The sequence below is a fragment of the Ostrea edulis genome, chromosome 7 (assembly GCF_947568905.1).
Source record: "Ostrea edulis chromosome 7, xbOstEdul1.1, whole genome shotgun sequence".
Taxonomy (NCBI): Eukaryota; Metazoa; Mollusca; class Bivalvia; order Ostreida; family Ostreidae; genus Ostrea; species Ostrea edulis.
Genome location: NC_079170.1, coordinates 53,113,317 through 53,185,405, shown reverse-complemented (window position 1 = coordinate 53,185,405; position 72,089 = coordinate 53,113,317). Strand labels below are relative to the sequence as shown.

General features: G+C 35.4%; 4 protein-coding genes across 6 annotated transcripts in view; 3 read left to right on the top strand and 1 right to left on the bottom strand.

Annotated features, from left to right (window-relative positions):
• The window catches only part of LOC125653658 (uncharacterized), a 14,448-nt gene extending 2,681 nt beyond the window's left edge, over positions 1-11,767 (bottom strand). The window contains exons 1-5 of one of the 2 annotated variants that reach the window (XM_056144724.1): positions 11,408-11,767; positions 10,334-10,403; positions 7,893-10,202; positions 7,576-7,675; positions 2,751-2,905 (exon numbers count right to left, since the gene is read on the bottom strand). In XM_056144724.1, coding sequence (XP_056000699.1) covers positions 2,751-2,905; positions 7,576-7,675; positions 7,893-7,923 — 286 coding nt within the window. In that variant the 5' untranslated portion in view covers positions 7,924-10,202; positions 10,334-10,403; positions 11,408-11,767. The remainder of the gene's footprint in view (positions 1-2,750; positions 2,906-7,575; positions 7,676-7,892; positions 10,203-10,333; positions 10,404-11,407) is intronic. The other variant, XM_056144725.1, reaches the window with a different exon arrangement.
• A 10,031-nt stretch (positions 11,768-21,798) lies between these two features.
• LOC125653655 (testin-like) lies at positions 21,799-34,407 on the top strand. Of its 2 annotated transcripts, XM_048883217.2 has the most exons (7): positions 21,799-21,951; positions 23,269-23,357; positions 23,470-23,767; positions 23,961-24,188; positions 28,427-28,642; positions 28,860-29,018; positions 33,841-34,407. In XM_048883217.2, the coding sequence occupies exons 1-7, from the start codon at positions 21,919-21,921 to the stop codon at positions 34,069-34,071; spliced, it is 1,254 nt and encodes a 417-aa protein (XP_048739174.1). In that variant the 5' UTR covers positions 21,799-21,918; the 3' UTR covers positions 34,072-34,407. The 2 variants fall into 2 exon arrangements, with proteins under 2 accessions (XP_048739174.1, XP_048739175.1); XM_048883218.2 differs by lacking the exon at positions 23,269-23,357 and having other exon boundaries at positions 21,867-21,951.
• A 5,419-nt stretch (positions 34,408-39,826) lies between these two features.
• On the top strand, positions 39,827-42,480 carry LOC125653657 (cerebellin-1-like). The gene is made up of 2 exons (XM_048883220.2): positions 39,827-40,224; positions 42,014-42,480. The coding sequence occupies exons 1-2, from the start codon at positions 39,876-39,878 to the stop codon at positions 42,451-42,453; spliced, it is 789 nt and encodes a 262-aa protein (XP_048739177.2). The 5' UTR covers positions 39,827-39,875; the 3' UTR covers positions 42,454-42,480.
• Positions 42,481-67,031: 24,551 nt separating this feature from the next.
• LOC125656426 (uncharacterized) overlaps positions 67,032-72,089 on the top strand; it is a 13,895-nt gene continuing 8,837 nt past the window's right edge. Inside the window, exon 1 of the mRNA XM_048887031.2 lies at positions 67,032-67,736. Coding sequence (XP_048742988.1) covers positions 67,655-67,736 — 82 coding nt within the window. The 5' untranslated portion in view covers positions 67,032-67,654. The remainder of the gene's footprint in view (positions 67,737-72,089) is intronic.

The window sequence follows — 72,089 nt, the reverse complement described above, 5'->3', positions numbered from 1 at the left end:
AAGTTTAAAACTATGTGGAGCTGATGGCTAGTGTTTATACCGTTGGAAAGGTATTGAATAGAGCTATTGAAGAATATCATCATCCAGGAAATCGTGCAAAGGTTATTGCGATGTGGTACAATACACATTACATATCGAACAGCCTTCGTATGAATGCAATAAGCAGAATAGATTTCATAGACGAAGAAACAGAGTTAATATTTATATACGAGGATCTACAAATAAATGTTTTGTACAAGTCAAATGCGGTATTCATGCAAAAGGGGAATAGCATACAGAATCGTATGATAATCATATTGAGTAACACATCCCAGCCCGTGCAAGATTACATTTCATGTGCCGTCTTTAGTGCAAGTGTCGTAAGCTTTGATTGTTTTAATAGTCGCATTTTTCATATCATTCACATCTCCTCCGCCCCGCTCCATGTATATTAGAATAATATTCTTTGTACATTACGTTGTAAATATGAGAACCTAACAATTATCGCCCCATTTCATAAACTTATGCAACATCTCACAACGACAGGCATCTATGTGGACATACCATTTCTTGGACCCGCAGTAGCAAATTTTCATCTTCAAATCAAGATCTGTTTTCGTCCTTCGAAAAAGGGGTTATATTGTATGTCGTATAGAAATAAAGATGAGATTTTTGAAACTATCAAGTCAAACTTTTCCCCAGAAACACTGTCAGATAAATTCCATAACCACACTGTCGATGTCATCGTTTTTGATATTGGTAAAGCCGTGTAAAAACTTTACGAATATGAAACAAGTAATTATACCTCAATTATGTCCTTGAATTTAAAGTCATATATAACACGGTCCTTCGGATGAGACCGCAAAAACCGCGGTCCCGTGTCACGGCAGGTGTGGCACGATAAAGATCCTCCCTACTCAAAGGCCATAAGAGCCGAGCATAGGCCTAAATTTTGCAGCCCTTTACCGGCAGTGGTGACGTCTCCATATGAGTGAAATATTCTCGAGAGGGACGTTAAACAATATTTAATCAATCAATCATATATAACAATTGTGCCGCTTAATTTGTTTGTGAACATGCGAGATTGAACTTAATCCGGGTCAGAAGAAGTCCTTCCTACGCTTTGCTTGTCCTAAGAGGCGACTAAATAGGACAATCCTTTGGATGAAACCGGAAAAAAAACCTAAGGCCACAGTAGGTGTGACACGATAAAGATCCTTCCCTGCTTAAAAGCCGTAAGCAGCGAACAAAGCCCTAAATTTTGAAGCCCTTAACCGGCAATGGTGACCTCTCTATATGAGTGAAAGATTCTCGAGAGGGACGTTAAACAATATACAACCAATCAACCAATAATCTCATTCTATGGTCCCACAATGGCTAAGTCAATGATTTCGTAACAGCCAAATCCACGTTCTATCCATTCATTATATAATGGACGGCACAAGATGGCATCTTTTTTATCACATAAGCAAAACGCCTGCATTAATTACTATATATATCTCGGTAAATTTGAGCTAATTAACTATTCAATGAAAAGGTGAAGATAACGAACAGTGATCAATCTCACAGCTCCTAAAAGAAATACAAAATAGAGAGTTGGGCAAACATGGCCCCTGGACACACCAGAGGTGGGATCAGGTGAGCACGCATTCCCGTCGACCGTCAACAACCGCCGTTAGTCCTATTCTTGATTAGGTAAACGGAGTAATCCGTAGTCAAATTCAGCTGCCTCGATTTATAAACTGATAATACGCAGAACAAGTTCAAACTGCTTACATAGGGCATTAGTAGAGAGATATAAATATCATATGCAGATGATAATGGAATATTGCTATATAAATATGGGATGAAGATGGATAAGTTGAAATCATCCGTTTGTCATAAAGTTGAGTTGTTAGTTTGCCGTTAACATATATCCTCAATAACATATCTAAGTATGAAGCAGATGTGGAGGACACTCTGGTGTATTTTATTTCGATTTCACAGGGATATATTGAAACAGGGATATATCGAATCGATTGTTTGATTGATTGATTGTTTTATGTCTCGTCGAGAATTTTTCATTTATATTGAGACTTCCCCAGCTGTAGGTGAAGTACCACAAATTTAGATCTATGCTTAGCGCTCAGTGTCGTAGCAGTGAGGGTTCTTTATCGTGGCAACTCCTGCCATGACATGAGACCTCCATTTTTAAGGTCATGTCCGAAAGACCTGTCATTGTCACTAAATGCCGAACGTTTGGCGAAGGAGCAATCACCATCTATTCTAACGCCTTAGGTTTGACACGGTCTTGGCACTAGTGGGGCTCGAACTCACGACCTCCCGGTTACGAAGTGAAAGCTCTACCACTGAGCTACCTCGACCGGTTCATATCGAATCGAGATATGAATGAAAATGATTGTTACATAATATTGATACATATTCATATGTTATCTCTTTGCTATATATCCTTGCTAAACTGAACGACATTTTTTATTGCAATGCATGTGACTTTGATTTCTTCGCTGTCTTTACAATAAGTTAGACCGTCATCAACAAATATATTTTGAAAACAAATACAGGTGTTTGTTGATATAATCTGGACAATCTCTGTAGATCATCACTCTTTACTAACAGCACAGCGCAAACAGTTATCAATATTTCTCATATTTATAGTTGTAGCTGATGTTCATCAATTAAATATAATGTCTCTTTTTATAATTCAACTAATTGTAGGAACATGAAATTGTACACACTGTTTTGAAATAAATATTATGCAATAAAGGAAATACCTGCATAACCAAGGCTTGGCGTAGTTTGATACGCTATGGTCTGGTTGTATGATGCATTTTGTCTATGTTTACACAACAGAAACACAAAAAAAGACACCAGGAGTCCCACTCCAGTCACAACTCCAAAGGCAATTCCAAATCTATCTGTAATGGTTCTAAAAGATTGAAAGGAATACCATTAACACAAAACATCAACCATTGTATACAGGGGAAGTCCGTGAGACTGTAAACATTACAAGGTTATGTCTTTTTACAAAGCTGATTGTTAAGCAAGTATAAGTCATGCAGTGTTATTGCAGTTACAATCGTTTCATAGACCTCATACTATCAAACAATTATCCCATGCTTTATGGTGAATTGAATAAAACATTGACATATTACTTACTTTCACTATTTTAACATTTGCGCATCCATTTCCTCTGTAATGGTCTTAGGGAACGTTAATTCTATATAAATTTGGAAGGGACATATCATTGTTTTATATTCCCTTGTGGGTCTTTCTTGACCATCATTGTACATACATGTACATGCTCCGTCTTTTCACCCCACTGTAGCCAATACTAGTAGCCTGATTCCGTTGCAGATTACATGACGTTAGTTTTTTATCAAGAATTTTAGCCTTGTAATTATAAGAGGATTTTCTCTCTTATACAAGACCCCTATCAAGACCTTCATCCCGGATCAAAGATAATTCAAATTAAATTTTATGTTTTGGAACTATCTGATGTAGGCCTAGGTTTGAGATATGACTGGACATAGACATATAGCCTCGCCTTCCCTACTTATATTGAAAAATTCAATCTTCAGAAACCAAAGAACCACTTTCTTATAATCAAATGTGAATCAGCAGTCGAACTTAATTGAGATAGTAAATAAATATCTGAATAGACAAATACCATTTCTTTCTTTGGCTATCTGAGTCTTCTCATGACTGAAGAAAATCACATTTTGAAAGAAATTCTTCGGTCCAAATTGGGAGTAATGATATTTTTTAACATTTTTGTTTCTATGTACACTGTATTAACTGTTATGAAACAACTTCCTTTGCGGTCATGCGCAGCGAACAGCGGTCGTCTTGAACCAAAGAGAAAAACATCTCTAATTTCTACAACAATCACTGGTGAATTAAAAACTAGCAAGCTGTACATAGCGACGGACAGGGTGTCTTATAGAACTTTGGCCTTAATGATAAGTACTAAATCCTTTATTTCAACAGAATCCTTCCATTGCTGACCTAATTCTGGAGTGTAGTCAACATAAACAAATATGGCGGTCGGAATTCCATTTTCTGCATTTGTTGTATTCATTCAACTTATCCAGGAATTCCAACACCAACAGACAAATCAAACTCTTCAAAATACAACAGAGTCTTTCCAGTCAATTTGACAGAAGGCACATATATTGGCAGCCGATCAAATGAAATTTAAAATACTACCAGGGGAAAAGCACAGTACAAACAAACAGGTTAAGCAGACTTAGGCTTTCAACACACAGAAATGCTTTCTGAAAGACCTAGTTATTTTAGATGGCATGCATAGAGGTTAACCCTGAGCCAAACGAAAACTGAATTTATAATGACACGCAATTTGAATGTTTTAGACGAAACACAAAATTTTATTCATCTAAACGTCCGATCACCATAAGTACATGTACATGCTGTTATATCCGAACCGGTAGTAACAGGAGTTACAGAAACACAACCAGACCAGTCAGTATCAGGAGTTACAGAAACACGGTCAGAACAGTCAGTATCAGATAGTGAAATAACAGGAGTTACAGAAACACGGCCAGTCAGTATCAGATAGTGAAATAACAGGAGTTACAGAAACACGGCCAGTCAGTATCAGATAGTGAAATAACAGGAGTTATAGAAACACGGCCAGTCAGTATCAGATAGTGAAATAACAGGAGTTATAGAAACACGGCCAGTCAGTATCAGATAGTGAAATAACAGGAGTTACAGAAACACGGCCAGTCAGTATCAGATAGTGAAATAACAGGAGTTACAGAAACACGGTCAGAACAGTCAGTATCAGATAGTAAAATAACAGGAGTTACAGAAACACGACCAGAACAGTCAGTATCAGATAGTAAAATAACAGGAGTGACAGAAACACGGCCAGATCAGTCAGTATCAGATAGTGAAATAATAGGAGTTACAGAAACACGGCCAGTCAGTATCAGATAGTGAAATAACAGGAGTTACAGAAACACGGCCAGTCAGTATCAGATAGTGAAATAACAGGAGTTATAGAAACACGGCCAGTCAGTATCAGATAGTGAAATAACAGGAGTTACAGAAACACGGCCAGTCAGTATCAGATAGTGAAATAACAGGAGTTACAGAAACACGGCCAGTCAGTATCAGATAGTGAAATAACAGGAGTTACAGAAACACGGTCAGAACAGTCAGTATCAGATAGTAAAATAACAGGAGTTACAGAAACACGACCAGAACAGTCAGTATCAGATAGTAAAATAACAGGAGTGACAGAAACACGGCCAGATCAGTCAGTATCAGATAGTGAAATAACAGGAGTTATAGAAACACGGCCAGTCAGTATCAGATAGTGAAATAACAGGAGTTATAGAAACACGGCCAGTCAGTATCAGATAGTGAAATAACAGGAGTTACAGAAACACGGTCAGAACAGTCAGTATCAGATAGTAAAATAACAGGAGTTACAGAAACACGACCAGAACAGTCAGTATCAGATAGTAAAATAACAGGAGTGACAGAAACACGGCCAGATCAGTCAGTATCAGATAGTGAAATAACAGGAGTTATAGAAACACGGCCAGTCAGTATCAGATAGTGAAATAACAGGAGTTATAGAAACACGGTCAGTCAGTATCAGATGGTGAAATAACAGGAGCTACAGAAACACGGCCAGACCAATCAGTATCAGATAGTGAAATAATAGGAGTTACAGAAACACGGCCAGTCAGTATCAGATAGTGAAATAACAGGAGTTACAGAAACACGGCCAGTCAGTATCAGATAGTGAAATAACAGGAGTTATAGAAACACGGCCAGTCAGTATCAGATAGTGAAATAACAGGAGCTACAGAAACACGGTCAGAACAGTCAGTATCAGATAGTGAAATAACAGGAGTTACAGAAACACGGTCAGAACAGTCAGTATCAGATGGTGAAATAACAGGAGCTACAGAAACACGGCCAGTCAGTATCAGATAGTGAAATAACAGGAGTTACAGAAACACGGCCAGTCAGTATCAGATAGTGAAATAACAGGAGTTACAGAAACACGGTCAGAACAGTCAGTATCAGATAGTAAAATAACAGGAGTTACAGAAACACGACCAGAACAGTCAGTATCAGATAGTAAAATAACAGGAGTGACAGAAACACGGCCAGATCAGTCAGTATCAGATAGTGAAATAACAGGAGTTATAGAAACACGGCCAGTCAGTATCAGATAGTGAAATAACAGGAGTTACAGAAACACGGCCAGTCAGTATCAGATAGTGAAATAACAGGAGTTATAGAAACACGGTCAGTCAGTATCAGATGGTGAAATAACAGGAGCTACAGAAACACGGCCAGAACAGTCAGTATCAGATAGTGAAATAACAGGAGTTATAGAAACACGGTCAGAACAGTCAGTATCAGATAGTGAAATAACAGGAGTTATAGAAACACGGCCAGTCAGTATCAGATAGTGAAATAACAGGAGTTATAGAAACACGGCCAGTCAGTATCAGATAGTGAAATAACAGGAGTTACAGAAACACGGTCAGACCTGTCAATATCAGATAGTGAAATAACAGGAGTGACAGAAACACGGTCAGACCTGTCAATATCAGATAGTGAAATAACAGGAGTTACAGAAACAAGGCCAGACCAGTCAGTATCAGATGGGGAAATCGATGGATGTGGTATCTACTAAGTCTTACGAAAAGACCGATGTTGGGGAGTATGTCTATCTGTATAGAACAAATATGCTTTTTCCCGCTTACCAGACAACAATGATTAAGAATCCGTTTTTGTTAACATTTTCTTGACTAAAACAAAGCCGATAGAACTTAGAATCTTTTATAAGCCCCCAAACTTATAACATTTTCTAGAAGCATTCGAAAACGTGCTACAAGTACTATGGGCTTGTTGTGAAAATGTCTGCATATTGACATGATCTTCATATAAGGACTCCAGTGGTGTTACATGTCGACCGTGAATTATTCAGGTAGCATGTTAATTTTGTTGGCTATTTTATATTCATATATGATAAAATGTCTTTTAAACATGGTCTTCCCATCCACATAAAAATGTAATTAATGTTGTGATAAACGCAACCATGTATGATGATACTAAATAAACATTCATAACAACACATTGGAAGTAAAATCTTGTTTGTATCAATTATGTGTACATGTGCTAGCTAGTAAATCTCCTTCTTTAACTGCTATGTACAATTGTCACAAAGCATGGAATTTACATCACTAGTAATTTGTACGCTACTCCAAAGAGGTTTGAAAGCATAGAATTATGAATGCGCACATGAATATTTTTTTGCATTTTTAAAAGACATAATTCGAACCTTTTGATATAACTTTATCAGGTACTTCACTGCTACGCTGAATAAATCAACAGCATTTTACAATGAGGTACACCTTGTACAATGTACAGAATGTATATCAAGATGTATAAAATTTGAAGAACAAAACAGAATCACTTTTCGCTTGTTCAAATTGATGATGTACGTGTTTAGCATTCAAATGTCATTCTCATCGATTTTAAAAATCACCTTACTAAGAACTGCATAATCAATACATTGCAAATGTACTTCATACACGGTTCACTTACATTTCGTACTTGCAGTTGTACTCAAAGTACGATCCATCAAAATAGTAGAATGTGTAGCAGTATCTTGCAGACTTGCAGACCAAAGGAAGGGCGCATAAGCCTAAAACATATAGCAATGAAAATATATGAATGCAATGCAAAAATATAGGAGAAAACGGAAATATTTTGTCTTATTGATTGAACTGTTTTGCTTTCACTAAAAACTGTGAATGTGAATTGTTGCAAGCAACATTCGTTGATCCAGCATAGAACGAATAGACTTAATTTTAAATTAGTAACCCCAGCGTATTGTTTCAATTACAAATTGGAGTACTTACCGATAAAAAATGTCAATGATTTTCCTTCCATACTACAACTTGTTCGATACACATCGGTAACTTTAACCCGGTAAACATCCGGGACCTAAATATAAACTATATGGATGCGTAAAGTTAGGAAACGATTAAAATCACTACGATGTTGCCCATATAAAACACCAAGAAGTAGAAATGAGAATTCCGACAAAAACTGGAAGAACTCCTGGACTAGAAAACAGTGTAAGAATGGCATTGCCGCAAATAAAAAAGATGCTGTATGTGGGGAATTTGACAAACAAGAGTGCATGAATTTATCAATATTATTTGATGCTTAGAAAAACAAATAAGAAGTGTTTGTGCTCTGCAGACGCGAAGTACGCTCATACAGGTATTCATATCCTTAAAAGTGCAATCAATGCAAAGATAATCTAGTAAGATTTTTCAAGAGCCTGTCTAGCGAAATATCATGCAACACTGTCCAAATCATAGGTTACCACATCTTGATGAAATTTGGTGCGTAGGTAGACATCTAAAATAGTAATTGAAAAATCCCCCCCCCAAATTGCTATTTTCAACATGGTCGCCATACGCAGCGCCATCTGTATTTTACATATTTTCATCAATATTATATGTAAATATCCAGAAAAAGGGTAAAAATGAAAAGTTATTTATTTCACTAAAAAAAAATTAATTTACAAATGCATTTTTTTTTCAAAATTATTTCAAAGTTACAACAGACACGCCTCTTCCAAAAACGGCATAAGTCGTAGTCAAACATGAAACGCATTAAAGGGCAGACAACTCCTAAAAATTGGCAATATCCAATCTTTCATAAATGAAGAAAAAGTACAAATTGGAAGGGCCAAATCTTCCAAGAGCAGGTTAGGAAATAATTCTTTTTCATACTACTACCACAATAGACTACTAAATATCATCAAATCATATTATTGAGCTTCGCATTTAAAAATCATATGAGATATCAGGCTTTAGATAATGCTTGTTTTAAAAAAAATTGAAAAAGGTTAAGTGTATATTTATATTTTTTAACTTAACAACAGCAGACAATAGCTTTCCAAAATTTATATGAGTCATAATTAAACATATCAAAGGGCAGACAACTCTTAAAAATTGGCATATTTCCAATTTCTCAGAAATGAAGAAAAAGTTCATATTTGAAGGGTCAAACCTTCCAAGAGCAGACCAGGAAATATTTTTTTTTTACACTTATGTCAAAATAGACTACTAAACAGCATCAAAACATTTTATTAAGGTTGGTTTTTGAAAATCATATGAGATATATTAAGATTTAGATAATGTCTGTTTTAAAAAAAGTATTCAAAAATGTTATGTGTACATTTATGTTATTAAACTAAAATCAAAGTTAAACATCATAAAATGAACTTCATAATTACAACAGACTAAAGCCTCCCAAAATGAAATAAATCATAATCAAACATACCACAAATCAAAGGGCAAACAACATTTTAAAAATGGCAATATGTCAATCTTTCATAAATGAAGAAAAAGTACATATTAGAAGGGTTAAATCTTTAAAAAGCAGGCTATGAAATAATTTTATTTTTATTTTTTGCACTTATTTCAAAATACACTACTAAACATCATTAAAGCATATTATTGAGCTTGGCAATTATAAATCAAATGAGATATTAAGGGTTTAAGTAATGCCTTTTTCTTCAAAAACATCAAAAAAGGTTAACATTTAGGTTATTAGACTAAAATTAAATTCATACTTCATTCCATGAACTTCATATTTACAAATGACAATGGTCAACCAAAAGTAACATTAGTCAGTAATAAATATACAAGACTTAAAAATATACAATTTTGTACAATCATTGTACTTCACATTGATAGGGCCAATTTGTTTCGATTGCAAGTTAGGAAATAAAATTTTCAAATAGTACATTTACAATAATACATTTAATATTACTTATACAATTAGTAAGTTTGGCTTTTAAAAATCTAGCGAAACCTTAGATTTTTTTAATTCTTCAAAATATTGTTGAATTCACATAAATTTATTGACTCTAATTATATTTATAATTTTTCAATATATTTCAAAATTATAACTAACAATGATCTTAAATATTGACAAATCAAAATCAAATTACAAAACATAAATGGGTAGTCAACCCTTAAAAAGTGACATCATGCAACAACCAGTTTTAAAACAGGTTAAATAATCAAAAACACAGTCACTCCCATTTTCAAGTTCCCAATCAGAATATGCTCCTTGAGTTAACTCAGTTGAAAGGGTAGATGGGGTGGTACATGTGGTACTTTCCTGAGAGAAATCCTGTGACACATAATCTGCAAAGGAGAGGACAAAGATAATATAACACAATACAATTTATAAATAATTCTAAAGATAAAAAAACCCACAAAGTGAAATCTAAATGGAGAAAAAATGAGATAATAATGCAAATGTGATTTCCAATTACCATGGGGAGGTAAAGTAGAGTTCACAAATTAACAATCTTATGTAGGAACTTTCTGCAACCTAGGAGCTTTCTACAATTGAAGGGGAAATTGTAATGATATATACCAATCACTACATATCATATCGCATTCACAAATGATGTCAAAGATACATTACATTTTTAAGTTATACAACACATTCTATTCAGCAAAAATTCGACTTTCACAATAAAGTTACCAGTCAGAAATTACGTTTGATATCATACAAAATATAGCCTATCCAGATTCTGTTATAATGTGTAAATTGATTACGAATAATATGATGTCACATAATGAATGCAATGATCAAAATTATTTATCCTAACTCACTTAAATGACTGTATGTATGAGGTGCTACATGTAGTACATGGTTTTCGATATACATTACAAGTAATATAAAATGATACAATGTGAATGACTAGTCACTTTGTGTTATATCTCTGTGGTGATCTGTCAGTAAACTGCGTGGATTGTGTTTCTTATTTTTCATTGTACTCAGTTATGATAAATCATAGAGTAGATAATGGAATTCTTCTTCACTGTTTTGAATATGAAATACAATTGAGTAAACTTAGTGGTAAAATACAATGGTATGTGAGAATATAAACCATTGTTATCATGGACTTTATGAAAATATAATTGAATTGAACATAATTTTATTGACATTAAAACAATGTTATTGACTGATGTACTCTGGTAAAATACAATTCTCAAAATGTTGTGAAAAAAGTGATGTATGATAAAAGAAAAACAAATCTATCTTGTATGATGTAAGAATATCAAATAATTATGTAGGCCAAACAAACATTCAAATACGTAAGAGTTGACACGCCAGGTTGTGACAGTATCTTTGTTCAGTGTGAGCCCTGCTGCTAACAATTGTAATACAACCTAACCCTTTCTATTTTCGAAACATATATGGGCTTAAAAACATTGTAAATACCATGGATGTATATTTCATTTGTAAATAAACATGCAGCCTATCAATTCGTACTATATTTAAAATGTAACTCTTATGATATTAGCTTTTTCTGTAAAATTCTGTTTTTATCTCTTACCAGTTCCCACTGTAATGAGTTGTCTTTTATGCAGTCAACATTCTTTGCTTGAGGATTGCTGTGTACAGTCTACCTCTGCTCGCTTTCGCCTTACAGGTTTTGGGATGACCTTCACATTGGCGTGTTATTTTGTTGACTCTTCAGTAAACACCGAACTAATCACGATGCATTGGACAAATACTAGGTTTTATAAACAAGTAGGCCTAGTGTCTAACTGTCTATCGTAAATATTCCACTTTGGTACTGTACACAAGAAATGCTGTGTCGACGAAATTTCCAGACCTGTTTGAGCGTCTTAAATGAGTTGTGGTTTCTTTAGAGCACTCATATATCTTTAACAATCCATTTTCACTTTCGTAGTGCAGCGATGTTCCACAACACCTCCTGGAAGTTGAAAAATAACATGGAATATTGAGATTACCTCCTTGCATCGTTTGCACTACCGCCCTTTTCACCAAACAATATTGAAGAGTTCTAAGAAGGGGAGATAACCAACCCCTCACTAATACATTTTTGTAGATTTTTCAACACAGCGCTTTACAAAATCCAAAAATCAATCATATTTTAATGTGAAAAATGTATAAGTTTTTTTATAATTACTTTTTAAGCAAAATAATAAGCACAGGATATTTTTTACAATCATCCTCAATCGTCAAAACACTATAAATAGTAGCTATATATAGTGTTTCTAATTCAATTTTCACCATGTAGATATGACCCAATATTGCTTTATGGCCCCAACCTAGCCGACAGGGTCATGACAACCTAATTTCTGTGGAAACGAGCGGGTTATTTATATTCGGTCTTTCCTATTCCCCCTTATTTGCCAAGCTCGATATTTTTACACGTGTTGGAACTAGGATTAGTCTAAATAATATTTTTACTTTCATCCATTTTCGTACCTGCTCTTGAGAGAAATTAGCTTCTCAAAAAGAGAAAAAAATCGAAGTTACTGATGTGGGGTCTATAGAGATACCTTAAAAATATAATCCCATCATCAGAATTCATTTTTACAGTATTTATTGTGTAGTTGATAACATATTTTTATAGCAAAAATATATTTTCAAAATACATTTTATTCTAATAAGTTAATATTCCAGAGTCAACCAAATTGTGAATATATTTCTCATAAATTCATCATGAATTGCTACTAATATGCAAATGAGCTGTTACTAAAATTAGATGCGGGGTTGGGCAATTTTAGGATGATATTCTGACTTCAACACATATGAAGAAAATAATAAGCAACAAAAAATTATTGTCTTACGACTACACTTTTGGACGAATTTTGGTATTTTGCATGGTTTTCTGGCGGATTTACTCTTATAAATATAGATATATATAATTTGTTTATTTTGTTACATTGTCGTAATATTAGATTACGAAATGTCTAAATACCCGATTTTTTTTTACAATCATCCTCAATCGTCAAAACACTATAAATAGTAGCTATATATAGTGTTTCTAATTCAATTTTCACCATGTAGATATGTCCCAATATTGCTTTATGGCCCCAACCTCTTATAAATATACATAATATATATAATTTGTTCATTTTGTTACATTGCCGTAATATTAGATTACGAAATGTCTATATACCGGATTCCCGTGAGGAACTGGGTTAGAATAGGTCCTCAGTACCCCTTGCTTGTCGTAAGAGGCGACTAAATGGGGCGGCCCTTCAGATGAGACCGCAAAAACCAAGACCCCGTGTCAAAGCAGGTGTGGTACGATAAAGATCCTTCCCTGCCCAATGGCTGTAAACGCCGATCATAGGCCTAAATTTTTGCAGCCCTTCACCGGCAACGGTGACGTCTCTAGATGAAAATTTCTCGCGGAGGACGTTAAACAGTATAAAACCAAACCAAATGTATTGAGGTAGCTGTTTGATAAGAGCGTTTGTTTCGTGAACGGAAGTTCTCGAGTTCGATTCCTGCTCGTGCACGGTTGCCAATTATTAGACGTAAAAATAGTTAATGACTGTTTCTTTTGAAAACGTTTAGCATTTAGAGAGTCACAGTAGCGGTTTTTTTTCGGATATGGCCTTAGCATTGTCTAGACTGTGGTCTTTCACGTACAGCTATCGACGTCTCAATATGAGTAAACAAATACGAAGGAAAACTCACTCTCATGTTCATTCACTCACTGATTCTCTCCCTCGGCTCACTCTTACATCCTCTGACACTCGAAGTACCCCCTTTCATACTCGCTCCCTCACTCTCACATTCGCACACTCTCATAACACTCTCTTTCACACTTGTTGCACTCCGTCTCTCACTCCTACACTCACTCACTCTTTCCTACACTCACTCACACTCTCCTACACTAATTCTCTCCTACATGCACTCCCTCTCTCCTACACGCACTCTCTCTCCTACACTCACTTCCTCTCTCCTGCACTCATTCCCTCTCCTACACTAACTCCCTTTCTCATACACTCACTCCCAATCTCATACACTCACTCACTCCTACAGTCACTCACTCCTATTTCCTACACCCACTCCCTTTCTCCTACACTCGCTCCCTCTCTCCTACACTAACTCCTTCTCTCACTCCTACAGTTACTCCCTCCTACAGTCGCTCACTCCCTCTCTCCTACACTCGCTCCCTCTCTCCTACACTCACTCACTATCTCCTACACTCCCTCCCTCTCTCACTCACTCCTACCCTCACTCCCATATACACTCACTCCCTCCTACACTCACCACTCTCTGACACGCACTAGCTCCATCCTACATTCACTCCCTCTCACACTCGTTCCCGTTCAAATTCGCACAATTACATAGCATTCCCTCTCACACTTACTTACACTCACTCCCTCTCAAACTTACTTACACTCACTCCATCTCACACTTATTAACACTCACTCACTCTCACACTTACTTACACTTACTCCCTCTCACACTTACTTACACTTACTCCCTCTCACACTTACTTACACTTACTCCCTCTCACACTTACTTACACTCACTCCCTCTCACACTTACTTACACTCACTCCCTCTCATACTTACTTACACTCACTCCCTCTCACACTTACTTACACTCACTCCCTCTCACACTTATTAACACTCACTCCCTCTCACACTTACTTACACTCACTCCCTCTCACACTTATTAACACTCACTCCCTCTCACACTTACTTACACTCACTGCCTCTCACACTCACTCCCTCTCACACTTACTTTACTCACTCACTCTCACACTTACTTACATTCACTCCCTCTCACACTTACTTACACTCACTCCCTCTCACACTTACTTACACTCACTCCCTCTCATACTTATTAACACTCATTTCCTCTCTCCTCTCACTTACTTACACTCACTCCCTCTCACACTTACTTACATTCACTCCATCTCACACTCATTCCATCTCACACTTACTTACACTCACTCACTCTCACACTTACTTACACTCACTCACTCTCACACTTATTAACACTCACACTTACTTACACTCATTCCCTCTCACACTTATTAACACTCACACTTACTTACACTCACTCCTTCTCACGCTTACTTACACTCACTCCCTCTCACACTTACACTCAGTCCCTCTCACACTTACTTACACTCACTCACTCTCACACTTATTAACACTCACTCCCTCTCACACTTACTTACACTCACTGCCTCTCACACTTACTTACACTCACTCTCTCTCACACTTACTTACACTCACTCCCTCTCACTTACACTCACTCCCTCTCACACTTACTTACACTCACTCCCTCTCACACTTACACTCAGTCCCTCTCACATTTACTTACACTCACTCACTCTCACACTTATTAACACTCACTCCCTCTCACACTTACTTACACTCACTGCCTCTCACACTTACTTACACTCACTCTCTCTCACACTTACTTACACTCACTCCCTCTCACACTTACTTACACTCACTCTCTCTCACACTTTCTTACACTCACTCCCTCTCACACTTACTTACACTCACTCCCTCTCACACTTACTTACACTCACTCCCTCTCACACTTACTTACACTCACTCTCTCTCACACTTACTTACACTCACTGCCTCTCAAACTTACTTACACTCACTCTCTCTCACACTTACTTACACTCACTCCCTCTCACACTTACTTACACTCACTCCCTCTCACACTTATCAACACTCACTCACTCTCACACTTATTAACACTCACTCACTCTCACACTTATTAACACTCACACTTACTTTCACTCACTCCTTCTCACGCTTACTTACACTCACTCTCTCTCACACTTACTTACACTCACTCCCTCTCACACTTACTTACACTCACTCCCTCTCACACTTATTAACACTCACTCTCACACTTATTAACACTCACTCACTCTCACACTTATTAACACTCACTCACTCTCACACTTACTTACACTCACTGCCTCTCACACTCACTCCCTCTCACACTTACTTTACTCACTCACTCTCACACTTACTTACATTCACTCCCTCTCACACTTACTTACACTCACTCCCTCTCACACTTACTTACACTCACTCTCTCTCACACTTACTTACACTCACTCCCTCTCATACTTACTTACACTCACTCCCTCTCACACTTACTTACACTCACTCCCTCTCACACTTATTAACACTCACTCCCTCTCACACTTACTTACTGCCTCTCACACTCACTCCCTCTCACACTTACTTTACTCACTCACTCTCACACTTACTTACATTCACTCCCTCTCACACTTACTTACACTCACTCCCTCTCACACTTACTTACACTCACTCCCTCTCACACTTACTTACACTCACTCCCTCTCATACTTATTAACACTCATTTCCTCTCTCCTCTCACTTACTTACACTCACTCCCTCTCACACTCATTCCATCTCACACTTACTTACACTCACTCACTCTCACACTTATTAACACTCACACTTACTTACACTCATTCTCTCTCACACTTATTAACACTCACACTTACTTACACTCACTCCTTCTCACGCTTACTTACACTCACTCTCTCTCACACTTACTTACACTCACTCCCTCTCACTTACACTCACTCCCTCTCACACTTACTTACACTCACTCCCTCTCACACTTACTTACACTCACTCACTCTCACACTTATTAACACTCACTCCTTCTCACACTTACTTACACTCACTGCCTCTCACACTTACTTACACTCACTCTCTCTCACACTTACTTACACTCACTCTCTCTCACACTTACTTACACTCACTCCCTCTCACACTTACTTACACTCACTCCCTCTCACACTTATTAACACTCATTCACTCTCACACTTATTAACACTCACTCACTCTCACACTTATTAACACTCACACTTACTTACACTCACTCCTTCTCACGCTTACTTACACTCACTCTCTCTCACACTTACTTACACTCACTCTCTCTCACACTTACTTACACTCACTCCCTCTCACACTTATTAACACTCACTCACTCTCACACTTATTAACACTCACTCACTCTCACACTTATTAACACTCACTCACTCTCACACTTATTAACACTCACACTTACTTACACTCACTCCCTCTCACACTTACTTACACTCACTCCCTCTTACACTTACCTGCACTCACTCCCTCTCATACTTACATGTACTTACACTCAATCTCACTTCTTCAGTCACTCACCTTCACTCAATCTCCCGCTTATTTGGACGCACTTGCGCGTCCTACTTAACAAATATTTTGGTACATAATTTAATTATAGCAGAATCAATATGCATAGCAGTGATTATCAGTAGTTTATGAACAGGTGAGGATGAAAGAGAAATAATCCAAAATTGTTTCTTTATAAAATCATCAGGCTATGCAACACAGAGTTATCTGCCTTAACAGTTTTATGGCCAATAATTTAAAATAGTTTACATCAGACACTACACATATTTGGATTATCCTATGAGATATTACTTTTTTACACTTTAATATAAATTCTGATTACAGGTAACCACTACTTGTATAATAAGATTATTACGGAAAATACTCCCAGTGTATTACCTCCATCATTGATTATTTTCTGCCAGTATTAACTCTCTCTCTCTCTCTCTCTCTCTCTCTCTCTCTCTCTCTCTCTCTCTCTCTCTCTCTCTCTCTCTCTCTCTCTCTCTCAGATCAAAGGCATTACTCTCCTTCCTCTTTTTCTCATTCCAATACAGCATGTGAATAATAAGTGTGTATTTATCTCTGTTTTGTACTAGAGATAAGTGTACTAACAATAACAGAGGAATTCCTCATGGAAGTTGTCATTTACTGGTCTGCATTACACAAACATATGGAAAACTTTTCCTTATAGGACTATTTAAACAAAAATATACCTGAATATGGCATCCTCCCCTGTTTAGGAATTGTTTGAAATGACCTCAGTATATACAATGTACAAAGGAAATAAATAAGATAATATTCTACCTTCATCTGACCTTTGACTCCGATACCTTTATAAGGCCAAGGTACATCAAGACGCAATCTTCATTCAAATTCTGAACAAGCTAGCGTGCCCACGACAGGTGGGAGAAAGCTAGTAAACTACATATTCACCGGAGAGCCGGTTTATAAAGAAGCCGAAGTCTCGTAAGCAACTTTGTCTGGCTAACTTATTTAGGTCCAAAAGATACGCCGTCGTAAAAGCCGTCTATTTGTAGGCGCAAGTCAGAGCTGTATAGGACACACTTAGTTCATCACAACGACACCTACAATGTATTAGTCCCTTACAATGTACATTGTAATGTAAGAACTTTGATTAAACGTGGTGGGTCGATAGGTTAGTTATAGATATCGGACCAAACTTTAAGAAAGAGTTTAACTCCATGTACATTCAAATAACATTTTTGATCAAATGCGGTAGAAACCACCTCGAAATACATAATTCTATTCACTGATTAATGTATGTTTGGGGATCCATACAATGTTTCTGTTATCCTCCTATTTCATATATTGGAAACCTCTTATCAAAATATTACTTTTTTTGTAAAACTACCTGTGGATCCAATTAAGGAGGTACTCTACATCGTCATAATGGCTGATTTCCTTCTAAAATATGGATGAAAATATAAATATCAGCAATATTTGTTTATTCATTTCAAAATTCATCGCCTAGCTGAGTAGATCAGTAGGTTAGCACATCGATTGCTGAACTGTAGATCGCGTGTTCGAGTCCAGCAGGGGCTTTAAAAAAATTTTCCAGCTTGCTTTCTACTAAAACTGCATTTTTTGACTAAATAAAGTAAATATGAAAATTTGAATTTCAAAATATTGTTGTACATATCCTCCACTTTTCATCCATATCAAATTTCTCTGGTGTAGCATACCTACTTAAGCATTCTTTTTTGGCATTGACATCGACGCTCTCATATATTGAACATTTAGTGGGCATGTCCATATAAAGAATAACAAAAGAGTATTCCAACCTGCTCTGTTTCTTTTCATTTCAGTAAAAAGTTCAATGAAAAGTGTAGCTTAGCATGCATAAATACGCTTAGAGAAATTACGGCAAATCTTTCCACTTCACATGTCATAATAAGAGTAGGGCTCGAACTCACGAGCTCCCGGTTACGAATCGAACTCTCTACAACTGAGCTACCGCGACCTTTGTTTGAAAAAGAATTATACAGATGTACCTTTGATTTACGATTTGTATAAATCAAATGAAATACATTTCATATTGGCTACAGGTGTAATATCATTACCAAGCAGAGAGAGAGAGAGAGAGAGAGAGAGAGAGAGAGAGAGAGAGAGAGAGAGAGAGTACCCAATGAAAAGCATAGAAACATATAACAATGATCTAAATGTAAATACCGATTTTAATTATTCAATGTGAATGTTACACTGTGGGTAATATTTACACGTGTGTTGCGTTTTTGGAGATTCTTAATTGCAAAGATGTCAAAAACTTATTCTCTGCATCTTTAGAATTTATTTTGTACACCACAGTAGAGGCATCTCAGGTGAAAACAGAATTGGTCTGAGGAAAAATTGCAGGTGATGGCTTCGAATATTCGGGAAAATTGCGAATTTATGTTTGTAGTAAGTCCATTGTCGTCATTATTGTATACAGACTAAGTTTATGCCTACCCAAGTGTGGGCGTAGATTAACGACCGTATTGTAGTCCGTCGTGTATTTAGGCGTTTTAATGAAATACATTTAGATCTCGTTTTCGGACTCAGTCTAAAAGTTACGACCAGACTAAGATTACGCCTGGTCATGGGTCTCTTTAAATGAGGTGGTCCTTCGGATGAGACCGCAGAAACCGGGGTCCCGTGTCACAGCAGGTGTGGCACGATAAAGATCCCTTCCTGCTCAAAGGTCGTAAGCGCCGATCATAGGACTAAATTTTGCAGCCCTTCTTCATCTGCAATGGTGACGTCTCCATATGAGCGAAATATTCTCGAGTGGGACGTTAAACAATATGCAATCAATAACTTGTTGCACACGGGTAAGGCTTAGGTGAGTGTGGTTAAGATTCCTGGTGAATGCTAAGCCTAATTTCGAGGTGGTTTAAATCTGACTTGACATCGTCAATCTGCATTTTGGAAGCAACAAAAGATGTTGTAATTCCTCCCCTTAATCAATTATTGATTGCTTTACAATTTTATGCATACGGGTTTTTTTTTCTATGAGTGTCTGAAGATCTTTTTGGAGTTCACAAAAGTACATTTCGCATTGTGAAAAGGGTATGGAATGCACTATCATTTATGTACAAAGATAATTATTGTTTCCGTCAGGAAATAAACTTCTTGAAACTCAAGGCGGGTTTATGAACTATAGCGTAATATTCCGAGGATAAAAGGTGCAATGAATTATTCCCATCCAATCACCTGGAGACGATAGCGCAAAACTGTTCCGGAACAGGAAAGGATTTTTTCAATTACTGTCCAGGCAATTTGGGATTATGTTTTCATGGCTACAGATGTAGTAGTAAGATTGCATGGGATACTCATGGCAGTCGCATCCTTGAAAACTGATGTTTGTGCTTGGTTCAATAGAAATGACATTCTCGGAATTTGATAGGAAGATAATGAATACCTTCTGAAGTCTTATTTAGTATCGCCCATCCACGCCTGCGTAACATCCCAAGAGACCCGCTTTATTTTTGTACTATGCAACAGCCGAGTTGATATTATTCTGCTTATTTTCAATCACATTTTTTCTAATGTGGATGAGATCTGGTAAAACGTCTATATAGTTCAGAAACATTAAAGAATGGGACAAGCTTGAATTGTATTCAGGTAAGAAAAGAGTTGAATCACACGTTAGCAATTCAACTATTTCTTTCCTGAGAACAGCTTAAACCAGGATGAAGACAGAGTTACCCGATCTCCAGATCACCTGTTAATTCAAGCTTACCTAAGCTACAACCGCCGTAAAATGTCTGAAATATTGCCAAAACGGCGTAAAAACCCAATCAATCAACCTAAGCTACAGGTATACAAATGGCCAAATTGTTATCGACTTAAAAGCAGGGAACAAATTGTGAGGTTCCTTCCAACCCAGTAACGTACTATGATGTTGATGATGATTTGAGCTTACAAAATAGGCAGTTTTAACTATTTGCACAACTCCTCGGTGTCTCCTTTGCATCAACGTCACACAATGTTGATTAGAAATTTCATTAGAAAATTATAGTATAAGCAAGAACATTTTCATATTCTATATTTTATTTAGAATTTTCAATCAAAACAAACTACAAATATCAAAGCGGTCTCCATGTACATGTACATTGGTAAATAGTACTAGATAAAGTGAGTGTATTTGGTTGACCACAAAGCTTTAGATATTCTTTAGAACTAATTTATGATTTTTCAGTCTTAAGATACATGTATCTTCTTTTAATGCAGAACCCCGTATTTTGACAGCATGCTCCTCTTCACGTGTTCCTGTTTACCGATGATTTTCTTCGTCATAGCTGAAGATGGCGCGCAACTGGACGTTGTTTTATTTGATTTGCAAACAGCCTATATCAACGTCTCTAATTAACCTCATGTGTGATTTATTTCATAACAAATAACTATCTACAAAACATGAATAGGTACATTATTTATACTTCACAATAATCTAAAACATGTCCATATACTAGTGTAGTTACATCTACAATAAACTCAGAACTAGGAAAAATCAATCTGATTACAGGAAACTGCATATTAGGCCTAGCAACTAACAGCCAATATAACTAAGATACAATTGCGTGGTTATGGTAAAAAAAAAGTAACTATTACTCTGATTGTATAATATCTAAAATATTTCAATACTGAATGCAATATCTCGTACATGCATCAATATTAATGATGTACAGTAGCATTTAGCTTGTATTGTGCACCCTTGCCATAGTACGTATAGATTGGGTTTAGAGCATACGGATGTGTGTGTAAAGATGCACGTGCTTTCTGCGTTTCAAATTAGATGGTTTTCAGCGCATGCTCTTGAGCGCTTGAAAATTGTTATCTTTCGTGCGATTTTGATAGGGGTTGTAGAAGAAGACCGTTCTTGGATTCCGATTTATCATCTTACAATATGGCCTATGGCTCGACTTCCGTAAATAAGAAGGTAAGGATACTATTGAATTTTGTATATGAAAATTGTATACTCTTTATCATTCGAATGTAAGTTCTAAAAGGTTTTTTCTTCTTATACATGTGTATATGACCTTTATAATACGTATTGGAAATAAAAATCATCAATGTTGTTTGTGATTCCCAGGAATTTGTGGTGAGAATTTCTTCATTTCCATCTACAAACACATAAAGAATTAGCATTAACCTTTAGTTTGATTTTTAACTGCAAAAGTACATTCAGTCTAGAAGAATGTAATGTTATGATTTTTTTCTTCACGGCACCAGGACAAAACGTCAATTATCTTTGGCGCTGATCGTACAACAGTGTTCTCTGATTTTCTGCAGACGTCTGATCATAACGAGGTTCACGCACTCGATTCCGAGCAGATTTCATAATGTTTGCAACTCTCAAGAGCAGAGAGATAAAATGATTTGCAATTTCATCCAAGAAATGAGGAATATGAGAGAAAAGGTTTGATAAACAGATAGCAAACATGAGTCAGCACATTTACCAAAAGTGCAACAGACGCTGACGCCCTGTTTATTTGGGTGGTACTCCGCGTTAGGCTGACGAGTACAATAATAAATAAATCACTTCGCCCTACTGATAACTTTTGTTAACGCTCGTGTGTGGGTTGTGATTTGGTCATGGATGTTCCTGCAGAGATCCCAACACAGTGATAACAGAATCACTGGAAAGATCAAAACAATATTTAGGATTATCCAGAATCGTTTTACAACGTTTGAAACTGAGATAACACACTCGATGTTTCCGCGAATCAAATTATCGTAATCAAGTTTACTGGAATGAAGATGCGATTCTGAAGCTCCACACGTGCATGTGCACCCTGCTGATAAACGAAAGCTTCATACACTATGTGTATAACCACGTGGTATTCATCCATCGAATCTTTAGCTACCATGCAAAATAGAAAGACTGATAAAATTATATGAGAAATACATTCGTTATTATGGGGTATAAAACAATGGAAGTAGAGGGGCAGTTTGTAATACCAGCGATGTCGAGGGGCAATTTGTGATACCTGCGATGCCGATGATGCAGAAATGATCCTATGTTTCCATGTTTTAATATCACTACAATAACAAACTATGAGTTTAATTCTTATATTTGTATTTTGGGCTCCACCTTGCATTTCTTTTTTTATCATATACCAACTTGAGATATCTGGAAATATTATGATTGTTTATTATCTAAACAACATCAATACTTGTATATGTAAATATATACATGTATTTAAGTAATCACTTGACCTCTCAAATCAATTAATTATTGTGTATCTGCACACAGGTGGAATTCAAAATTCCATTAATTCCTAAACACCAGCGCTGTTTGAAATGTGGGGACAACTGTCCAGGGCTGGAACTACATTACTGGAGGTAACCACGTGACCAGTCGGCAACATCGCTGTAAACGTAATATGACATAGCGTCCGACTCCATGTTGTATGTATATTGAGAGGTTTCTAATTTTTAGCCAAATTTTATTCAGGAAAATATGTAAGAATTGTCGATGCTCCAGAGAGGACCACGATCTCCATGGAAATGAAAGCGATGATGGGCAACCAATCGGAATGCTTCTCGATAGTATACCACGCCCAACCAGCAACATTCATCCAATGACCAGACCTCCAATATCAGACTTCCAAACTCCCGTGTCTCCAGTATCCACGAACGGTAGATTCTCAGGAAATTCCGGGACAGCATATGTGGACGACCCCCGGACACTAACAGACATTTATGGATCCGAGACAGACGTTGTGCTATCTCGAGTTATCTCAGAAAATATAGTAAGTCTTGAGTTCCTAGAACGTGACATACATGTAAGAATATATTGGAGAAATGATCATACATCCGTAATGTCATTGTACACCTGAGCAAACAAAATGGTTTTCTATTTTGAACAAAATACATGTATGTGACGGTTATTTCACTTATCAGCAGATTCGAGTTTAATGCAGTTATAATCTTGTGATTCCACAGCGATCACAGAAATACATTTCGATGATGCCCCCCGACAAACAGCTTTTTGCTGCCCAGCTGAGGAGGAGGCAACTACAGAAACAACTCCCCCTACACGACCTTCACCCCAAGTTCTGTTGTAGTCTGACAGAAAACGAACTCTTTAAGTTCCAGAAATTCTGTAACAAGCGAAGATTGAAAGCTGCAGGAGTGGGACGGATAATGGAAGTCAAAGAAGCCGCTAACTTTGTGGGTATATTGATAACAAATAACATTTTACAAGTGTTGGTATATACACTGTAACATTGGGGGTTATAATTATGTGCTGTTTAACCGTTTTGAGAATTCATTTTGACGTATATCCAATGTTTTGTGATATATTTTACGAATTTATGTCACTCTAGACTCAGGAAATGTTGCTGATGGACAGTGAATAAATTTAACAACATTATCTTGAAAAGACTAAACTTACATCATACAAATTATAGCTTGTTTACAATGTCGATTATTCATAAGAGGTAGGGCTTCTACTCACACAAACAGCTGGAGAGTTACGTGAATCTCGGGACATGTGCACTGGAATGTGCTAGAAAAGTTTCATTCAATTTAAACGTAGAAGATCTCCCGTGGAAGTAATGAGATAATTAAAGGGATGTGCTTCATTTCTACGGGATCTGACAATCCGTGATCAGAACAGACATTTCATTTTACTGCTCGCATACAGATGTAATGGTATTCACGTACGTAGAAACGGTATCTTGGGGCCTATTTAACTGTCAGTTCTGCTATCTACCAAGGAAAAAAGTATTATGTACATATATGGACTTGCACAACTGAAGGTTAGGATTTAAGGCTGAATCAGAACAGTACTGAATGTGCATGAAACGTGAGCAATGGAGAGAAAAATTTCTTTACGCCATTGTGAAACTCATGACCTCATCCCTGAACATCTAACATGCTTCTCTATAGCCTCTGAACATCTAACATGCTTCTCTATAGCCTGAACATCTAACATGCTTCTCTATAGCCTCTGAACATCTAACATGCTTCTCTATAGCCTCTGAACATCTAACATGCTTCTCTATAGCCTCTGAACATCTAACATGCTTCTCTATAGCCTCTGAACATCTAACATGCTTCTCTATAGCCTGAACATCTAACATGCTTCTCTATAGCCTCTGAACATCTAACATGCTTCTCTATAGCCTCTGAACATCTAACATGCTTCTCTATAGCCTCTGAACATCTAACATGCTTCTCTATAGCCTCTGAACATCTAACATGCTTCTCTATAGCCTCTGAACATCTAACATGCTTCTCTATAGCCTGAACATCTAACATGCTTCTCTATAGCCTCTGCAAAAAAAAGATAGTTGGTATGATATATTAGCACCATCATGTCTGTCTGTTCGTTATTCGCTTGTCCGCTTTTGGGGTTGCTTATTTTTTGTCCCTCCAATGAACCATAATGACTACACATTTGTGCTACAAATTTCAAATACAGCAAATAAATTCGATATCCAAATTAATCATAAAAGTTGCTTATGTCATTTGGCCAAAACCGTCATGTGGTATAAAAGTAAATAGAAATATTTGTCCTTGATCAGATTATTTAACCAAGGTAACTAAATTAAAAAGTTAGAAATATTTGTTTGGTCTATAACTTTGTAATAGCAATGCGTTACATTAGAAGGTCATAATTCGGACAGACAAAATGTATTGCCAGAAATGTGTTGTGAGAACGAAGTTAAGGTCATTTAGTAGTTATTAGGTCATTTAGAGAAGATTGAAACATTTGTCAAGGCAAAATTCTTTAGATGGTTACAATTGACATATAAGCTGCATTAAAGGACACATCTCATGTTTTCAAAGTATACAACATTACATGCATTTCGTCTTCTTTATGCTTATAGTAATTAATTCTAATAGTTTGTTCGCCGAAATTTTGCGATAATTAACCACAATACAGACTTAAATCTAAGCCCCGATTTCAAAAAGTCTAGTTAATTAGGTAGGTAGTCACGTGGTACAATGACGTCACATGCTCCCTTCGGATTGTGAAAGTACTGCGAGATATTATTAAAAACTCTACTTTTAGGGGCCTAATTTATTTACCATGGGCAACATTTAAATCGATGTTGACAAATTTTCCGAGTTTTATATGTTTTCGCCACCATTGCACACATATAACGATGTAAATACCCAAATATAGCGAGTAAAGCGTGTATGAAATCGGCAATATTGTGAGTAAATAATGTTTATATGGGTCGCTGTCTACAAACTGTTTGGTGATGTTATTCCTTTATACATCTGTAATAGGCGCTGTTTTTCTAAAATAAACAGTGCAATCATTATTAATTTTTGGATTAGACAAATTATGATACGTTAAATTGTTGACAACTAGGCTCTATGCCAAGCTACTGTCAGTGTCACGGGTGCATTTCGGAAAGAAAGAAAAAGATAACACACACACACACACAAATCAATAAGAATAATCAAATTTAAAGTGGTAATCACATTATTTTATTTTGATAAGGCAATCTTATTACTATTTTTGAATTGTGATCTGCACGTCTTTAGGAATTACAAAGTGGGAGCACGGCGTTATACTGATGCACTCAAGATGCTACGAATTCAATACGGAAATAATTTTATAATTCAATTTAAAGTTAGGAAATACAATATTCTATTATTTGTATAAGTAAAAGTTCAATTACTTTGTATCTTTAATTTTTTTTGTAAATCTACCAGTTGGTAGAAGTTACATTGTATCGTCGATATATGTTGTTACAAGGTGAAGGTCAGTTTATCCGAGTACTAGTGTGTATTGAATTTGAAGAGCAAAACAGAATGTATGCTTTAGGCCTACCAGTGCTTATAGCTTCGATATATCCATTTTCTCGCAGTTTATCAGGGTCTCTGTCCAAGCGTTTTTGAAAAGGTGTCTGGGTGTGTTTTTTAAGGTAAAGTTCTTGCTCCAACAAAAAATTATCCACGTCTTTTTTCTCGTACCATCCTTCGAAAAATTGAAAAATACTCAGTCTAAATCCTTTCTACCGACAACTAGTACACCCGAGCACGGCACAAAACATCTTAATGCATTATTATTTACAAGCCGTTAACGTGATAATTGGTTTTTTGTCGATTAAATCTAATCTGTTTATGAAATGGCTAATAGATGTTTTCAAACCCGAGGGCGCATATGACGTCACACATAATGGCGCGTAAACTAGCGAAAGAAACTATGCATATCGCAAGATTTGAATTTCATCGCTTTCAAACTCGAAAACTACGCAAAATATTCCATTTAAAACACATTTAAAGTAGTTTTTGGCATAAAAAGATTTAATTTTGCTGAAAAAATAAAAAAGTTTAGAAACATGCGATGTGTCCTTTAAGGAGGCAGTATGTTCTGGTCATAAACTAGGGTCAAGGTTAAGGTCACTAATGAACTGACTAGGTCACAACTTTAAAACAGAGAGACTCATATACCATTGCATATACTTGGCACATTTATAGCTACAATGTATTGATCTGAACGTCGTGGCCCTTGACTATAGGTCAAGGTTACAGTTAAAACAGAAATATTTCTCTGTACACTTCTATCAACATTGTTATGGATAGACATCGCACTTATCTTGCTTACTACTAGACAGTGTGGAATGACCCTTAACCATGGTCAATAGCCAAGGTAAAAATAAAACAAATTGACAATCTTTCAGCTGTCTTTGTCCATGCCGTAATCTTATCGGGGAGAAATATGTGAGGAAAAAAAGAACGCCATTGTTTATCACAAACGCATGCACATAGGACAAGATTTTAGAAAAAACAAACAAAAAACCAGACTTTTGATATGGGTAATTTTAATACATGCAATGCTTTTGGACAAAAAAGCAAGATCTTAAACGAAAGGCTTTGTTCACACAACTGTACGTATACGGGATAGGGGCGTATTATTGGAGCAGGGGGGGGGGTGTCAAAGGGAAAAGATAAAAGGAAGAGGAGGGGAAATTAGGAAGGGTCGGGGAGAAGTGAACCTCTTTGTCCACCATTCCGTATTACATGTGTATATGTTAAGCTATACAGTTCTGTGAAATCTATAAGGATATTATAGAATATATCACATAAGTCAAGAACTTTGGAACCTCCCCGAGAACCGTCTTCTCTTTAGAAAAGTGGATAGGCTCTCTTCGCAAACCTTCATGTTCTTACTGGAATCGGTGACGATTTACTCTTCGATCGACGTTTCGACTCTACTATGTCTGGATTTACATAACAGAAAAGTTATCTCCACAACTTTAACGTTTGATATGTGAACCGATCCATGACAACCGAAAAAGCGAAACATGATACAGTTACGATAGATTGCACCAAATGCTCTTGATATCGTCTGATACAGTTACAGTAGATAATTGCGCCAAATGATTTTGATATCGCCTGCTATATCTTGAATTTAACATATCTTAAATTTAAGCAATTGTTTTCAGAGATGTCATCGCTGTATAAAGAACATTAATGCAGGTGGGTTTTGTGTCGCTGCTGATCATTTTGGATCGGGATCGGGATGGCACCCCGGCTGTTTTACGTGCGCAACCTGTAACGAGCTTCTGGTAGACATGATATACTTCTGCAGAAACGAGGAAATATACTGCGAGCGGCATTATGCAGACACCATATACCCACGGTGTGCTGCATGCGATGAGGTGATTAAGTTTTATCCTCTTGATGTAAGATAGATGCAGACTGGTTTTTTTTATTATTATTGATAATTGCATATAAAAGCAGTTACATTAGTTAAGAGCATTTTATTTTCAAAATCTTCAAAGTTTGAATATCCAGTGGAGATTTGGATAGAAATTAAATTTCTACATGAATACCTTTCTTCTGTGTTTAGTGTTCAGGAAAATCTTTTATTCACAGATAATTCTTGCTCGCGAGTATACACAAGCTGAAAAGCAAACATGGCATGTGGAACATTTTTGCTGTTGGAACTGTGATGCGCCCCTAGCAGGGCAGAGATATATTGCCAAGGATAGCAACCCTTTCTGTATGATATGCTTCGATACCCTGTATAGCAAGGTATAAAAAGGTTTTTTTATTAGATTTTACAACATTGTGTACAATTAGTGTCTCTCCTTGGTAAATGATACGTAATGCATTTACAACGTCTACATGCAGTCCAACATGATTTCCATTAATTTTAAAAACAATATCAGTATTATATCACACTGCCGAATTTGACATCACAATAGCACACTAAACGAAAACATTGACACTGCAAATGCCATTTGAATCGATTGCTTTCAAAAGTGAAATATCAAACTTCACGTGCACAGAATAGCAGAGGCGGCTTTCTTAAACGTATTAGGCTAAATTTCTATTGATTTCCACTGCTAATGATATTGTTCTATAAAATCATTGATATTTGAATTTTTACAAAGAAAACCCCCAAGTATTCTGAAAGTATTGCAAAAGCAATACATGTCTCCTACCGTCGTCCCCATTAACGGACAGCTGTACTTGATATTCGAGGAAATGTACAGTTGATGTTGTTTGACCTTGAACTGTGACCCGTGGTGAGCACGGAAAGTTCTTAGAACTCTGATATTACGCAAATACTTTCTTCCAAACACATGAAAATGTAATAAAGCGTTGGATGTCTTTTTATACGTTCGTCTAAGACGGGACGTATTATGATATGGCGACCGTGTCCGTCCGTCTGTCCGTCCGTCTGTCCCGCTAGCTGGTCTATGACACATGGAATCATCAAACTTTGTTGTTTTATACAACTTGGGTAGAGAGTGGGTCGCACTTTAAAGTTAAGTCACTGTGGCCTTCGAATAAGACGATGTGATCAAATAAGGTAAAACCCTGTCCGACTCGTAACTGAACAATTATTTGGTCTAGAATCATCAAATTTAGTCAATTAATACATCTTTGGTAGAAGGTGTGTCGCGCCCTACATCACTATGCCCTATAATTAAGATCATAGATGATATGGCCATATATGGCATAACTCTTTTGGGGCTCTTGTAGATATGAGTCTAGAATCAACAAATGTTGTCAATTTGTGCATCGGAAGAGAAATGTAAACTGCAGTTTAAAATCAGGTCATTAAACCTTATAAAATGGAAAACAATTTTGAATAATCTGTGTTTTAAACTGTGTTTGAATACTGTAAACGTATTATATTTGGTGAGTACGATATTTGGCGGAAATCGTTTTTTCAACAAGGTAACGTTGATTTGATTTGGCACATTCCTGAATTACTTTAAACATCTAGATTTACGGATGGCATTTAGCGATGTACTTGATTTAGCGGAAGCTGCATTCCGCCAAAGGCGCTGAATAGAATACACAGCCAAATGTAATACATTACAGTAATCTGTGTTTTAAGGGAAGTAACCCCTACATATGTAAGAGAGTAATTGTATTCAATCATTATTACATCAAGAAAAACACATTTCTTTCATAGAATGTAGCAACATAACAATATGAATAATTATTTTGTTTCCATCATTATTGATATAAATATATGCAGTATTGCACTGCAACATTTGCACAGAATTATCAAGCATCAAGATCACACAACAGATAGAGGAAATGTCTCATGGGGATAATGATCTAAGCTATGAGTTCACTTTTGATTACTGTCCAATTAAGATTGCATTTGTCCCTTTGGAGTAATGATTTGAACCATAGTGTTTTAAATAGTTCGGCTGAACCATGCTGAAACCGAGGTCAGTTTGCTAAGAGCTAAAAATTCCATATATCCAATTAAAGATTAATTAATGAGTATAATCTAGATAAATGTGATAAAATGCAAAATGTAATGTTTTGAAATATTTCTGTAGTTATTTGAACAATTCAAGAGATGTATTGAAAAGTCAATTGCAATGTGCAATAGACACATATGCAGTATTGTACTACAAAAATTTGCAAAGATTGGACAAGCACATCACACAACAGATAAAGGAATGGTCTCATGAGAATAATGATCTAAGCCAGGATATTTTAAGGACTTCAGTGAGACATACTAAGATAATTTTCATTAGACTGTCCAATTAAGATTCCATTTGTCCCTTGGGTGTAATGATCTAGGCCATGGTGTGTTTCAAAGAGTTCAGCTGAACATGAAGAAATAATTTTAATAAGTGCTAAATATTTCATCTGTACAATTAATGATTATAATGCAAGAAGGCTATGAAAATTTATCACTCCTGTTGCATTTCTCTGTACAACCCAAAATAAATAATTTATAAATTATACTATGTGACAGAAATAATCTAAATACACGTTTTAAAAAAATTGGAAGTATATTTTGAAATAGTTCGATGGTAATTATTTGAACGATTCATATTGGTATATTGACTAGTCAAATGAATTGTGCAATAGCCACATTACAGGGAATGATTTTGGATTTTACCTCAGATCTGAAAGCAAAGATATTGGTGCAATCTTTGTACCATGTAAGGTTGACATGATTTTGTGTCATGCATTATAATGAATAAACATCTGACAAATGAAAAAGGCCCTAGCATGTGACGTGGCGGTGCACTTAAAAAAATTATTGTGCAAACATAGCTGTATGTGTAGTGCAGTTATTGAATTCATCTAAACATCTGACCAGCTGCTATTATTAGAACAATAACATGTAAATTGTGAAACAAAGTGCTTAAATAGATCCATGTTTCAAAGATGAGATAAAATCAGTATACTGTGGGTTGCTCCGAAATATGAAACCTGCCAAAATAAGTATCCTCTAGTATCGCATTTACTTCTAGATCTACTAACACTGTAAACACTATTTTGAGGACTAATATATTTCTACTGGTTTGTTTTTGTGTTAAGTATCGGAAATTTAGCAGCCTAAAATGACGTCATGACAATACATGCGCTACACAGGAAGAGTATTTGGGAAAAACAGTACAGAATAAAACACAAGACAGCTAAAATCAGGATATGATACTCATACCGTAGCATGCTTTTAAAATTCATACTTTTCCTGTAACAAATTATTTTATCCTCCTGTTGGGTGACATATAATTGATTGGGAACATATTTCTGTCATCACGTGACGTATAATTGATTGGGAACATATTTCTGTCATCACGTGACGTATAATTCATTGGGAACATATTTCTGTCATCACGTGACGTATAATTCATTGGGAACATATTTCTGTCATCACGTGACGTATAATTCATTGGGAACATATTTCTGTCATCACTCGTCAGATAATTTTAAAAGTGTTTATGTCATCTTGTTTGATATCTTTGCCAAGTTATAAGTTGGAGGCGATTTTAGGTTGTAATATCTAAAAACAAAATTCCCAAGTTGAGTCATTCACTTACATATACATGTTTCTAACAGGACGACGCAAGGATCTGACAAACCAACATTTAATCACCAGAATATGATTTCGACTTGTCAGATCACTATGTCGACAAGGCAGATAATTATCATGGTGACTTGTCAGAGCCTTCTGCCGACTTGTCCAATGATTATTTTTGGCTTGAAAAGTATGTTGTCGAGTGAGTGACAATGAGCGGTATAATTACATACTTTCCTTTTTATCAATTGTGTTTATATATGTACATTTCCAATGTTTTGCATTTGATATCTCCTCCTAGGCACCTGATCCCACCTCTGGTGTGTCCAGGGGTCCGTGTTTGTCTGATCCCACCTTTGGTGTGTCCATGGGTCCGTGTTTGCCCAGCTATCTATTATCTATTGCTTATGGGATTTATGAGATTGATCACTGTTCGTTATCTTCACCTTTCATCTATACAAATTATAATGATATGCATTGCCTCTTGAACATACTGCAGTTGAATATAATGTGCGTATGAATACAGAACTACTTGATAAATATAGTACGTCTATTTTAACGAATGGGAATTCCTAGACAAATGAAAATCGAGTGTAAATATAAGAAATTTATTTATTTTGTGAATATATGAGGGTACGTACTGCAACGTTTCACTCCACGTTAGCGCTTCATGAAGTATGCCGGCGTGAAGCGTTACAGTTCGTAGCCTCATGTATTTTCAAAAATGAAACTCGTTTTTTATTACACCGGTTTCGAGATACGTTCGAGTGATTTCCCTTTGAGAACTCTCGTACATAGTAAGGCGCGAAACAATTTGTTTACATGCGGGAGTGGGACGAATATTCATCACTGCTTAAGTGAATGTACTCAGTAAGTCTCTCATACGCTGTTTCATTGCCCGAATTCAGCTGATACATAAACTAAGTAAGTGATAAGTATTCAGGGAGTAGTTAAATACATGGAATTCTTATCATATCACGTAATTTTGTTGGTCGTAGGTATCATATCCAGGATATTACTTTCAAATATGACATTGTTTTTATGTTTCTGCTTTTGTAAAACATTTCTTTCAATAGTATTTTGTATTTCCAACATTTAAATATTTAAAGAGAAGCCGCTTTTAATACATTTTATCGTCTTCCTCACTGACGGTAGGTTCACTCTGTCCCACTTAGGCCCTCAAAGTTCTAATAAATGTACCTCCTACACAGGAGAGCTCTATCTCGAAACTGACGTATTGCCAACTCTGTACATTTCCTCAAGTGAACGTTACCAGGGCCATGCCAGACCTCTCCTCTTATTTTATTTAAATTTTTTTTTTTTTTTTTTTTTACGCCGGTGGACTTAATTTTCTAGTATGTTTTAATGATAGACATGGTGAATGTTTTGTGTCACTATATTCATTATTTTGACTAGAATAAATCATTTTTCAATTTACATGCACTACTGATCCTTTGGGTAAAATGTTGGGTATCAAAGAGGCAGCGATCAATAGATGTACTGGAATCTGTCTTGCTTAAATATGACAGGGCATTACGTGAGATTGATAGGGTATGTTTTGTATTGCAGAGTTGTAACACATGTGGTAAAACTATAACAGCTGACTCGCCGGGATTGTCCCACGGAGATTTCCACTGGCACGCATGCCCACACTGCTTCAGCTGTCACGGATGTAGTCGTAACCTGATAAACCAACAGTTCCTGCTTAAAGAGGGACAACTCTTCTGTTCTATTGACTGTAAACAAAGAAATGCCATCACATGGTCTCAAAATGGAATTCAAAATTTGCATATTCATTGACATGTATTTGCTTAATAGGGAGGACACCATCGTATTTATTTTTAATGTTTTCAGTGTACATATGCAGACGATATTATTCTAAGTATTAAATGTGTTTAAGAAGTCTATAATATCTCTCTCTCTCTCTCTCTCTCTCTCTCTCTCTCTCTCTCTCTCATTGCAAATCGGAGCAACACTGCAATTTACATGTAGATATATAGTACATATAATTTCCAAGAAACCGTTTACCAGATGTGTACTCAGTAATGGTTTCGTTTTTATTTTGGCCTGCGTGCCATATTTATGTTTTAACAATTCTACAGTTTCCAATTGTTATCAATAAATTATCAAAAAATATTTGTTTGAATCTAGAACAGTTAACGGTGCATCATGACCACACGTTGGACGGTTTATACGTATTCGGCGACACGCGATGGACGGTCTATAACTAACGGTGAATCACACGTGACACGGTCTATGATATACAGCGACACACATTGGAGGATCTATAATTATGCGGTGAATCACACGTGAGACGGTCTATAATATACGGCGACACACATTGGAGGGTCTATAATTATTCGGTGAATTACACGTGAGGGTTACCTGCTTCGAGACCGATTCATGGGGTATTATAAACCAACTTTATTGTATAGCTAATAAATAGTCTATTATAAAATCTGCGTAAAATCTAGAGAATGTTAGCGTTCAATATCCTGGGAATTTATTGAACGCTAACTTTGCATTGCGTAAATCGTTTGCGCCCGAAACATTCCGAGTATGAGCGTTCATTGACGTTACCGTAACGACGTAAACAAGCCAAAATGGCAGACGACGGTCCTCCGAATCTGACTGAGCCGGTATTAGATATCATATTCATTTATTTAAACAAAATGTTTTACTGTACATAAATTAGAATGTCCCCATTCACAAAATCAGTTTGCTTCATGCATTAATGACGGGTTTAATATTGAACAGTTAAGAAATGCATGCTGATATTGCACACCTTCACCTTAGATGCCAATACTGATGAATTCTCGTCTATTTTGGAGTATTTTGAGTGAAAAGGGATATCATTTAACAACTAAATACTTTAGCTATATAATAAATGGGTTAATGAACTTATATAGGTGAATATTGGTGAATATCGCAAGCTCGTGCATTTGGCAGCCGACTCGTGCCAATATTCACCAATATAAGTTCAATAACCCTACATTATCGAAGGAAGTTCTGTGAATTTATCGTCAGGCTAATGTAGTTCTACTTATGTCTCTCAACTAAATCCCATGCCATCCTTTTAATTTGTCGTATTCTGCCATTTATTTCATTTATCCCAGCTTTTACGTTCATTGACATACAAGTTGCCGTCACTGCGGTATACATGTACTTCATTGACAACTCCGTAAGTATGATAAATAAATTGTTTGGAAAGTACCAAAAACGTTTTTAAATTCCAGACAAGCTTTCCCATACCTTCGTACGTTTTGTTGTTGTTGATAATTGCTTGTTTGAAAGAAAAAACATCGCAGCTAATATCAAGTCACAATACAACTGTTTATATAGACTGCTTTATATTTCCCGCGTTAAAGAGGCACGGACACGATTTGAGCTGAAAATTTTCCAATTTTATTGTTTACAATACTAAAGTATCTCTAATGGTCAATCAAAATTTGAATATCAGTTGAGTTACAATTAAGATACAGCAATCACAATTCTTTGTTACGTAAACAAGGCTCGTGTCATGCTTTTGTTTGCATTTTTTTTTTTTATACATGTAGATTACTTAATAGAAAATAGCATGTTTAAGGTATTCAATCCATAAAAGCATTTATTTTCACAAGAAGTCAATATCTGTAGCACTAAATCTTTTGTGAAAACAAAAATGCCTGTTTTTAGTGAGATAAAGATAGCAGAGAGAGTAGATAATGCCACATCTATTTATAGTGAATTCGATTTTCTTTGTCAGAGTTATCTCCCCTAGAATGTAGAAAAAAATTAAATATTGTGTATTTTCATAATTTGCATGGTGACCTTTCTTCGCATATTTTGAAAGCCCATGATAATAGGTATCTTTTCATCATGAGCTTTCTTTGGAAATTATATTCTAATTGATTTTATTATTATTATTATTATTATTATTTCATTATTTTATTCATAAAATTGCATATAGTTTCTATGCGCTGTACAATGTTTGTGGTAATAATCAATGATAATATACCAATAAAAGACCTACAAGAGCTATAAAGAAAATGATAAAACAATAGAAAGAATTAAAATAAAACATGGTAGTAAAATGACGAAGTGGTTGACTTTGAATTGACAAGATCAAAATTCAGTTTGCAAGAGCTTGCACATGGAATCCTTGATATTGCACTGAATTTTACATTCACAGGGCATATTCACGCTTGTTTTTAGGTTCTTGCGGAATGCTCCATGTGCTTAAAGCTCTCAAAGTTCATACATGTATGTCAGAAATGTGTTTTTCTCATAGGGATTAATGTTAATCTGTATAACAGATATTTCTTATATGTCTTGTCAATTTTCTTTTGATGAATCGCTGTATTATCTTTCATTTGATACCAAGTTTTGTATTACATAACAATTAATTATTAAAGAATTAGGGTTTTATGGATCAGATACCTTAAAACAAAATGAGATGTGCCAAACAATAAAACTGTTTAATTGTGTTCAGATTCAATTTGTAAATTGAAGAAAATATGCTTTAAACGAAACTTTACCAATATATTTAACCTATGTAAACAAAATCATGGCACGAGCCTTGTTTACATAACAATGAATTGTGAGCTATGTATCTCGACAATTGACATTCAATTTTTTGATGACCATTAGAAATACCTTAGTTGAGCATTCCAATCATTAAAAATGGAAAAATAAAATTTGAAAATTTTCAGCTCACATCGTGTCCATGCCCCTTTAAATAAAGAGGCGGATTAAATGTATTAAGTCGTGTTGCAAGATGTTCAGGGGCTTCGCTCGTCTCAACGGCCACACCGTAAAACAATTTTATCATGTAAAGCACAGAGAAATTTGCTATAGATATGAATACTTACTTCCGACCCTACCAGGGGTTTAACTCGAGACCTCCTTGCAGCATGCAACCAGCACACTAGATCGTTCGACCACCTTGTTTTGTGAAGTTTGACCTTGACCTGGGAGTCGGACCTACTTTTTAAAGAATATGACCTATTCAATATCTCCTGAACTATTTAAGATAGATCTTCGATATTTTGTATATGCATTTTTTATGACAATACCTTTTATTTCATACTATATCATTTGACATTGATATTTGACCTACTTTAATGAAAGTGTAACCTATAAAATATTTTCAGAAGTAATCAAGACAGGGCTTTCATATTTTGCATACATATTCTTTATGACAAGACGACTATGTGATACATGTGACATTGACCTACGTTCTTTTAAAATATGACCTAATCAATATCTCCTGAACTATTTAAGGAAAAGCTTTTATATCTGTATATAGATTTTTATGACAAGACATTGATTTACTTCAGTGTTTGACCTTGTGACCTTGATCTGAAAGTTTGACCTACTTTTAATAAAAATCCGACTTATTCAATATCTCCTCAAGTATCTAAGATGAAGCTTTCCTATTTTGTATAGATTTCTTACGGCAAGGTCTTTCGTATCATAACATGATCTATGACCTCGTGACATTTGTCTTATTCAGAACAGCAAGATTGATTGTATCTTGTTTAACGTCCCTCTCGAGAATTTTTCACTCATATGGAGACATCATCAATATTGGTGAAGGGCTTCAAATTTAGGCTTATGCTCGGTGTTTACGGCCGCTGAGCAATGAGAGTTCGTTAGTGTGCCACACCTACAGTGACACTAGACACCCGTTTTAAGGTCATCTCCGAGGACCCGTGACATTCACACCTGATGCCAAGCGTTTGGCGATGAAACTGTCACTTCCTGTTTTAACGTCATACATGTAGGTCTGTCGCGGCCGGGATTCGAACGCTGGTCTTCCGCATGCGGGGCGATTTGATTGATTATGGTTTTACGCCGTTTTGGCAATATTTCATCCACTTTACGACGGTTAACTAATTGAAATATGTTTGGTTGTGAGTGTTGAGTTTCCTTGACGGCCCCCAGTGAGCCTACTCTTTTTCGAAAATCAGGGAAACGATAGTTTGCGTGCCAAGAGAGTTGCGATCCTTGACACGGGACACCCTTTAACGTCCCATCCGACGGACATGAGAGTTAAAAATACATAAACAGGTAAAAAAAAAAAAAAAAACCCACCCCAGATCATATCGTGTATACAAACAGTTGTATTATTAAAGTGTTCAAATTTTTCTATACAAATCGCATTCTTGTAAAAATTGTATGATATAATGATTGTCAATGTTTTTAAAAAGTTCTTGCATTGATTGCACAATACCAAAAAGAATATTCCGTATGGCCGTAAAATCACTACATTATAAAAGAATATGATATATAGTTAATGGACAGTCACAAGATATACATTCAGGCTGATGCTCTTTGTTTAGTTACTTTAGTAGGTAAGAATGAGTCAATTTTGAATGTCCGATGCGTATTCTTGAAATAATCACTTCGTCCTGGCGTTTCATTACGATGTTACACGGTTTGTTTACTTATTTTTAATAGAATAAAGTTTACTTATGTCACAGAAATCCCGATATATTTGCCAAAGAGAATTTACATATAGTTCCATGAAATATTTTATATCAGTGTAGGGAATTTTAAAGTGTGCAATATGATTTTTAAGGGCATATTTTGCCGCTTTGTCTGCTTTGGTGTTGCCAGGGATACCAAGTCTTGAGCTTTCAGCTCAGGTGAGCTAAAATGTTTGTCGAGATAGAGAGAAAAGAAGGATATTTCATCTGAGGTAGGCATATAGTCATCAATTAAGTAACAAATACTGTAACAAGATAGAAACAGAGGTTTCCATCGTTTCCCCGGAATCAAACGGTAAAATGAAACAAGGTATACATAAAGTGACAAGAAAAACACAAATGAGATACCATATCCTGGTTTAAGCAGTCAAGTAAAAGTGTTTACCAATTGCCAATAAAAATGATTTTATCTGGATAGAAGACTTCAGAACCTCCCATTCCATTCTTTTCTCATATTACTGTAAGCTAATAACTAAGCCAGCGCCTTCAAAATGAAAGAATTTTGACGTGCGATACATTTCCCTACTATAAAGTAACATTCTTGCTCGTCAAATGGATATTGAATTGACGTTTATGAATATCTCTCTCTCTCTCTCTCTCTCTCTCTCTCTCTCTCTCTCTCTCTCTCTGTGGACAATTGGGATTCTACAAGTAATACACTGTAAGAGGACGCGATCCAGTTGACTTTATGTTGCTAGAGTATGTTGGTAACTTTCTAGAAAATGCGTGCTTAAAAAATGAATGCATTTCTAAACACGGGGATTTGTTGAAGATTTGGGTTATCTTTCCTGGACTATCGTTTTTTATGACTTATTTTATGGAAGTATTGTTAATGTACATTTTCGAAAATTCCATTTCCCTCAGTTAAATTGTACTACATCACTGTACATGCATCACTGATGGTTTCTTCACACACTGTATTTAGTGTGCCCTATACTAAATGAAAGAAATAGACTAACAATAGTTCATCAAAGTTTTCCTCGTTAAGGATGATCAATGCAATTCACCATAAGGACGGGAGATAAGACTACAATAGAAATGGTATCAGACTACAAGACTACACTGAACCTAAGATAACGTTAAACATATCCCAATCACATTGTGTTCTATACCTAGTCACTTATACAGATTATAATGGCAGGGCTGAGGCCGCTCTTTTTGGTTCTCCTTTTGGCGGGATTCACAGTGCCTTCATCGGGAGAGATTGCTGAAAATGATGTTATATTTCGCAAAGATTTTGAGCAGATGAAGAACTTGGTGAAAATTTTAAATGAACGGGTTCAAATCCAGGACCAAAGACTGTCAGACCTAGAAAATGAGGTAAAAGCTTTGAAAAGTGAAGTAAAGCAGAAGAACGAATTTATTGAAAAGATGACCGAACCCTATACAGTTAGTCCAAGTGAAAACAATGCTCAGCAGAAATCTTTCATCGTGAAGAAGAGAAGTGGTGTTGAAAACTCTAACGACAAGAAGCAAGGAAAATGTGAGTACAATATATGTATATGTAATAGTGTGATATATTATTGAGGCTATTTTAGTTTACACCTAGGTTAGTTTATTCACTTTATTCTGTCAGTGCATAGAATTGAATAATTACACAAATATGTTTAGAATTTAACACCATTGCAGCTTTTTCAATCGCCCTAGTACTCGTTGGATTGTGTGTTTAATCACAGGGTAGGGAAGACCCAAAGCCAAATCAGGTGCGCATGAGAGCCAATATGAAGGCTCTTATGTGTAAGGTACTGCCGTAATCGCAACAGAGTATTTTTACGGTATGGATAACTGTATTCGTAGATCCCGAGAAAGTAATCAATCAATATGCATCCACATTCCCCTTTTTTAATTTCAAGTTGTCCTTTTTTCATATCTCATCGATCTTAAAAAGCCCCTTGAAGAATTCTGTAAACTACACGTCAGGTTAAACAACTGAGCACTGACAGTGACCTGAAATTCCCTGAATTTAACTAACAATTAAATAAAAATGTACATGCCCAGATAGCATGACTATACTTTGGATCAATGGATATTGTTGGCAGAGTGGTTGGCATCGGTTTTACAATACATTAGACCATATCTAAACATCCAGTTTATTACTGGGTTCCCAAATAGTTTGTGCTTCCAACACTGACTCTACTTTCAGTGATATTCAGTGTGTTTGATAATATGATTTGATAAAGGATAAAAGTAATGATTTACAGACATAGGCTACATCCACTTCTCTTCACAAACCTTCATGTTTTCACTCTAGAAAACGTGTAAATGCCGGAACAGGCGATGGTTTATGCCTGGAGTTACGTAACAGACAAGTTATTTCCAAAACTTTAGCATTAATGCATGCATCTGCCAAAAGGAAATCAACACTTACTCGCTGTTAATCCATTTACACATGTTCTATGTCCTGGGTTTGAATTACTAATTTTCCAAATTATCCGACTTTGAGTTGATTAACACACAATTCAAACCCAGGACAGGGAACATTTGAAAACAATTTAACACCGAGTACATGTACGTGTTGATTTCCTTGTGACTTTAACAACCCCCTTTCTTGAGCGGAAAAGGTACAAACTTGTGTCGCAACCACCATCCCCTTTGAACATTTTCTGGATCCGCCACTGCTAGATGATATTGAGTGTTGATAATCTCGAGTCACCAATCCTGCCGCTCCACTTTTAGTCAGATTGATGTTTGACTGTCACAACTCTAAATAAAATAGAGAAGTTTTAAAAATATTGTTATGAGTAAAATTAGATTCGAAGAATAAAACAAAAACACACAAGTACATGTATATGTCATTTGAAGGGAAGGGTACTAATAAAATCAAGAACTCTTGAATATATTTACACAATAAACAAACGACTTGGCACAAATCAGACAGAGTCTACAATGCCACATTGGTTTATAAAATTGGTAATTCATTGCACTTAATTCAATATACGCGCACGTGACATCGTTTTCCAAAGTGGTAGGGGGAGGCAACCGGAGGAGAGTTAACTTCGCAATTGTCTAACAGTAGAAAAAACTAAAAGACTTTAACATCCTAAAGGGGGTGCTGCGTCCTTCTTTACATGGTTTCAATTCTACTATTAAAAAATACCATACCTTCCATGTGAAATACTTAACTTTAAATGTGACAATAAGGGAAAATGAATGTTGTCAAAAAGGGAGACAGGCCCCCCATTTCTACTTGCCTGATATAATTGTAAAATCCTGTCAGTCTACTGAGAAATTGATTCGTTTACTCAACCATCCTATCATTGCATTCACTACAGATATCAGAATTGTCCCAGTTCCTTCGGCGAGTACCGTGGCATTCTACGCGTACATGTCGTCTTCCGAAAGCAACCCCGGTGTCCACCATACTCTCATCTATGATCATGAAGTTACCAATGTCGGAAACGGATACAATAGGCATTCTGGAACCTTTATCGCTCCCGTAGATGGTATATACGTCTTTACATGGACTACGTTTGTACAGCACATCGGTGAATACATGTCCACTGAAATAACACTGAACAGCCAACCCGTTGGGGCAACATTTCCTGAAGGTGGAGGTGATTTCGCAGGGGTGACGGGTTCAGTTGTCCTCTCAATGCAGAGGAATGACATCGTTTTTACGAGAACTCACACAACCTACGTTCCTCATGGGACCATCAGAAGTGATAATTTGATGCGATCCACCTTCTCTGGATGGTGTGTGTCTTGTAATTAAAATATAAGCAATAAAATGGAAACCTATCTCAATCGTTCGGAAATTTATGAAAGTTATGGGGGGAAATAAAAATAAATATACGTTTTAACATGACATTAAAGTTTGAAATATTTGAAATTCCAAAGATATAAAAACTAGAACTGACGTTTCGGGACTAATACCCCCGCGGGGCACACTATATATAATGGATAAAAACAGACTTCCTCCAGATCAAACCAGAAGTTGTCTAAATCAATTGGTCATCTAGTACACGTATATTATATTTTTTTTATTGAAAATGTTGCTTTCAAAAATCAATTAATCAATCAAATATTAAAATATTTCCGGTGATGCTCAATATAAACACTATACCAATTGATAAGATTTTCAGAGACTTTGATTGTTTATTATCATTTCTCTTAATTTGGTATATTGTTTAAAAATTGCTAGTGTATGATGCTACCCCCCCCCCCCCCCCCTTACGCCAACAGAAAATGGATACATAGAAAAGAGAAATATTCATACATTCATTATAAATCAAATGTAAGGTACATAAATGTTATTTTACTTTGATCAAAAATGTATGTAAAAGGTCTGATTCAAACCTTTTAATTTGCTATTGAAATATTCTCAAACAACATTCTTAAACAAAATAGAAATTATCATAACTTTCGAATACTTTAAATATTCTGATTTAGAATAAGAAATTCATAACTTCAGTCTAAGGTCACAAACTACCAGGAAATGGAGGAAAATTCGCCTTCAGAAGCCCATGTTTTAATATTCAGATTTTATTACCATGGCAACCAATTTTCAAAAATAATGTATATGGTTCTTGAAAGCACACATGTGAAAGATTTTAAAGGTCCATCATGACATCTGATGCTAGCCTGGAAATGGGTCGAGATACACTCAGGCACCTGCCATCCTGGAAGTAAAAAAGCAACAAAAATGAGGAAAATATACCCATTTTCAACCCCTCCTAATTCAAAAAAATAAATTTCCCCAGTATAATGACAGATATCAACTTTCAGCAAAATTCCTAACCTTTCCAACAAGGCCAAATTTGCAATAGGGTCCTTGATTCCTTTTCGAGATATTTTACATCAAAGATGCAGCATGCTCTTTTCAACTTACCGTTTAAAGTGAAAGTAGAATTGCCCGCCTAGAAGTCAAACTCTCATACATCTCACAGTCACAGTTTCGAATCCCATAAAAAGGCACTGGATCAATGTAGAATGGTCACCTCCCTATATTAATACAGATATCAATAACAATGAAACTATTTAAATTCTATAAAATACTCTTTTAACATATTTACATTTTAACCCTGGTCACTTTAGCTTCGTATTGGCAATTCGCCAGGTATATTGAGACTTAAGAACAATGTATTTACAATGTTTATTTCAAATCTCTTCAAGAATTTTTAAGATATACTCGTTTTAGTTTAAAAAATGACTGAGTCCTTAAGTAGAAAACAGCCTGTAAATTGAGAATATTTTTTCTCTATTATTGGAATGCCCGGGAGATTAAGGGTGTGTTAGAATGATTGCGCATGCGCTGAAAATGGACGGTCGAGATTTTACATTTCTTCTATTTGGAAAGTGTTGTGTGTACTTTTGATGACTTGTGAACACGCATGGACATATCAGACGACAATAAGAGACGTTTGTCCTCAGATGGATCTACTCCCAAGCCAAACAATAAGTCAGCAAAGTCGGTGAACAATGGAAATGGTGATACCACCGAACGAAACAAGTTCAACAATGCACCACCGCCAGCCCATTCGAACACGGCACAGCTTGCTTGGGTGGACCAATTGATGATCCGTATAAATGATCTCGACGTAAAAATCTCTAAAATTGACTAAGTAAGTAAAGATTTGAGTTATTTATGTGACAAGATCGAAACTGTTCAGAATAGGGTCAGTCATTTGGAGAAATTCACAGGAAATATGGGGAACACGATAGGGGAAATCAGAAAAGCACAAGATCACCTTAAAGTTGATATGAAAGATACAATGAAAGAGGTTAAAGAATTGAAACTTGTTAACAAACAGTTACAAAGTAAAATTACAGATCTCCAGGCACGTAGCATGAGGGACAACTTGCTCTTTTTTGGACTCGCAGAGTATAGAGGTCATGGAAGAGAAAACTGTCAACACTATTAATGACTTTTGTGAAACAGAGTTAGGTGTTTCTGGGGTATTTAAAAATATCGAAAGAGCTCATTGCTTAGGAAAGTTTGACAGATACAGAACCAGGCCAATCGTCGTTAAATTCTCTAGTTTTCGAGTCAGGGAGAACATTAGAAGCAATGCATTCAAGGCTAAAAATAGTAATTTAAGATGTCTATTTAGCTTGTGTTTATATACCCCCTAGTAGTTCCACTTTTTATCAAACCTATGACTGTGATATATTTAGTGACTTAGAAAACCACATTGTTGAATATATGAGCCTGGGTAAAGTCATGCTAATCGGTGATACTAATGCTAGAACTTCTAACTCAAGTGATTTTATTCTACACGATGTACTACATAATGATGTTTTACGTGATTTGAGAGAATTGTTATTCTATGGTTCAGATATACAACTCCAAGTTAGATCAAACCCAGACAAGGTTGTTAATGACTTGGGTAACAAGTTACTGTCTTTATGTAAAAGTAGTGGGCTAAGAATTCTAAACGGTCGGCACCATTTAGGAATGGACAATGATAATACATTTGTTGGACCAAGGGGTATGAGCGTTGTAGATTATGTTATAACTTCCCCTGATGTATTTCCCTCTATTGATCAGTTTATTGTGTCAAATTTTACTTTGTACTCCGACCACGCACCGCTCCATATCAGAATCAAATCAGGAAAACATATTATCCAAAACATTAATTCTACTGTTGAGGTAAATCAAGAGTCATCATACTTCGTCTGGAACCAGGAACTTCATTCACAGGCAAGGTCGACACTATTAGAAAATTCTCAGGAACTTATGGAATGCTTTGAAAAATACCCGTGTAAGTCCCAAACCAGTATCGATGAATCGGTCAATTCGTTTACTACACGCTTGGCTGATTTAATGCGTTCTAGTTTTGAAGTCCATAGAAAGTCTAATAAAGGGGGCCAGCGCCCTGATAAAGTACATGATAAACCCTGGTTTAACAGAGAGCTTAAAAGTAAATATAACACATATCGTGTAGCCTTAAACCAGTTCAATCATTACAAAAACAAAGAAAATCACTTGAATTTAATTGAAGCAAAAAAGAATTATAAACATTTAGAAGCTAAACTTAGGTGTCAGTATCTACGAAAGGAGGGTGATTTACTCAAACATCTCCGTAAACAAAACCCAAAAGTATTCTACAAACATTTTCGAAAAAAAAAAAGAAGCCAAAAATACTCCAATAGACTTAGAATCGTTCCACACTCATTTTAAAGACTTAGCTACATTTGTTCCCACATAAGATTATTCTAATGTGGAAGACACAGGACCTACAGTTTTTAATGAACTAGATATGGAAATTACCTAGAAAGAAATATCTGAAGCTATTGATCAATTAAAACGGGGGAAATCTCATGGTTTGGACTATATTTTGAATGAGTATTTCATGGAATTTAGAGAATTTTTTGTACCATATTTGCATATTATTTTTAATCGAATCTTATCATCAGGATTTTTTCCAACACAATGGTCTGAAGCTGTTTCTGTGCCTGTTTTCAAAAAAGGTGATCCTTCTGATCCAAATAATTACAGAAGTTTTGTTAGTTGTTTCTGCAAATTGTTTACTTCCATACTAAACAGAAGACTCGTCTCATGGGCAGCCTCGTATGATTTTATTTCGGATGCACAATTTGGTTTTCAACCCAAGCTAGGTACTACGGAGGCAATTTTTGCGCTTCATTGTCTTATAACACAATCAATCCAATCTAAAAACGATTATATTGTTGCTTCGTGGATTATAAGAAGGCATTCGATTCAGTTAACAGGGAAAAATTGTATAGAAAATTAAAACACTACGGTATACAAGGGAAGCTGTTTACTATTGTTCGCTCCATGTATAGTAGGATTAGAACCTGTGTAAAATCCTCTGGTCACATTTCACAATTTTTTGAAAATCACATTGGTCTATTGTAAGGAGAATTGTTGTCGCCCCTATTTTTTGTATTGTATGTGAATGACCTTGAAATTGAATTTATCAAAAAAGGTAATCATCCGACTGATTTACAGTTATTAAGTCTTTATATTTTGATGTATGCTGATGACATGGTGTTGCTTGCAGAATCGGTTATTGAACTACAAAATATGTTATAAATACACTGCAAAGTTATACAGATGAATGGGATTTAGTTGTTAATGTAGCAAAAACTAAAATTGTTATATTTAGAAATGGTGGGAAGATTCACACAGATGAAAAATGGGTGTATAAAGATGAAAGTATAGAAGTATTAGATCAATTTGTTTACTTGGGCGTTTTATTTAATTTTAATGGTAAATTTTTGGTAACGCAGAAACAGTTAACATCACAAGGTCGCAAAGCATTATTTGTCCTTAAATCAACTATAAAACAATTGTATTTAAATCATTGTACCTTATTCTCCCTTTTCGATACCTATGTCTGTAGTATTTTGAATTATGGATGTGAAGTGTGGGGATTACATAAAGCACCTGACATTGGAAAGGTTCATCTGGATTTTTTAAAATTTGCACTTGGTGTTCGTAAAAACACTAATACAACCATGGTATATTTTGAAACAGGGCGTTTACCATTGTATTATGTTCGTATTTTGAGAATGTTCAAGTTTTGGTTTAAAACTATTGCAGTCTGAAAATTGTATACTTAATGCTGCATATGAATGTTTATACAATATCTGTGGAAATACAAAGAATACAAATCGTAACTGGGCTACTTTTATCAAGGAACAACTTGATTGTTTGGGACTTAGTTATATGTGGCATGATCAACATAACTTAAATAGCCATGTTTGTTTGCCAATAATACAACACAGATTGAAGGATCATTTTATTCAAAATTTACATAGCAACATGCAGTATGAATCAAAATACATTATTTACAAACATTTGGTTGATACTTTTTGCTTGCAATATTACCTAGAAAAATCTATTCCTAAATTGTACAAAAAGGGTATCTCCAAAATAAGGCTATCATCACATAATTTATCCATAGAAACTGGCAGACATAAAACTGTACCACGTGAATAAAGGTTTTGTAAAACATATATCACTGAAATTAAGGATGAATACCACTTTTTGTTAGTCTGTCCTGTATATTGCCAGATTAGAGCTAAATTAGTGAAAAAGTATTACTGGAGTAAACCCTCATGTTCTAATTTACACAACTATTAAGTGTGAACAATGTTAAAGAACTCTGTAACTTGGGGAAATTTATTTGTAAAGCTCTTGAACTAAGAACAGTCCATAATATGTAATTTGTATCGTCATTCTCTTTTTTTACTATTATTACATGTATAATTTATTTTATTTTATTTTATTTTACTATATACTATTGTATGCTAGATGTCTTTGTAAGAATTGACCGCTTATTTTCAGCTTTGTAATTATTATCCATGTTCAATTTTGTTATAATGCTATAAGATGTATGTCTTTCGCAATAAAGTCATTATTACTATTATTATTATATTTCTGTTTTCTTAAATCATATATGCTCCCGTGGTGCAAAATTGAAAAGGGTTATACACATGCATCATTTGATAGATTTAATAGATCTTGTATCTTGTTTAACGTCCCTCTCGATAATTTTTCACTCATAATTGATAGTGGTGCCAAACCAACCCAATTCAAGATATTGAGCAGACAATATCTTCCTATGTCCAGAGTGGATTGATCTTTGACCTTAAAATCAAGTGAATGGTTCTCAAGATGTTGAAAGGACATGTGGTCTACCGACCGACTAACAGGTGCAAAGCAATATGCCCTTGTTCTTTGAAGGGGACACTATTATTAAAAACTTATCGCTATTCACCTTTGAATTATAACGCTTAGGCCGATATAGCATTGCGCTGTGTGACGACACAATTGAATCTGTTAGAAATACAATTGCGAAATGCAACAGAAACTCTCATTGGTCCATATCCGCCCAAATTCCCTTATACAGGAGTAGTCTGCATTAGAAATCATGACGGCCAGATGGAAACAAACTTCAAGGAAGAAAGAGAAAAAGTTGTATTCTCGTGTTGCTTTCTCATAAATTTAATATAAAAAAAATATCCTAACATATTCTCCTACTATATTTGTGTCCAAACATACTTTCATATCTTTATTAAAGCCCTATACGACCCCAAAACTCACAGCCTTTGATGATTTTGTTCGTTGACGTAGCCATGTTAGGTAGCCAGTCAATTCGAATCCCGGTTCATTTCCATACTTGAACATTAGCGCCTAGATGTGAACTAATACCCCAAAAATATTTTAGCTAAATATTTTAAATGATATATCATCCCAGTGTTACGACTTACAGCTTTCTGTGCTTAGCGGGTGTAAAGTGTTTTTAATAATTTATTAAATTTTATTCAAACAAATGCACATGAAAATCTTCTTTGGCTCGGCAGTCTGCACCTGAAATAAAAACAAACCATCCATCCTTTTCTTTCCCCAAATGTTAACTTTTAATCCTCCCTTAAACAAACCTATTTAGTAAATATGAACTGACCTAATACCTTCAGGTCTGATTCAAAAGACAAGAAGTGATTTCTTCACTTGTGAGTATAAATATAAAATATCAGAGGTTATAGCATACAACTATTTGTATAGGTTATGCCAAATTCTCAGTATAAATGCGATACAATGCACCATGCAATTGTTAATGATTTTCAAGGGGTAAATAAATAATATTACCCTCAAGTCACTTCTTGTGACTAAGTAAATAGCAATCTATCAACAGTCAGTTCAGACCACTACCTGTGTCTGAGTAAAACTCGTGAAATGTAACAAACGGTATTGCAACCAAATGGAATAAATTCCGTATTAGATTAGGTTAATGATAATTACCCATCTAAATTCCTCCACTCCGTGCTCTGTTAAGCCTAGTGAAGTCATAGCTGAACCGTTCAGTGCTTGAGACTGCAGACGTCTCATGACAGAGCCCGCGGAGCCCGTATTTATACCAGTCGTACCCTCTATGAAGTTCAATGTATGACAATTTGGCGCCATAACTTCAAATAGCCGGAAAACTTCGGGTGCTGTATATTTGTTATACTCATCCGAGGTGTTCCGAATGTACTTTATAACTTCAACCGCTTGGTATGAAAAGTGATGTTAATTGTAATATTTTATACAAATTATCAGTAACTGGTACTATTATTTACCCGTATTACCAGAGGTAAGCATATCCAAATGTATATAAATGTATTTATAGAACCACTAACGGCGCTGTCTACACATTGTGTATTCCTTGTCGCGTGGAGGAAATTCGGAATTAGGCGTACGGTATACATTTTCTTATTAATATCTTGTCTTTTATCAAGAAGAATAATTTGATAAAGAAAATTAAACATCAATGCATATTATTCACACAATCATTCATCCACTTATTACTTTATTGACATCTAATCCATGTAAAATCACTGGTATGTGTTCATCACCATAGTGGGGAATGTCAAATTCGCAACACCAGTTCCATTAAATGATAATTATTCAAATAGCTAAACTCACGGCAATGCGGCTTTCATTAGTCTGGGCCGGTCTCCATCTCTGCCGCACGAGTGTTGAGGACCATAATGGGCTTTACAGTAAGTGTTAACGAGACATATCGGCAAGTACATGACGTGCTTCAGATAGTTCATTGGAAAGTCCCCGAGTGATTTTAAAGAGCGCTTTTGATAGGTCGGTTAAATTATAGGTAGGCGGTCCCAAGTATTTGGCATTATATTATCTCGTGCCTAACAAGTGTAAGTTTCACTATTTGATTTCAGTGTAAGTTGCACCGTACGTAGCGTGAGATTCAATATCGGTTTTGATTTGACAACGGAAATTTGAAATTACGTTAATAAAATGTCTTGTAAAGTTTATCTTATATATACTAGATATCTACATGTATAAAAGTGATGGGATATCTTATAAAGAAAAAAAAATATAAGATGTCTTATAAAAGATACAAGATATCTCGTAAACTTTAGAAGATATAACTTTTATCAGATACCTTATAAATTTGATCTTTTAAACAGGAATAACCGTGTTATACTTATAATCCATCGCAGTATCAATAGGTATGGGGGGGGGGATACAGGGTGAAAAAGGCGAGCTCCGATATGTAAAGAAAAGGCAGGATAGCAATATCCCAGAATTCAAATAGTGCTGAATATTGAAAAGAAAAAAAATGACGGGATCGATAATGCTGCGGGAAAAGGCAGGATCCGCAGTTGCCTCTATATCCCAATAAAAATTGAAAGGTTACTCCCTTAAATTCCTGTAGATACTTGTCAGTTTTAAGTAATCAGAAATTTCAGTACATATTTCTATAGGCGATTTTGTCCATATAAGAACAATGCTTTTGTTTTGTTGTCTCCTTCACATTCGCAGTTTCCATATCGTTATTTTAAAATGAATCTCTCAGAGGATATTTTCGAAATCTTGCAAAGCATTGGAAAAGATCGATGTTGGAAAAATTTCTAAATTCAAATAGTTAGGGGGAAGAGGGGGTAAAAACTCGTTAGTTTCTGTCATCCGACATCGATTACACGTTAGTGGGGAAAAAAGACAACTGACTTTAAAAGCACATAATAATGCATTTTAATAAATGTTTAATAGTTTCAATGTACACTTTCATTTGTTTTACTTGTTAATCGATTAATTTCAACATACTTCATATTTAGTTATGTGTTTGGGGGGGGGGGGGTCTTGGTGAGAACTATGCGAACTCAGTTTTCTCTAACATTGAACATTTGATCTCGCCTCTAAAATAATTTGTCAGATTAAGTAATAAGATCAATAGATATTCTACTTCGAGAAAACATTTATTTTCAACACATGGCATGATTTGATGTCTTTTACTGTTATATATACCCACATTTTCGTAAGAAATTCGGAAGTAACCATCGCTAGATATTGTTAATTGAATGAACAAAGGCAAGTTCTGTGAATTCTAGCAAAAACTAAATTCCCCAAACCATCCCTCTCCTGTTCATGTAACACATTATTAAAGAAATTCAGCATTTCGTTAGCATTAGACGCGCCTTCTATAACGTCATAATAAACCACAGCAAAGGTCGATTGTTAATGTTGCGATACTGGCGTACCTTTGAACCTATATCACTGGTCCACCTCTAACTGTATGTCCATAGGAGTTTGAAATTTTATCAATATATATATATATATATATATATATATATATATATATATATATATATAAAGTCTCTTTTTCGGAAGTAAAATACAGAAAAAACTCTAAACACTTTGTTGAAATATTTCGACCGTGTTACCGGTCTCCTTCACGAAAACACGACTGAAAAAGACCGGTAACACGGTCGAAATATTTCAACAAAGTGTTTAGAGTTTTTTCTCTCTCTCCACATATATATATATATTTAACTGACTCGGCCTAAATTGCAATAAAATCAGTAGCAAAGAAGTTTTCAACACTTCGTTCGTGTTTAGACCACAGGGGCTCGTCACGAATTGGCCCTCTCTATTCTATATTTACATTTATTTGTAAATATAGAATAGACGATGTCAAATTTTAAAAAGACAGATATTTCGATATTTCCCTGTGTTCAGACGAAATATGCTTCTCTTGGATTTTCTTTGCAGTTTCTTGAAAGTAATTTCCCTAAAAATTTCTCGCAGCTCTACAAATTAAAGACACCTATGGTACATTGTCAGGGGTACAAATATTTCTTCTTAATAAATTTTGTCTGATTTCTCTATTAATATACACTTGATTTCTTTTTAATTTCATACTCGATAAACAAAAGTACATCTGGTGTGAGCTTCGTTGGCGACATTTTCGGTGCAAGAGTTCCCATGATTGACAATTTTATAACGTGGCCTTTACGACGCCTAATTTCTTACTGATTTTACCATAAAATAAACCCTCGGCATGTAATTTTAAAATCAACGTCATTGTTTTAGTTGGTATTGGTTTTCCCTTTTTGCAGTCTCTTCCATCGTGCTAAAAGATTATGTAATGACACGCTAGTGTCATCACTGACAGATTTGTTTTGAAACCAACTATCCGAGACCTCGAATGAACTTGAGAAGCTGAGTCGTTCACACTTACTGTAAATTCACAGTATGTAGCATTTTCGTTAATCAAGAGCTTATTTTACCTTTACAAAAACTGTATTTTTTAATTTCTGTTAATTATTCGTGTTGATGATAAATGGAGAGCGAATACATAACTTACAACCAATTTTATGAATAGATACCAATAGCAACATAGTTCGAATTGACCGGCTACCTAACATGGCTACGTCAACAAACGAAATCATTTGCAGCTGTGAGTTTTCGGGTCGTGTGTGGCTTTAATGAATATTTGTAGGTATGTTTGGACACAAGTATAGTAGGAAAATATGTTAAGAATATTTTTATATTGAATTTATGAGACAAGCAACCGTGCTCAGCTTTTTGTGCCCCGTAAATCGAAGGTTTTTATAAGAGGTGGATCTGTAGCTCTTTGTTCCGTCACAATATTTTTTCAGAGAGCTACAGTTATCCAGCTAGTAATTTTCTTGTTCGTTCATCTTATCTGATCCCCTGAATCCGCTCGAGAAAGTGGGCGGGCTGTAATCGGCCAATGAAAACTCTTGTTGTATTACATCAATCGAGTCATTCAAATTGTTCAATCGTCTCATCAATTGTGTCGTCACACAACGCAATATTATTTCGGGTAAAGCGTTCTAATTCAAAGGTGAATTGCGATAAAATACAATAAATCGGTTTTTTATTTGTATTACAGTAGGTTGTATCAATGCATGTATGGAAAATGCTACTTTACTGTAGCGGAAAAGGGGAGAAAATATTTGGATCAATTGGAAATCGAACCTGGAACCCTTGTATTGCTAGTTATATGTGATCTAACCCGGCCGATATACGTAGAATAGTAATATAACTACAGTATGAAAATCAAGTCTATTTCGGAAATCATACAAGACCTCTTCATATCGAATAGATGAAAATATAGTTTTAGAAAGAAAAAAATAGCAGAGAGCGTCGCATCATATGACCTTAAGGAGTTTAGGTCAAGCCTTCAGTGTACTCCAAGTTACAGTAGCGTACGCACATGTACATGTATCTTTAGTATACATGATCTACATTTGTTCAGGTCCGCCAAACCGGTGACGCGCACAATCTCGCTTTGTTTAGGCTGCAAACGTACCATAGCAATAATCTAAACATGCATACATTAAGAAAAAGAGAGAGATGAAACATTTTTTTTTTCAATAAAGACTGTGATTACGCTTCATTCGCCAAGTACTGTAGTTGGGAAACATGAAACGTCTCGTTGTGTTGGGTTTGGTCTGTTGTGTCTCGAACTGCTGTCTCGCGCTTAAATTCCTCAACTGTGAGTACATTGTAATTACTTAATTTCTCGTGAGTTCCAGTATACCGAGAAAGTGTAGTACTTTAAACAGAATATATGCCCGCTTTTTGTTTTAAAAATAACCCCATATTATTGATAGACTTAAATTTTGGATTACATATAGGTTCACAACAGCCTTATTTTAAGTTCATTTGCTGATTAAAAAAAAAGATCTTTTCCCATTCTTATACACGTTTCATTACAGATTTATAGAAAACCATGCGCATTGATAAATATTTTTCATCTTGATTTTTAAAGAATATATAACTAGGTATAAAAAAAACACCCTATTTTACATTTTCTGTCACTAACTTTGTAGATTCATTTGAAGAAAATACATGCAGTGGAGATATACGGATTGATGAAAAAACTGAGGTGCTTGTAACTTACACTGGAGGGAGAATAGACTCATTGTGTTCTATCTTCCGTTTTATCGGCAGAGATGCCAATAATATCAATATATATCAAATCTGTCTGGAAACGTTGAAGTACCATGATCCCGATTGCGATATCCTCGTAGGTTTGATAAGTTCAACACTTCATAATACGGTATGTTTTAAAAATGTATTATTTCTAATTTGAAATGTGACACTATAATTAATTGAAGACGAGAACTTTAAAAATTCTATATCTTTTAAATATTATATTCATATATACACCATGATTATATGAGTGGGATGTTAAACAATCTACATTGTATCTTATCTATCTATCTATCTATCTATATGTATCTATCTATCTATCTACATGTATCTATCTATCTATCTATCTCAGAATAAATTCATTGAATTGAATTTATCATACGAATTGGGCAATTAAAAATAATAAGTAAGAACTTTTAACAGGTGTACAACTGCACCCATATACCTCCTAACGAAATCTGCTATGATCCCAACAAATTCTTGAAAATACACATCGAACCTGTTTTTGAGATTTTGGCCCGGAACTCAACATTTGCTTTCAAAGTAAAAGCTCGCGTAACAGAAAATAGTGAGTATATGAGAAACAATAATTAAGTTGCTTCATTACCACTAACATTTATTCAGTGCTGAAACATCACACATACTGCATTAAACCATTCTTATTATAGGGATGGATTTGATAAGAACAATATTAGCGGGTGCTGGTGGTGGAGTGGCTCTGATTGCTGTCGTTATTATTGGAGTTAGATGCATTAAACGACAACGAAATATCTCCAACAAGGCAGAGTCGACGGAAACAGGTAGGTATAGGTTGTATTTTTAGGCGAATAATAACATACAATAGATGCTACACAGAAGTGCACTTCCGCGGTAGCTCATTTGGTAGAGCGCTAGCTTCTCTATGAGGGCTCCCACCGAAATCTGATTTCACCACATTAAACTGTGTATTAAATCCTCTTTATTTCCGTACCCTGGAGCTAGAGCGGCGTTAGTCGTTCGTTTTACGTCCCGTCGAGAATTGTTCATTTGTACTGTGTATTGATATATCACCAGTTGTAGGAGAAGTTTCACGAATTTATTATATATAGTGCTTACGGCCGTGACAGTGAGGATTCTTTAACGTGCCAACGACGGACCTCCGTTTTAAGCTCATTACACCAAAATTTTATTTAATGGTTCGTTAAAACGTCTCTTATGGAGTATGATTTCACCATCGAAAGAGTGATACAAGCTCTCAATTACTTTATATGATTTTTCCCGGGATAATAAAAAAAAAGGTGTTTTGTTTGCAAATAAAAGATTCTAGAGTCCGAAGTTCGCTGTGATTTGGTGTATTATAAGAATATCTGATAAAACATGCCTAAAAGACTCAGATATAGACCTTCTAATTTTCTAGAAAAAAATACTTAGGAGTATTGAAAACATTATTTGTCAATATGTTTTAAATCTACGGATAAAATCTTCAAAAACAAAACAAAAACATGTCAGTGATATCGAAGAAATATATTATAAAAAGAAATTGAAATGAAATGACAATTTTTCATTTTATTCAAACGAGAGAAAAAGTACCCATCAAAATTGATAGACATTACTGAAATTATCATATTTTTGCTAACTGTATGCATTGCTCATCAAGAAAATTAGTTTCATTTATAAATTCGTTTATCTGTAACCCATTTTACATCAAGGGAATGTAATTTTCTGATTACAATGCTCTCTATGACTACTTTTTTTGTTTTTATAATTCCGATTGGGCTTGGTTCAAACTTGAAAAATCGTAATATTTCTGAATTGTGGCCATTTCATTTCAATTTCTTTTTAAAATATATTTCTCTGATACATCTTTTTCTAATTACCATGGTTTTAAAGATTTTATCCGTAGATTTAAAAAGTGTTAGCAAATAACGTTTTCAATTTTCATAAATATTTTCATATTCCAAAAATTAGAACGTTTATCAGAGTGTTTAAGCATGTTTTCCTACGATATTCATATTATGTATCAAATCACAGCAACATTTGGACTCTAGATTATCTTCTTTGCAAACAAAACACCTTTTTTGTCATTCTGGGATAAATCACAAAAAATTCATATAAAATACTTGAGAGCTTGTATCACTCTTTCGATGGTGAAATCATACTTCATAAGAGGTGTTTTAACGAGCCATTAAATAAAATTTAGTGTAATGAGCTACCTTAAGGTCATATATGAAAGACCCGTGATTCTGACTTCTAAAATACCTACATATACACGTACATGCATGTCTACGTCAAGTCACGAGCAGGGTTTCGAAACCACGACCTCCCGGTTACGAAGCGAACGCTTTATCACTGAGCTATCGCGATCGGTCACAATAGAGCTATTAAAATTTACAGTCTTATATTACTTTTATATACATGTATATGATAAAGATATCAATCATTTTTAAACTGGATTATAATTACCTGGACTGGCGTTGGTTTACAGAAGAAATGAAAAAAAAATTAAGATTGCAGTGGGGGTTCCACTGAATTTTCATCCTACGACATTATCTATATAGTAGATAAGCAGGACTCTGCTTGTTGTCGAGCAGGTAGTGGTGTTCAGGTAAGATATTTCTATAAGCAAAGCGACTCCTGTGACAGGTGAGCGTTGTGGCCTCTCGTTTGTTACTAGGAAAGCGACGCACGGAGGGATAATTCAAGCTTGTTATTTACTATACCACTGCATAATTATTCAATCCACATTACCGTGTATCAAAAGATCATAACCTGTACATTTCAGGGACAGAAATCTACGATAATTCGGCGATTGAGTCACCACAGATATCTGATTCAAAGTAAATATCTATACTTACATGTGTATAACGTACATGTATTTGGAAAACAAGTTTAGGAAGATGTGGATGATACTGTCAATATTGTTAATATATATATACATGTAGCACAGAGAAAATCATTATAAATGAATACGTCCCTCACGACCTGCAAAACCAAATCTCCTATCAGTGCATGACCCGCACTAGACCATCTAGACTCTCACACGGTCGGCTAGTTTGGTTCCGGTCTGTCCTATATAGTTTTCTCCGGAGGAAGTACAAATCATGCAATATATTAAATTTTTGGATCTGCACGACTAATATGCTTGTAGTTTTTACATTACCCACCTTTTTTGTGGACAGGCAGGTTGTGTTGTTTAGAAAACAGATTAGTTGATTCTCATATAGTTTTATGTTTGAAGTTGCAAATACATCCGAGAACTCCCTTAACCCTTTCTCTACTGGCACATTTTAGAGGTTTTTAGAGACTAAATGACAGTATTTTAAAATCGATTTAAATCTGCATGGATCACGATTTGGGGTAGGCATATGACATGTAATTTTGTTAGGAATTGGACAGGGAACAATTTCTTATAAAATTTGTCAATGTATTCCATGACCTCATAAAGGTCTACGGGGTCAAAGGTCATATAAGTGCACATTTTTGCAATCTTTTTTCTCTGAAATATATATATTACGACCCCTCTCACTAGATTAGAGTCAAAAATAGGAAATTCTAAATGTATGAGCTAATGTGCCTTTTAATATACTACAAAAAGAACAAAATCAAACTAATCAATTTTATTGACAAACAAATATTTTTGGTTGCTAAGTAACAACACTCATAGTACAATTTTGACCATAATTTGCCTTTCTGCATCCATTCGACACAATTTAAACGTAATTACAATCCATGATGATTAGTAAATGTCACATTATTTTAAAAATATAATCTTTAAATAGATCTTAATCATTTTAAAAGGTTTTTAACAAAAAATATAATCAAGAGAATTAAGATCAAAGGTCATCAAATGGAAACTTCGTACTTTATATACTTGTCCATCATTTTCTAATAATATGACGTTTTGCCATTATGTTCCATTAAATATAATAAGTATTGCAACATTAAAACAAAGATCTTTCAATTATTGTTAATCTAAAATAATCTATTTTTATTCAATTATATTTGGTTGCTAAGCAACAACACCTTATCAAATGTTATCAAAAAGTACTAACCATTTTTCCTCTCCAAGTTCAACATATTAAACGAATGTTCAAGTACTTACTTTCAATCACTAGATTTAAATGTACTTGCATCATATTTAACAAAAATTTTCTTATATTCAACCTCTTGAAACCTATTTCTAGACATAATTCTTGATAACGAGTTGTTCCGACAGGGGCATGCGTTGACCAATATCTGTCTATCGACTGGAACTTCACAGCAGGCGTGTATAAGATAATGCACAAAAATCTGGAAAAAAAGTATTTCTTAATGCAAGGTGAAGATAACGAACAGTGATCAATCTCATAACTCCTACAAGCAATACAAAATAGATAGTTGGGCAAACACGGACCCCTGGACACACCAGAGGCGGGATTAGGTGCCTAGGAGGAGTAAGCATCCCCTGTTGACCGGTCACACCCGTCGTGAGCCCCATATCCTGATCACGTAAACGGAGTTATCCGCAGTCAAAATCAGTGTGCCAAGAACGGCTTAACAATCGGTATGAAACACGTCAGACAGCATTTGACCCAATGCGAGGTTGTATTGACGAACCAGATCGTTATAACGACCATAGAATTTGCGAAATGCTGACTTCAATCGAGACTGTTGAAATCCCTGTACCATCAACTTGTTTGTCAGTAGCTTACCTCGATTTAAAAACTGACTATACCCAGAACAAGCTCTTGCATATCGAATCAGTTGAGATATATAAACACCATATGCAGGTGATAATGGAATATTGCTACATAAATGTGGGAAGTAAACGATGGAGAAGCTGAAATCATCCCGTTTGTCATACAGTTGAGTTGTTAGTTTGCCGTTAATGTCTACTTTCAATAAAATATCTAAGTATGAAGCAGAAGTGGACGACTCTGTGGTGTCCTTTATTTCGAGCTCACAGGGATATATCAAATCGACATATGAATGAAAGCTATCATTGTTAATAGACTAAACGTCATCGTTAATACTTAGTCCTAAATACTAATGTATTGTCAAAGCTTTTGAATACTCAAATTGGCTCTGTAAATGTTTTCGATAATCAAGGCCCTCTGAAAAGTATGCATTTAATTACTTATGAAATTTTATCAGAGGTAATTGTAGTACACATTTAATAAATGAGTTACATGTACATTCACTGCCAGATTAATTTTGGTAAAGGTAATCTTTTTACTATGCATTTTATTATTCTTTTGAAACTGGAAATCACTGCCACAATATCGGTTTTTAAAACTAGTAATACCTGTACAGTTCCTCTTCAGTGAGAGGCTGCAAACTTCCTTGGGAAGTATATGGCAACCCTTCCCCCTAGTTATGACTATCTCAGCATAATGGTTGGTGGCAACACAGATGGAGAAAACCAAATCTTCTGTCAAAGACAGCTTCATAAAATCTGCAGTTTTCCGAATAATAGAGTCCCATATCTGAAAGAAAATTGCAAATAAAAATAAAATCAGTATTGGCCACCATACCTTAAAACGTGTCATACCTTATAATTAGAAACTAATTAGAAATTGTCTCATTTTGTATGTATACGATCCCTAGTTATGCAGCAAAAAAAAAAAAAAAAACCAAAAAAAAACCCCAAAAAAACCCCCAGTAAAATGGTACACACATATCAGTGTACCATAATGTCATGATTCCAATTGTGAATGTATTATCTGGATTTATTTGAATGTTAATCACATTTATACTGATTAAACCCTATATTCAACCTCAAAGAGTCATACCAACTGAAAGCCAGGTTGTCACCCCGAATGAAATGCCACAGTTCTGGGATCAGGTGTTCCTGTGTCCTCCACATCAGCATCCTTCCAATGCATGTCTGGATTTGTCAGTAGACTGTCGCTAGCGGATGATACCTGGAAACTTCCCACTAAATATTGGGATGTCAATACCCTTTTTAAAGAAGAAAAGAAATTACAATTAAGAATTGTTGGTTTATGTTTAAAAAGCAAAATCTAAGTTTCACGGTAGCATGGAACAGTTTCGCACTTAAATTTATTTACTCAAATTTATTTAAAGATAAGGTAAGGGATTGCATACATGTGTTAGAAATGAATCGAATATTTTATTATACATTGCGAGAGTAGCAGAGTGGGTAATGAAAAAAAAAATATGTATCATGTAGGTATCTGCATTATGCCTAGCATATATTATACACGAGGGCAAATACTGAAGAAATTCAGGTTAAAACCTACAGGGTCCAGCGAAAATACTGAAACTCTGAGGGAAAGTGAATGACCCCAGATATAAAAGTTGAATTGAATTGCTTCTTAATGGTACCCAGTGTCTAAATCCCCTTGTATGGTACTCTGATGGGCTGTGGATTTAGTCGAAATTAGAGAAGGGGATTGATTGATTGATGTTTTCTGCCAAACTCAACAATTTTTCAGTTATCTGGTGGCACCCAGTTTTTTTATTGGTGGAAGAGAGAACCCAGATACCTGGGGAGAGACCACCGATCTTTCGAAAGTAAATTGGGAAAACTTTCTCACTTACCGGCGCGAACGGGATTCGAACCCGCGCCGACAGAGGTGAGAGGCCGTGTGATTTGCTCTAACCACTCGGCCACGGAGGAGGACGGCAAGAATGGGACACGTGCCCATCAGGTCATAGCATACAAGTACCAGCATGTATGGATCACATGTAATTTATGGTCATAAGCTATTAAGTGTATATAAAATACATGCATTTGGATAAAAGAGAAATCAATATGATTTTTCATTAGCCTGTCATAATCAGACTTTGATTGATGTTAACCCACCCCCATTTTGGCCCAAACACACATTTTGTTTTTATTTCTGTTACAGAATAAAGAAAATAATTCAAATTATGATAATAAATTCTATCATTACAATAATGCAAATTGTGTTTTCCTAACAGATTGTGTTTTCTTTTCATAGAAAGATAATTTCTTTTATAAACATGGAAAAAACTTGGAAAATAGCCTTCTCACCAGCGGTCGTGAATGCCCAGTCTGATTAAAACCACCCCATCCCATTATACACTAAATACAACCCCTTCTTACACTCGCGCGTCAGGTAAGGAGATAATTCTGGGGAAAAGGGGGGGGGGGGTGTTAATCAAACTGCCGGACCCGGACAGAGTGTTATTCACTTGTTTTAGATATCATAAAATATAAATATTTTCTTTCATGAAACGACAAAGCATGGCATCAAATCGCGGTTAATTAATCGTGAATTTTTCATAACAAAACCGCATTTTTTCCCCTTTTTAGTCGGCCTATGTGGCTACATCAACTTACATGTACGTATTTATACTGAATGCATGATCGTTTGGGTCATCCTGCAACAGGAGATCCAAAGCATCTTCTTCTTCTGACATCAGGTCGTTTTAAAGATGTAAAATACAAGCGTTCGCTGTGACAGTCACGGTGAAGCTGTGTTTGTTTGTTTTCGTTGAAACGGAAACACGTGTGTTCTCCGTGCACACTTTCAGAAAACCCCGCGAGGCCCGCGATCCGGATCACGGAAAAATAAAAGTATACAGGTTATATATAGGCGAACTTCTTTTTTGTTTTCTTTCTTTGGCAGAGAAAAAAATTATTACTATTCCGAACAAATATAACGTTTATATTTGAATTTGAAGTACTTTATTAATCTTTTTTAAATTCAATCTGCCGATGTAGCATTTATGAAGTTACATGTAGGTTGTGTAACTGTTATAAACCAATATTGGTTTTATGCTTTTTTTTCTTTTTTTTTTAAAAAGCAGAGATACCAGGCTGAATATTTCATACATGTATGTATGTTGTTTTAGTGTATCAACAGGTACTGAATTTACTGGGGAAAAAAAGGACAATACAAATAGTTTTCACCACTTTATTGTGCGACGCGCGTCGATTGCTGTTACATGTAGCGACGTCGATTTGTCGCTAATTTTTAAGAAAACCGCGCAGCATGTCCCAATTTCATTTTATCGTAATATAAAAACTACAGAGAATTATAATATGAATAAGGGTCCATCAAAAAGAACATTTCCTCTACTTTTACAGAATGTATTTACTTTTCCCTATTTCCATATATAAATATAGATAAAACGCCGATCTGTTTAAACATTGAGAAATAAAATCGTAAAACAACGTATATGTGCAAAAAATTGCTATTTTCTTATAACTTTGCCAGGCATTAAAAATATTTTTTATATGTACTGAAAGCAGGGAATATATGCTTCTCAAAAATATAAAAAATATTGCATTCATAGGGAAAATAAAAAAAATCATACCGAGGGGGGAAATGGCCTTGCGACAAAGCGTTGCGTAATATTTAGACGAAGTCATCTTTCATTTTAAATGCTTTTTTTTAATTTAATGGCTTTATTTATTCAATTGATTTTTACATAGTTAAAAAATATAGAAAATTTCCAAAAATATGATATATAAAACATATATATTACGTCCGTAGTTTCAAAGATTTATAGACACTCCTTTTGCGTAGCCCTGTTTTTACGCGCTATCGGTCATATTGACCGATACGGTAGAGAAAGGGTTAAATTTCTGGATTTGCATGACATATTAGTATGTATAGTGAACGTTTTGCCACATTTAAAAGTAAATGAGTCTCCTGTTTTTAAAGAAGGATAGGTGCCACAACGGGGATCCATACATTTGGAAACTGTAAGTTTTTCTTCATCAGATAAAAATCGGGCTTTCATTAGTAAGTTTTTAAGGTTCGGAGGTTGACGTCGGTTGTAGACAATGTTCTTTATTTCAGAAAGGCCCTTTAGATTTTCGGATTGTTGTAAAATTGGGAAGCAATGTTTCACAGAAGAGTATATATTTATATTACGGGGATTGTGAGTTACGACAAGGGGGATTTTTTTTAAAATTTCATCCTGGGTTCCTGATCTTCTAGAATTCCGGAGTTCTGCGACAGGTATGGATTTGGCCTTTTCAACAGCGGCATCTATTAAATTTATCGGATATTTCTGTCTTAATAGAAATGTTTTTAATTCCTGTAGACGATTATTCCTTCTGGTTTAATCAATGACGATTGTACAAACACGTCTCGCCATGTTAAAAGGTATATTGCAATTTACATGTGAGGGATGGCAAGAATTGAATAGAAGGTACTGGTGGGAATCCGTTATTTTTTTTTATTTATTTATTTTTTTTTGTAGTACAAGTCTGTTATAATTTTCCGATCTTCTTTAACATAAGGATATCGTCGCTTGTTTCCACCGTAAAAATTGAGGGGTGTCAATTATTTAACACATCATGAAAGTCTTTTAATTCTTCATACGATCTCGACCAAAAAATAAAACAATCGTCTAGATATCGCTTCCAATGAGATCGTATGCATTGAGCAAATTGATTTCCAAATAAGCTTTCTGTTTTTTCAATTAATTTCTCCTCTAGAAATCCTAATACTAGGGTGGCGTATGTTGGGGCGACTTTAGTTCCCATGGCTGTTCCTTTTATTTGCAAGAAGTATTTGTTATCAAACATGAAATAGTTATTTTCTAGGACTAATTGTAATCCCTCTAGGATAAAGTCTTTGAAGAATCTTGAATTAATTTCACTGTAGTGTTTATTGATCCAGAAGGCAATTGCTTCTAATCCTAAAGTATGAGGTATATTAGTATACAAAGATGTAACATCGAAACTAACCATCTTGGTATTGATCTCAACCCTATCTGGTATATGGCTAAGGAAATCTAAATCACCCCTTATGTAGCTTGGTACAAGCTGGCATAATGGTTTAAGGATTATATCCAACAGATTGCCGAGTCTGTGCGTAGAGCAAGTGGGTCCAGTTACAATCGGTCTTAGTTTTAAATCTGATGGTTGGGGTAATTTGACATAAGACGAGTTTTTCCCTACAATTCCGTTTTGTTTTTCTTTGGACTTATGCATCTTTGGAAGACCGTAAAAGTTACTAGTTTTAATTTCGAAATTTGTTAAATAATCCACTTCTTTATTGGTTAAAGTACCTGTATATTTGGACGTAAAATTCTTCATTTTGCGCATGGTTTTTCTATCCTCATTTGAAGATACTTCTTGGTAAAAATTATTATCCATAAGTTGATTTAAAACCATTTCTTTGTAATGATCCTTATCCATAATAACGATTGTTCCCCCTTTATCCGCTTCTTTGATAACAATGGAATCATCAATGACAAGGTTATTGACAACTTCTCGTTCCAATCTACTAATGTTATCCTTTATATGGGTACTAGTATTAGTAGAATTATTATTTCTTGCGGAACTTTGTAAACATTTTATATATTCATCTAGATGTTTATCTCGGTTAGGTTGCGGTTTAAAGTTACTTTTATTTCTAATCAAAGATTCATCTATGCTTTCTTCATTTCGAAAATATTCTCGTAGTCTAAGTTTCCGACAAAATTCTTCAGTATCCCTTATGAGATCCAAATTATCTCGTTTAGGTGTGGGCGTAAATTTTAGACCCTTTTCTAAGATTTTCATTTCGTTTTCTGAAATGTCTCTTTAGGAAAAATTCAATATTTTCACATCGTTGTGGGGGTTATGACTAACTTCTAGGTTGTCTATAATTGATGGAATCGTAACGTTTTCTGTCTGTCCTTATTTAAAAACAGGAGACTCATTTACTTTTAAATGTGGCAAAACGTTCACTATACAGACTAATATGTCGTGCAAATCCAAACATTTAATATATTGCATGATTTGTACTTCCTGCGGAGAAAAATGTATAGGACAGATCGGAACCAAACTAGCCGACCGTGTGAGAGTCCACAAACAACAAATACGGGGCCCGTCCGTCAGGAATTCACCCTTCAGTGAACATTTCGATTTATGTGCCAATGGAAACTTTAATTTTTCCGTTTTATAAAGTTTTAGAAAATAATGAACACTTACGGAGAGCAAAAGAGGACTATTTTGTAAAGTTACTCAAACCTAAATTGAATGTAAATTAATTATTATAACTTGGATGTTACATTTCAAGTCATTGCTTTATTTTTGCCTTTGTGACGTCACAATAACGACGTCTTAACTACATTGTACTCTTTGTAAAACTTGTTACACTCTGAAGAGCCGAACTACACGGCGAAAGCGCTAAGTGTAATTAATCAAATGTGGATCATGTATACTTAGTCATCGTTGCATATATATATATATATATATATATATATATATATATATATATATATACATGTGTATATATATATATATATATATATATAGATAGATAGATAGATAGATAGATAGATAGATAGATAGATAGATAGATATTAGAATTGCACAAAATCTCCATGGTATAGGTAATAAGTAGAAAAAATATATCCAACGATGACTAAGTACACATGATCCACATTTAATTAATTACGCTTAGCACTTTCGCAGTTTAGTTCGGCTCTTCAGAGCGTAACCCTTAGTACATGCATGTTACACTCTGAAGAGCCGAACTAAACGGCGAAAGCGCTAAGTGTAATTAATTAAATGTGGATCATGTGTACTTAGTCATCGTTGGATATATATATATATATATATATATATATATATATATATATATATATATATAGTTTAAGTTGTAAATGTTGTGACTTAGATTGTAAGAGTGCATGTATTTTCCTTACTTGAATAAATGTATGGTCTGTACGTTTTTAAATGTTGAAATGACAATTTTCAACCAACAATATGTATTGTATTGTTAATTGCCAAGAAAAATAACAAAGCTGCGGGACATGAGAAAACCGGTTTCTTTGAATAGTATTTCATATTCTTATAAAAATGAATAGCATAATGAAATATTATTTTTTAAATATGTTTTATGTGATCATTTTTATCCCTTGGCTAATTAGTCTACTCATGACTTTATGCTGTACATACATGTATCATGTCAAGTAGTCTGTGTTATGTAATCATCTTGTTTAGTTTCTTGATCACAAATTAAGGACATGTACAGTGTATCTATTTTACACGTTATGTCATCAGTAATCATAACCAATCATTTTAGCTGATTCAGAGATATATTTTTATTCACCCTCGTCAGCAACCAATGAAATAGTGATCAAGTGTCACGTGATCATGTCTGTGCAATTGAAAGGAAGCATTATTTTTTATGTGATTATAGAGGGAAATTTTCCCTTCACCACCCCAATCTTACCACCTTAATTTACATTTAATGTGTGCCATTTCACCTGACTGTTTATCAGTGTTTACGGATTGTTTTGTACTTGCTACTATATTTGTGTTGTGTGGCAAAATTTTAAGGTGCCACCTTATTTTATTATGTTTGTATTTATCAAGATTTATAAAAATTAGGGAGATCCCAATGTCATTCTTGTTTAGGTTGTCTGAGTTGTAGTTTTGATACTCGGGGATCTCCCTATTATAGGGGTTGTAAATAAGTTGTCAACTTCTTCAATCGTCATTAATAAATGACAATTTTCAACCAACAATATGTATTCTATTGTTAATTGCCAAAAAAAAAAAATAAAAAAAAAAAAATAACAAAGCTGCGGGACATGAGGAAACCGGTTTATTCGAATAGTAGTTTATATTCTTATAAAAATGGAGAGCATAAATCTGTGTGTGTGTATATATATATATATATATATATATATATATATATATATATATATCTGTGTATGCTATCAATAAAACCAACCAAAACCAACATTACTTTCTATTACTTCAGTAACTCTGCCCGCCAGCAAGTGAGAAACTACATGTGGTATCATAAGCAAACTTAACCAGTTTTAAGTAAACTCAAGATACACCATATACATAACGTCAAAATTATCGTTACTTTAAATATAATATCATGACCTACATTTGTTAATAATGCCAAAATATATGACTAAGTCTTGTACGTTAAAACCAAAGCTTAAGTTATGGAGATCTTTATGAAAATAAAAATCAATTTTGTTTGCTACTTACATGCAACAACCATCTACGGTTATTTGAAATGTTTTCATTATTTCTGTTTAATGAGAGATGAAAACCGCTCACCTCTCAATATATAATTTGTAATTGCAAATTTTCTAAATTCGTCTTCCTTTAATGAAAATATGACCGTGACTCTCGCGGGTAAATCGATCCGAGCTCCTTTTTAATTTCAACAGAAACAACGCACATCTGAAGTATACACACTGTAAGTTTTTTCTGAGTCTCTTTTTATCATTACTGTTGACAAAGTCATAATGAATTTTAAAAAATCAGAATGTTTAAATTGTTTAAATCATTTGTATTTCAAAAGATTGGTACATTAGAGTGGAGAAAAGAATGTTGAACGTAAAGGCTGCACTGGTCCTTACTGTATTGGAGTTTACTGTGAACGTTTGTATTGCATTGACCAATACCACAGGTAAGGAAATCTAAACATTTCATATATAATGGGAATAGATATTTTATTAATAATGTCACAATCACATTTTCGTATAGGTAAGGTAATTCATATTCATTCGTTCCATTGACTGGGATATCAATGTGCTTTTGAAAGGACAGTTGGAGTATGAGTACATGTAGGTTTACCAAATATGAAATTAATGTCGAGTTCGTTTAAAATCCAGTTGTAATAATGAGCCTTACAAGTTTTGTCAGCTGAAACCAAAACATATTCCTCATGTAAACCCATCTAATTCTTTTTATCACTTCAGAATCTGTTTACTTAACAGAGAAGGATAAACACATCTTTGCATTAGTTTTTAATTTTTTTTTTTTTTTTTTAGGTTTGTTGCTATGATTTGTACATGCATGTATCAAATAATACTACCACATTATTAATTAATATTCATATAGGGCTCATGGCGGGTGTGACCGGTCGACAGGGGATGCTTACTCTCCTAGGCACCTGATCCCACCTCTGGTATATCCAGGGATCCGTTTTTGTCCAGCTCTCTACTTTGTATTGCTTATAGGAGTTATGAGATTGATCGCTGTTCGTTATATCTTTCATTCACGTACAAGTACTTTTTCACCAAAATAGTGTCCATGCTCCTTTAAAATAATCATTGTAGATTTTTGGTCTGTATATCATAAGAATTATTGCGTTCAATGGGCTGCAATTTGGCAGTTACTCCCCTTACACCGGACGTTGGGGGCGTTCTTATCGATGCTGCCCTGAGCTTCACATAAAATAGCATTAACAAACAGGGTGTTGGAAAGCTCACGGTACCAAACTCCATCATATTGGGTTTTAACAGGTTGTAAAATATTTATGATGAAAACAAGATTTAGCTTCTTAGATTAATGGATTGATTATTGTTTAACGTCCCACTCGAGAGTATTTCACTCATCACCATTGCCGATGAAGGACTGCAAAATTTAGGCCTATGCTGGGCGCTTTGAGGAGGGAGTGATCTTTATCGTGCCACATCTGCTGTGACACGGGCCTCGGTTTATGCGGTCTCATCCGAAGGACCGCCCCATTTAGTTGCTTCTTACGATAGATTGTATCTAGTTTAACGTCCCTCTCGAGAAGTTTTCCCGCGAATGGAGACGTCACCAATACCGGTGAAGGGGCTTCAAATATAGGCCTATGTGTCCGTGAGGGTTCTTTAACGTGTCACGTGACATGCGGTGATAAGGTCATCTCCGAGGACCCGTGACATTCACACCTAATGCCGAGCGTTTGGTGATGGAACTGTTACTACCTGTTGTAACGACTTATGTCTGTCGCGGTCGGGATTTGAACCCCAGCCTTCCGCATGCGGGGCGAATGCTCTGCATACAGACCACCGCGTACTGAGGACCTATTCTAAGTAGGATCCCCACGGGATACCTTCACATAGTTTGTGGAGAACATTTTTTATAAGGTACACATTTCTTCAAATAGTAGGATTGGGGAAGGGGATGTTGCGTTACAATCGATTGTTTTGTTTATTTCTGAACAAGTTATAATACAATGAATCATGAGATTTTTGAGTAATATGTAAAAAAAAAAAAAAAAAAAAAAAAACTAATATAAAAAAAAACCCACCACACACACTTTGAAAGAAGAGAGCAATGGAATCATGATTGCGATGATATTATTAGTTACACAGTTAGTTAGTGACCTGATACGGAAAAATACATGGTGTGAAAAGAAAACCCGTATCGGGCGAGGCGAAGCCGAGCCCGATACGGGTTTTCTTTTCACACCATGTATTTTTCCGTATCAGGTCACTAACTAACTGTGTAACGAATTTATCACGTCGAAGACCTCTAACTGTATATGTGGGGGGTCTATATCATACAACTTAGTCAAATGTCTTTCCTTTTGACACGGCTGCAAGTCGAACCCGACGATAAATAAAATTACTCGCCCAATACGGATTTTACTCGCATGATACGGTTTTTTTCACGGCGTCATGTGACCAAGATCTGACCAATTAGATTTCAACAATTTTGTCTGAGGCGTGATAAAAATATAATCAGACACGTCGCGCTGTTTTTCAAATAATAATAATGAAAATAAAGAAGGGGGGGGGGGGGGAGGACCGAAGAAGATATATACAGGCTAGGAGGTTATAAAAGTTGTCTCGGGCTCCAGCTCCAACTCTAGCTCCAAAAAAAGATTTGGAGTATGGCTCCAAATAATTTTAGGTTATAAAAATCAATATATGCACCCAGGGCTGCATAAGCCGAGTTGCATGGGATACATTGTAAAGTCAGGAATGATGTGGCATATTTATAATTGTGAAGAACTAATTTCAGTTTTAAACTTTTCAAGTTACTGTCCAGAAGCCATATTTGTCTGAAGTTTTCAATCTATGTTTGGTCACTGTGACCTTGACCTTTGTTCTCCAAAATCAATAGGGGCCTTGCTTTGCTGGTATCCAACAATATAACAAAGTTTCATTTGATTCAAATTAAAAAAATTCAAGTTATTCTCCGGAAACTATTTTTTTTAAAATTTTAAATCTATTTTCGGTCACTGTGACCTTGACCTTTGACCCATTTTCTCCAAAATCAATAGGGGTCTTTCTTACCTGGTACATAACAATATCTTTAAGTATCATTTGATTCGGATTTAAACTTACTGAGTTATCATCCGGAAACCAAATATTTCTGAAGTTTTCATTATATATTCGGTCACTGTGACCTTGACCTTTTTTCTCCAAAATCAATAGGGGTCTTCCTTACCTGGTACCCAACAATATATCAAAGTTTCATTTTATTCGGATTTAAACTTTCTGAGTTATCATCCGCAAACCAAATTTTTCTGAAATTTTCATTCTATTTTCGGTCACTGTGACCTTGACCTTTGATAATTTTTCTCCAAAATCAATAGGGGTCTTCCTTACCTGGTACCCAATAATATATCAAAGTTTCATTTGATTAGATTGTAAACTTTTCGAGTTATCATCCGGAAACCAATTGTTGACGGCCAACCGCCCGCCCGCATCACCAAACCAATAGCCGAGTTCAACTTCGTTGCAACTCGGCTAAAAACTGGCTCAAGCTCAGACTCCAAATCAGGCTCGAAAGTTATCTTGAAATTGTGAGCCGGAGCACATACTCGAAATGAGGGTTATAAAACTTTTGAGTAAGGAAAACATACTCCAAATCTCGAGTAAGCTCGATAGCTTACTTGAGATTTAAAGTATGTACTCAAAGTGTCGTTTGCTTTTATAAAAATGGCTGCATGCCGAAAAATGCTAAATAGTGCTCCATGCAATATCAGAGACAGATCATGCAACCCTTTAGAAGAATTATCTGCAGATGATGTTTTTGCAAGATATATATTTCCTACCACACCATTATGGATCTCTTGCTTCAGCTGCCAGACATGTCATCTCCAACTCAGCGGAACCTTCTAATTCCACCCCTCCTTCAATTACTAGTAACGCTGAGATTTCTAGGTTGGATTTTACAGATTTTATAGGGCTTGAAATATGTCCTATGCAGTCATTTTTACTATTTTCTGTCATTTTTAATGTGAAATTGATGAAATAATGCAAAGTTTAAGGGTTTTTGGGGAAAAGGTAAGTTCTCACAAAAAAATCTCTGAGAGTAGAAGAAATTATTGCTTTCTTTTATTGTTTACATTTTTCTAAATAAAATACCACGATTTACCTTAAATTCTATAAGTTTAGGGGAGGGGGTACTGTCCCTGAAACGTTCTACTTCCCCACTTGAACGGTGAACACAAAGCGGTATATTTCGGATTTTACCCTTAATTGTACTTATTTTATAACAAGGTAGGGAATATATATATATATATATATATATATATATATATATATATCTATCGATTCGGGAACTGAGTGTTTTACAGTTCTGAATACATCTGTATGTCTATTTCTCATGAAATGATCGTTAAAAAGGTGGTATAGGTACCTCGTGTTGATGCCTGAACGCTTCTAAATAGTATAAAAGGTTCATTGTGGGAATGCTCGGTGCGTATGGCCATTGAGCAGTGAGGGTTCTTTAGCGTGCCACACCTACTGTGACACGGGTCATCCGTTTTAAGGTCATCTCCGAGGACCCGTGACATTCACATCTGGCGATGGAACGCGGCCCCCCGTCCTTCCGCATGCGGGGCGAACGCCTCTAACCCCTCGGCCAAACGATACAAAAGTTTCGATTGTTGGGAAAAGGAGTAAATACATTTATTGACGATGTCTTTCATAAACATAGGCGTAAAATAATCAGAAATACTTGTCAAATCAGTTTGACATTTTGGCACAATCGTGCATTCATTGAAATGTAGCATCAAGTTATTTTTTTAAGATAG

Excerpts from the sequence above, each read along its gene's own strand:
- LOC125653657 (XM_048883220.2), top strand. The coding sequence starts at position 39,876 with ATGGCAGGGCTGAGGCCGCTCTTTTTGGTTCTCCTTTTGGCGGGATTC. Across the intron at positions 40,225-42,013 it reads CGACAAGAAGCAAGGAAAAT|ATATCAGAATTGTCCCAGTT; the intron begins GTGAGTACAATA and ends CATTCACTACAG.
- LOC125653655 (XM_048883217.2), top strand. The coding sequence starts at position 21,919 with ATGGCCTATGGCTCGACTTCCGTAAATAAGAAG. Across the intron at positions 24,189-28,426 it reads TCAAAGAAGCCGCTAACTTT|AGATGTCATCGCTGTATAAA; the intron begins GTGGGTATATTG and ends AATTGTTTTCAG. Across the intron at positions 29,019-33,840 it reads TCGATACCCTGTATAGCAAG|AGTTGTAACACATGTGGTAA; the intron begins GTATAAAAAGGT and ends TTTGTATTGCAG.